The sequence below is a fragment of the Lissotriton vulgaris genome, chromosome 4_1, assembly GCF_964263255.1.
Source record: "Lissotriton vulgaris chromosome 4_1, aLisVul1.2, whole genome shotgun sequence".
Taxonomy (NCBI): domain Eukaryota; kingdom Metazoa; phylum Chordata; class Amphibia; order Caudata; family Salamandridae; genus Lissotriton; species Lissotriton vulgaris.
Genome location: NC_141691.1, coordinates 81174619 through 81246707, shown reverse-complemented (window position 1 = coordinate 81246707; position 72089 = coordinate 81174619).

Genomic DNA, 72089 nt, shown 5'->3' with positions numbered 1-72089 from the left:
TTTCCCATTATTGCAGCTGAGCCACTTCAATCAGGCCCATGTCAAACATTCAGTGTTTCTGTTCCTCTGCTCTCCTCCTACCTCCCCTCCCACCCAGCAGGCTCAGTCTCTGCTTTCAGAGAACCAAGGCTGAGCTGCGACGGAAAGCAGCAAGAAGGGCAACAGGAGCTATTTTTCTTTGAAGGCGCTATTGAAGGCAACAGAAAGTCAATGATGCACTAGTGATTGATGTATGCCTTTGTCGATTGATTGTGAACTTTTGCTAATTGTTCATTTCTGCTACAGAACCATGGGGCATATTACCAACAACCAGTGATAATTATCGCTATGTTGGTTTAGCGGCGATATTTTTATCGCTGAGCTGCGGCGATTTTTATCGCTTATGAACCTTGCTATTATCAAGGTTTATCTCCTAAGCGATAAAAATCGGCCGAAATGCATGAATATCGCTGAAAAGTCCGCGATATTCATGCATTACCGAGCTAATGCTCTTAGCCATGTTATCCACCTACCATTGGATAACGTGGCTAAGAACTGCTCAGGGGCAGGTGTTAGCTTTTGGAGATATTCGCGCTTAGCGCGAATATCTCAAAAAGTTGGTAATAGGAGATAGCGATGTTAGCGACTGTTTCCAGTCGCTAACATCTTGGCACGCCCACTTTGCATGTCATTAGTGATAAATATCACTGACATGCAAAGCGGGGCCCAAGATGGTGCTATCTCCTACTAGCTGTCGCTAACTGGTGTTAGCGACAGCTAGGTAATAGGGAGATAATTTTATCTCCGCTTTCTTGGCTTTTAAAGCCAAAAAAGCAGAGATAAACCCCCTTGATAATATGCCCCCATATGTGGTTACCTCTCTCCTGTGGACAAATGAACTATCAGCCAAGAATGTTAATGTTCAATGATCATCAAATGCAATTTCCTGTAATCACTTTTCGTATCATCAGGACTGATTCTAGACAATTAAAATAATAAAACACAAAGTTACCAAACAAGTAAAAGCGGTCTGTTCACATTATTTGTCTGTCCTTTGTTGCTTCTGACCCCCCTGTTTAGAGATACTATTTTCTCTTAGTCTATATCTGTGTTGCATTTTTATTTACACAAAAACATAGTTACTACAGAACCATTCATGAAGTTTCTTACTAGACAAGTCTAAAAAAATATGTAGTCTTATCCCTGATTGCCTTCCCCTTGGATATATCTACCACATATATAAGAGAGACACCCATTAATTCCTTCACTAAAAGAAAAGTACCTCCTATGATCAGGTGCGTACCTTGTTAGTCCAGTTGAATTTTATTATCCCCCTGGATGGAACTACTTGGTTCTATGAGGAGTCCCTTTTTCAATTTGGACTCTTGATGCTTTGCTTATTCAATATCCGTAAAGCTGCTCTGTCTCCTAATTAGAGAACCAATGGTCAATGATCATTTCATATGGATAAGTGGATAAGCATATTTGGGCTGAAATCTAAATTCTCTCGATGTCTCGCCTATATATGATTTCTGGCACGGACATTGGATTAAGTATATAATGTTTTTAGTTCTACAGTTCATGAAACTCTTGAAGCGTTTCATGAACTGTAGAACTAAAAACATTATATACTTAATCCAATGTCTGTGCCAGAAATCATATATAGGCGAGACATCGAGAGAAATTAGATTGCGCTTGAATGAGCACAGGTCAGCCTTACGGACTAACAAACTAGGGGCACCACTGACTGAGCACTGGAAAAATGCAGGTCATCAAATTGATGATCTGAAATGGTGCGGCCTGGAAAAAATCACAGGAAGTAAGAGAGGAGGTAATCTAGACAACAAAAGGAAAAGGAGGGAACAATTCTATATGTCCTCTTTTAACAGCGTAAGATGCGGCTTAAACTCAAGAGAGGATTGGGAAAAAATAATCCTAAATTGAAAATGCATTGCTACCAATTAACATAATATCTAGCCCGTCAAATACATTACATAAATTAACTGGAACATCCTGACTACCATCTCAGGATGTAATATAGAGGATCAAATACATAAAATAATATAACTGCAACACCCTGACTACCATCCCAGGATGTAATATAGCGGATACAGTACTCAATCTATAGACAAATTGCATAATAATTGTTACATCCCGTATAGAGATGCCTGAGAGGAATGAGTTAAAGATAACAGATCGGATAGTCGGTAGTCAATAGTCTTGAACACAACAAAAACATAAAAAACCTGAGTTGTAGGACCCTATGGAAGAACCTAGGATAAGATGTACATCATACAATAATAAAAATAACACTGGTCACTTGACCGTGTTTATTAATGAGATTCACCTTTATAGGATATCCACAATAAGTGGCAATTGCAACCACTGTTAGAAGATGTCATATTCGCCGGGTTAATTAAAATGTTAGGACATCTAGAGAGTACCCCCGGCAGTTTTTGAAACTGCACATTGAGCATTAAAGACATAGGAACACACTAACCCAGAATCCAACCAATAGGAGTGAGCCTAATAAAATTTTAACCAATAGGAACGTGCCGCCCATAGTAACAACTCACGGGCTCGCATGTTTACATAACAAGTAATAGAGTGAGTTTGTAAATAGACTCTTTGAAAAATTCTAATCATTGGCGCTAGTAAGGACAAACAACAAACACCAAAACCGCCACACTAAACAAAATCAATACAATGATGGGAGGTGTAAAAAACGGGACGATATGACGTAGAAAAGTACAACTTCGGTACCATGTCAACCCGTCTGCGAGCGCTAACCATACTGGCTTCATAGAAGAGCAAAACAAGCCAATAGGACTGAGCCTAATAAAAATTCTAACCAATAGGAACGTGCCGCCCATAGTAACATCTCACGGACTCGTATACTACATAACAAAGAATAGAGTGCGTCTGTAAATACACGTTTAAACATGTCTAATCATAGGCGCCAAGAAGGACAAATAACAAACAACAAAACCGCCACACTAAATAAAATTAATACAACGATGGGAGATGTCAAAAACGGGACGATATTACGAAGAAGGGTATAACTTTGTTACCATGCCAACGCGTCTGCAAGCGCTAATCTAATTGGCTTCGTAGAAGTGTAAAATAAGCCAATCGTTATAACATAGCAACCGTGTGTTGTTTACGCCATCCATCCAATAAAATGGAGGATTGGAAGGCGTCCAATGAATCTGTAGGGAGTATTTAAGTCACCGCACGGCGAGCTTCGTTCTATTCCGAAAAACGCCGTGCGGTGAACACAAGGACGGGCTGCCAGGAAGGAAGGAGCAGGGAGGCCGACTGCATTGAGAACGGTAAGCCAACAAGATGAAAGCATAGCGACACCCAGAATTGAGGTAGCTTCTCCAGAACAGAGACGATAAACAACCATGATAGAAACTGGCTCATAGTTGGCTTCTTGCTTGGGGTTTGCCCAAGGGTAATTTATGGTTATTTTTTTATTTATTTTCATTCATTTTCAATGGGCTAATAAGGCAAAATGCTTAAAACTCCAACAAAGAGCTACTCTGAATATAACAATTGTATCTTGAATAGAATAATATACCTTGACCAAATAAAAATACTTCCTAGATCACGTAATTTATATGTAATTATTAAGAAATAGCGATTTTAGTTGTAAGTCCATAACACTGGGATAATATCCTATACAGGTATCAGCCAAACTGAAGAAGATATCTCACGTGACAAGTACTGCAAGTGAGACTTACTGTTACCCAATTGAAAAGGGGTACTCGGCATTATAATCTACACCCTGACTCCAATGGTGAGTGTCACTGAGAATATATGTAAGAAAATGAGCAATGTGGCAAAAGAAAAGAAAGATACTATATAAATATTAATCCCCACAGGGAGGCCAGAGCTAGAAGGTTCAATACTTAGGACGGTGGCTCCTCCTGGCAGCTAAAGAAACGGTGAATATAGAGCCGTATGAAGGTATGTGGCTATATAACAAAAATGATAGCAATAATTAAGAAAAGTTTTTCAGAAAAATAAGACTCTCAATATACACAACTTAATATCCACAGGCAGAAAATGAGAGTATCAAACCTCGTACTGTAGAAATCTGGATAAACTGGTCTGGAAGTCAAGGAAATTTAACGAACCCATGACTTTGGTATGTAAAGAAAAGTGTCTTTTAGTGATTTCAGCCCAAATATGCTTATCCACTTATCCATATGAAATGATCATTGACCATTGGTTCTCTAATTAGGAGACAGAGCAGCTTTACGGATATTGAATAAGCAAAGCATCAAGAGTCCAAATTGAAAAAGGGACTCCTCATAGAACCAAGTAGTTCCATCCAGGGGGATAATAAAATTCAACTGGACTAACAAGGTACGCACCTGATCATAGGAGGTACTTTTCTTTTAGTGAAGGAATTAATGGGTGTCTCTCTTATATATGTGGTAGATATATCCAAGGGGAAGGCAATCAGGGATAAGACTACATATTTTTTTAGACTTGTCTAGTAAGAAACTTCATGAATGGTTCTGTAGTAACTATTTTTTTGTGTAAATAAAAATGCAACACAGATATAGACTAAGAGAAAATAGTATCTCTAAACAGGGGGGTCAGAAGCAACAAAGGACAGACAAATAATGTGAACAGACCGCTTTTACTTGTTTGGTAACTTTGTGTTTTATTATTTTAATTGTCTAGAATCAGTCCTGATGAAGGCATAGTAGAAAAAGCCGAAACGCCGCGTCGACCTTTTGATTCTGTGACCTTTTTATTGTATTTTAAATAACATTGTGATGATCATGTACACTGTGTAATGGTTTTAATTGTATTCTTCTTTTATAACATTGTATTGTGTAATAAAACTTGTATTTTGTTACCGAACTTTAGTAGTGATATGTTCTTAATCAGAAAAACACGGTTATTTGTTTGATAATTTTGTTTAATAAATCTGTCCATTTCTGTTGCAAGGAAATATGTAAGATCATTCATAAACAACCGAACCAACTTTTTTGTGGTGTTGTTGTTCCCCCAGTAAATCCTACCTTGATAACATTGTTTCAATCTTCCAACACTAGGATATTCATATTTATATGTTATCTCAGGAACAAGTGTATAGCTTTTGCCTTCCTCTTGAAAATATACCCCTTTAGATACAATTAATGATCCTAGGGTGTCAAAGGGGAGACCCATTAGTCCTACATTAAAATAAGGCATCATCTAAACTGTCCAACGAACCCGGACGTTTGTTTTTCTCTCCTAAATTTTCCCCACCGTCCTCTACTAAACTAGAGTGGGGTCCTCCTATTCGTTTACACATTTGTGAGAAACCCTATTCTCTTTTGTGGTGGAACATGACTGGGAAACAAGAAATGACAATATTTCTATCTAATCATGTGCAGGGCACGACACAGGTGTGCAGAGCGCACGAACTGTGGAACCTCTGGACCAGAGGTCTTCAGACTTTAATCGGCCGAGCCCCCCCATCTAAACCTTTTTACACGTCAAGCCCCCCCACCGCCACTAACACCTGATAAAAAAGTTCTGGAAGCTGGTACTCTGCATCATTGATGGCCATTCCCTCCTGCAGAGCCCAGGTCGTATCGGGCAAATAATATTAAATAAAGTAAGAGTGTTTAGTAAACTGAAGTTTTTGTAGTGCATGTGCTTACTCTAAAGTTAAAATGAAAAGTCTCCAAGAGAAAAAGTAGCACAAAAAACTACATTGGTGCTTTATTTTTCACATAAAACAAAAAATGTAGGATAGATTAGCAAAAACACTCCCAAAACACAGGTGTGGGAGTGCATGTTTTTCTCCACAGGGACGATGTGTGGATGGATTCTTGCTTCTGCCATCCTTAGGTTGTGTTCCACTTCCTGTCTTGAGCTGTGCCTGGAAACGGGAGTGCTCACAACATGTTGCAATATATTTTTTGTAGTTTTATATAGGGCGAACATGACCTAAAGGTATTGGAGCGCTTTACAGGAGAATCTTTTACATTACACAAGCACACATTCATTTTTTGTAAGAACAGGGAGATTAAGTAATTGGCCCAGTATCACAGGATGTTGAGCAGACATCAAGAATTGAACCTGGTTTCCCAGCTCTACAGTCATCAGCTCCGGCTGTTGTACCACATCCTTGCCCCTAAACAATATATCAGAAAAAGAAGTTCCACAAAACATGCTTTCTAACACAATTGACAGGTATTGACATGTCAGTAGGAGGCCAGCCGCAGTTTTCCAAGAAGGCCTAGGGGACATTTACATCATACACATGTGATATAAGTGATTCAAGAGGATATATACATATTTATTCTCTAGCAGCATCAAGAATCAATTTGTTAGCATAGTTGGCTTATAAAGAAGATCGCCTTCCAAAGCTTCAGAAATAGCTGCACAAGAAAACATTTAAATTTGGTCTACGAAAGAAGCGAGGACAAATGGTAGGCGTACTTCACAATATTTGTTATGTGGACTCAGCTCTAGGGATTGGAACATGTTAAACGAGTGACTTTAATCAAGGTCAAATTCCTTATCTGTAAGTCACTGGTAAATTAAGTGACTTTACCCAGGATCACACGATGTTGATCCAAACCCAGGACTGGAACCTGGGTCCCCAGAACCAAAGGCAGCACCTATGGCATTAATGCCAAATCCACTCCTCCTTGAAATATCCAACGTTCCCACTAGTATTGGGAAGAAGGGGAAAGGAGTGAGGCTTTAAAAAAATAATACAGGGGGAGGAGCCAAGATGGCGTCCAGGTCGGACGCGTAGTCCCTCGGCTCCGAGGACCGTCATCCTATTCATACCTATCCTGCCGGTGATCCTGACCCGAAATGGCACACCGTGGAAGCAGGCGGGCTCCGACGGCTTGTGTCGAAATCCCGAGGCTTGCACTGCACTGCAAGTGGGCGAACCGTCCGACGGCAGTTCGCGGCCTGTTACAGCTCTGAGACCGGGACTTCGAGTGAATACAGAGACCGGCTGCCAGGTGAACAACATCGGCCTTCAGCGACTGATGTGGTCCGGTCGGAACTTTTTCTTGCGGAGTGGCAGAGTCTTCATTCATTGCCCCGCTGGACTGCAGGTACAGAGATGAGTGTGCCTGCCGGCTCAATCGTTTAAGCCGTTTGTCTGTGCGAGCCCGGTCTTTCGGCTGCCCAGTGACTGCTTGTGTATTTTCCCGCTGATTGCTGGCGGCTCCCGGTCTCTTTGCTCCCTTATCATCAGATGGGGCGGCATCGCTACGAGACAGCGTCTGTGGCCCACCTCGATTCCGCCTGCCGCCCCAAACCTCCTGGGAACTGATGATTACTGTGAGTAGCCTGGCCTAATTTGTAACGTCTCTACTGAAGACTATGGAGGGCGTACTCGAGTGCGGCATTGAAATGTTTGTGCCGCAGTGGGATCGCGGATGTATGGAGCAGCGGGCCATGTTTGGAAGGGAAAATGGGGATGCTCTGTGCTACAGTGACTTATTGGCGGCTGTTATTTCCCTTCACCGTGATGTGGTGTATTCTGCTCGAGCCCTGGTCAGCAAGGTGGACGGCATAGTGTGTGCACTGGGATGCCCCAAAATGGCGGACTCGCAGGTCCGCAGTGACTCTCCTCTCTTCATGCCCGCCGGCGACAAGATGGCTGCCTCATGCGCCCCAAGCCTTGGGATGCCTCACGCTGTGGCTGATGTTCGCCCGAGACAGCGTGCAATCAGTGACTCGCGATCGCGACAGGATTACTCTCCCCATCTCATGCCCCCTGTTTCCTGGGGCTCGCTTCGGAGGGGACCGAACTTTGAGACTTTCTTCCCAGGCCCGGCCACGCCTTATAACAAGAGGACTATGTATCTTGTGCCCTTCCTTGGATCGCTTGCTTTGCCTGTACCTAAACCTATTCCGTGCTTGTCCCAAACTGGCTCCTTTGCTTTGTTGTCCACGTCCCTTTGGGTTTCCATGGTTCGCAGTGGTGGAAAAGAGAGAACGGGCCAGGGGTGAACACTTATTCTTATGGTTTGGTGGTTTCCTGTTGCTGACCTGGGCATGTGGGTGGTGTGTTGCTGCCTTTGACTGCGCTGTGTGCCGATTCTGTGCCTCCAACTTACTCTGATTGTAATGCTTAACATCACCGGACTTTCTACTTTGTGCTGTTACTGAACTTGCGGGATGGTGTAGCCGGGGGACGGGTGGTGGGCTCCTCCCCGCCTTTCTTTATTTCCTGAGAGTTATAGATTAGGACTCTTTTCTTACTCTCTATATTTCGGGACTCCTTTTACTGGGCGACAGGCACACTGCTAGGGGAGGGGTAGGCCGTAGCCAGCTGCAGGGGTGCAGGGTGGGGGGTGGACGGGGTTTTTTTTTGTTTTATTCTTTTTGGTTCTATGGGCCTTCTATTCTTTTTCTTTTTCTTTCTTTTCTGGGTTTAGACGTTTCTACATGTGTGGTAAGCAGCGATTCTGGCATTTTATTACGTTGTGTATTTGTTTATCCTGCTCCTACGAGGCCGGAACCAACTCGTTGTTCTGCGATATCCTGCTCCTGTCTATCCTTCAGAAAAAACTTTAAAAATTAGACCTCAGTATCTCTGTACCATATCCTTTGCGCCTTTCTATGTTGGAATGTACTGTATCTGCGAGCCCTCAGGCTCTTTGTTGGACTGTATGTGCGATTTTCTATCAATAAAGGTCTTCCAAAAATTAAAAAAAAAAAAATAATACAAAAAGCTCTTCACTCTTACCTGCCAGAGACTGGAATCTACAGGAAGGACGTAAGCGTTGTAAACTCCTTGCAGTGAAACGTACTTCCGATGTGGGAAGTAACATGGGGCACAACTAGACAGAACTTCGGGGGGGGGGGGACTAAGATTCCCAGCCAGGACTGGCCCTAACACTGATCGCACATGTGAGAGGGACAGGCGAGTGAAGTATCGCATGAGCAGGGTGAGTAGTGTGCTTGTGTGACTGCAGGGTGAGGTACAGGTTGAACTCGTGTGACTGCAGGGTGAGGTACAGGGTAAACAGCGCAAGAGTATTGTGAGTGCAGATTGATCACTGTGAGTGCAGAGTGTGCGGTGTGCTCATGTGACCGCAGGGTAAGTGGAGGGAGAACGGTGTAAGTTCATGGTGAGTGGCATAAGTGCAGTGTGGTCACTGTGAGTACAGGGTAAGAGGGTGGGTTGAGTGCACAGTGATCAGTGTGAGTACATTGTGATCCCTGTGAGTGCAGGGTGTGTGTGAAAGTGAAGGACGTGAATGAGGAGTGAGTTGTCTGAATGCAGGGTGCATTCCCAGATACAGTTGAAGTTACTCAGATGTTATTGAGGCTTGGTATAGGGTTTGAGATATAAGTTAAACTATTGCTTTTACGGCAATGTCCAGGAATCGAGGATGGGGTAAATAAATATTGTGCTCATCCTGCAATAAACTTCTAGTCTTGCGATTAGGGCTGCCAGCTCATTATATTCATGTCCTAGAAGGTACAAAAGTAAGCAGTCCCCTAAAGCCTATTTTCAGGACTGATCTGTGCACACTTGGAACAGCAAAAATACATAGAAAGCAGTTTTAATTGTGTTCCAAGGCTGCCTGAATGATCTATGACTTATAATTAAAGGGAACAAAGATTGCAATGTCACATTACAAAGGAATACATACTATTTTGTTTATAGCCCTATTTAGTGTCAAGACAAGGCCTTTGCAGGCTCTTTAAACAGCATATGGCTGGCATTTTTATTTTGGTAACGCTACTTTATATTCCTTTTCATGAAATGCATTCTCACATTAAGGCAGTAAAATGTAAGGAATAAGCAGAGTGGGGGCTCAGGGGGTACTTGAGCCAGAAAACAAACAGCCTTTTTAATCTGTTTACAAAGGTATGTAAATATACACACGGGAGCAGATTTGCAAGCCCCTTCCGCCACTTTTGCGTCACTTTTTCCATGTTAAAAGTGACACAAAAGTGGCGCAAAGGGCTTGTAAATAAGCCCCATGGTTTTTAACAGGCGCACAACACCCATGGGCGCAAAAGGCTTCAGCATGCCTCCCCACCCCACCCCCACCTGTCGTGTGTGTCAGCCCTGGCTGAGACAGCTTCCCGGGCACACACACAGACAGTTTTGGAACTGCCAGCAGCACCCGAGTACTTCACAGGTCTTTAAAAGACCATTTAAGCGTTAATGAGGCTTTATTGTTTTCCAACCTTTTTTAGAGCCCCTGCATCTCCATGACCATGAGAATTAGCCCCACCCCCCAGCCCCGAAATTGTCGTGCCTCTGGCCTTTAAAGACCTGTGACTCTTGACACTCTCAGCCGAGCCCCCAGCAGCTGGAGCTGCAGCAGCCCGGGCTGAGATGCATGTCTCGCGCCTGGAAGCAACAGTGTGGGGTGAAGTGCGCGCACCCGTGAAGGGATGCGGCACCCCCCAGGGGGGCGCGCCCCACAGTTTGAAGACCTATGCTCTGGACAGTGTGGCAACAAACGTGACATGAGCACGTATTCGCCAACCAATGAGGCAAGATGTGCATAGCGACATCAGAGAGAGACTTGGCTGCAGAACATGAGTTTGACCATGCTCGCAGTGCAGGACACGCAGAGGTGTGCTAGGCGCTGTCATCCATCCGAGGCTGGGGTGGCAGGCTGTCTGCAGCAGCCAGAAAGGCCACGTGCCAAGGTGTTCTCACTGGATTAACGCTGCGGGAACCATGCCAATGCAATCTGTTCTGCTTGGTTGGCAGTGGGGAGAGGTCATAAGGCTCTTCGGAGAAGCCATTATGGGGAGTGGGAGGGCCATCCGTCTGGTCTCAGCTTGCCAAAGAGTCATTCAGCCGAACCACCCCAGAGAGGGTGGGGGAGAACCTTCCGCAGCCCAACCCCGCATGAGCCACCAAACAACAATGTTATGTTTTTATGCGATGTTTTGGGACTGATTTGAGTCCAGTCAATGGCGCATTAAAAAGGACTACAAATTGCTCGGCCAGCATGCTCAACAGATGTGCACCTTTTTTAGGGGCTGTACAGCAGGTACATCAAGAATAAAGCATAAGGAAGGATGGTTCAAATAATCAAGTGTGAATACATGGCGAAAAGCATGCCCACTAGTGTGCCGGCACCAACGGACGGAAATTCAATTCAGCAGAAAGGCTGTACACATCACAGCTTTGATAAACAGCAAGGGCCCAATGACAAGTTTGGTGATGCAGGAACGGACAGCCCTGCCAACGGTCTCCTCCAGCACAGCCAAACCCATGGTTGCACCGCCCACTAGATTACAAGTTTCCTCATGTTTGGTGTGCTGGTTATGGCGGCCCCCAGCAGTGCCTCAGAAAATGGGCCCTTCAGTGGGAATGCCTAAAAACAGTTCCTGCACGGCATAGACTGTAAAGTCCATGCCATGCAGGAACTAGGGTGCATGCACACAGGGGGCACATGTTGTGCCCCTATGCATGCATTCCCATACACATGAGCATCAGGGGGCCACTAAGGGCCTCCTTTATTTCAGGACCGCCAGCCTTTTCATGAAGGAAAGCTCACCATGACATCGCTAGCGGTGCTGAAACTCGTAATATGCATGGTGGTGCTGCAGTGATACCCTCAGCATATTATTGAGGCCCTGTCCGCAGCGCCAACTCTAGGGAACAGTGGTTCCCTGGCGGTTGCGGTAATGCAATGACAATCCGACCTCCCAACTTATAATGGGGCAGTCAGACCGCAGGTGCGGCGTTGTCTGGACCGCCACTGCCTCGCCTCCATGAGTATGGTGGTCCTCAGACCACCACACGCATAACTAGGTCCCAAGTGGGATGTGTGTGAGAAAATTGCTTAGGTCTTTTTTTTATCTATTAAGCTGTAAGCCTTTTCACATAACAGATAGAGGTATAGAGCCGAATAAAATAACATTGTTGACCGGTGCCATCTCATATCATTGTAGATATGTTAAGGCAGTGCTTGCTCCAAACACCTTTTAGTACCATATTGTGAAAGCTGGTTTCTAGAGGTTTTAACGTGGGACAATAAATATGTGTTTGTTGTTTTGCATTTTGTTGTGATGGTAATGTGTTTGTTGTTGTTTTCATATTGCTGTATTTTTGTGATGGATTATTGCAATGTGATGCTGCTGTGTTGAACTGTAGCTGTTGTGTTGCGTTTTCTTTTGACTGCATACTAGTTTGTGGCCTATTATTTCTAGTTTTTTAAGCTGCTTTCTGTACTTTACTGTGCTATGCTCTTTTGTTTGCAATAGATTTGTTAACATTTCCAGCCAAAAGCATTACTACCTTGAAAGTTCCAGTGAAATGCAACCATTTGTCACTTCATAAGGTGGTAAAATACAATTGCTCTATCTCTATAGCTACTTAAGACAACAGTCATCCCAAACCTGCGGTCAACAATAAGTCTTAAATTACTATTGCCAGTGTTCATTTTATGAGTTACAGCCATAGAATTTGGGGTCGCAGGGATGCTCATTTTCACCCATGCAATCACAGCTGCCAAGTTTCCACGGTCTATGGGTAACTACCTGCTACAGTCAGGTTTGCTTTTCTGAGATTTCTGGGGCTTGTACTTCTGGTTTTATAAAGGAATAAACAAGACTACAAGTTCTAGAATTCACAGATAAAACCTGGACTGGAGCATCATGTCACAAACAGATCTGGTAGATTTGGCAAGGCTTCTATTGAATCCATTCTGAGAATTCACACAAAAAAGTAGGGGTGGGGTAATTTGTGTAATTGCGCTATGCAAAGCTCCGCGAAATGGTAAAAAATCTCCGCGAGCATGCAAAAGTTACGCGAACACGCGGAATTGCTTGTTCCGCCCGTTCGCGATTCTTTTTTCATGTTCGCGAACGCTGTTTGCGTGCTCGGGGATAAATATCTCACGAACACACATTTTGAAAGTGCGAACAAGCAAATAATTCTGCAAAGCCGCAGATTGTGGAATTTTTGGGCAAGTCCACGTTCTCCGCGGAACGCAAAATTACACAAATTCTGCAAATTCCGGGAACGGAACGGAATTTACCACCCAGGCCTACAAAACAGAGCCTGCACCATAACACATATGCCAATGCAACACATGTTTAGTAGCAGGTCCAAGAAAGACTAGATTTGTTTACCAATCAGAAAAAAGGACTTGCTGGGTGGCTACCTGGAAGGCACATGGAAGGTTAAGCAGAAAAAATAAACCTCTTTTGTGGGAAATAGCCATCACAAAGTGGCTGTTTCTATGCATGCCATTACAACGCAAATGCTTCAACATATGCATCATTACAAATCGTAGACTTTATTACGCATTGTTTTACTACACATATGCTTTTACCACGTATGCCTTTAGATTGAATTTCATTGTAAAGGTATATACGTTGAAACCAGGTGTGGGCGGCGAAATCCACTCCACCACCGGAGTAAGCAGAGTTTTGCCAACTCTGCGCTTCGCTGGGAACATGGAGTTCGGCAAAAAACTCTGATTCCTCTGTGTGCCGGAGTTTAGCCCTGCCGCCACCCCTACTGTGAATATAGTGTCTCGTCAGCAGTGTCTGGAGCCTGCCTGATACCCGTACCCTCTGTATGGGTCTCTGAGTGCGCTTATGTGGAGAAGTGTGGCTCTAGTGGTTGGAGCGGCAGACCCTGATGCAGAGGTCTGTCCCGGACCAGGCTTCAATTCCCTGCCTCGGCGGGTCTTGGGATCAAATTTCCCCGGACCTGACAATTCTCGCCTCGGTGCCTAATCCAATCATGGAGTCCTACTCTGCAACTCTGGGCAATGGCTTGCTTAATCTCCACGATGGCCCCTCGCAGCGGGATGCCTGGCTTTCACCTTGGGGATGCCCAGTAATGGGTTATTTAACAGGGGAATACCAGGACGGGTTCCCTAAGCAAGCGCTTAGAAACCGGTCGGTGATACAGCGCTATATAAATGAACTACATTTACATTTACATTTATGTGTTTTCTGCATATTCGCCTTATGGTGAGAACATCAGGCACAATAATGTGTTCTTCAAACCTCAACCTCTGCCTCACCTAAAAATAGCAGCGGCTAATAAGCCATTCCAGCACCCCCAGTTTAAGGCCAGACACCCCAATAGGTGGTGCGGAGGACCTCTGGTTATTCAGAAGCAGGTGGGACAACGCAGAGTGCCTTCCTGTGGTTGGACAAGGCCAGGGACCGTTTGACTACTCCAGTCAAACTTTAGCTCTGGGGCGAGGCCGGACCCGGAGCATACCCTGATATGGGGAGTGAGTGCACCACGGTGCTACCCAAGCCTCACGGTGTTGACTGACCTCCACCCTGGGATTGGGAATGGAATTCCTTTTGGAGGCTCCACAGAGGCAAACTCCCCCAAATTGGTAGCAGAGCACAGAGAAATGTCCAGGGGAAGAAGAGCAACACCCCCGCAGATCAAGCGTGAGTATCTGCCCACTCCGGGGGTGCCTGTGGCAGGGATGAGGAATGTCAGTGTGCCCTGTAATTTAGTAAAACTTAGCTGCTCCTCAGGAGATGTTCCATTGGGCAGGACGTCTGTGCATGGTTTAGGGGGCAGGGGGTTGGTGCATGTGATGGAGGACAGGAAGTCAGTGCATGGAGTGGGTGAGAGAACAGTTGGGTACACTGTAGGGAACTGTGGAGTATTCTCTTTAAACAGAGTAAACTATATCACAAATTCTCGGGTCGTCGCAAACAACTGTTATTCATTCTGGTGGCATACTAATAGGATATTCAATAATCCCGCATTTATATAGTACCTACATGCCACCGGAATAGCCTCAGTGTGCTGGAGCGCTTGTACAAACCCTCTCCTTTAGTGCCTTATCCTGGCGACAACTAAGCTTTATAAACTAGGTGTGCTTCAGAAGCAAGCGCAATGTATTATTGTAAGGTGGAGCGGAACTCCGTGGAATTCCACTGAGTTTTTATGCAACTCCACGGAAATCCACGTAGTGCAACCCCGCAAACTCTGCCCGCCCCTAGTTGAAACAGCCATGTCGGTATGCAATCCACATCGTTAGAGGAAACAGAAAGGATCTTCCACTTCCTCACAACGACGTGCACTGACCCCCGCAAACAGGCTGCCTGCATGAACTACGAGTAGAGAGGTAAGGGGGATTGGGCCAGGGGCGGGGGCCACTATTTTAGGGAGGGGAGGTCTAGCAAGGGTTTAGGGTAGAGAAAGGATGGGAGTTGCTCAGGTGTAGTGTTTTAGGGTTTAGGGTAGGAGAAGGGCTGGGTGCCAGGGGGAGTTGCGTTGGGGTAGGATTTTAGGGTTTACAGGAGGGGAAGAGTATTTATTTTAGAAGGGTTGGAGGCTAGGAGTGCGGTGCACCAGGGACTGGGATTAGGATTCAAGTTAGGGTTCAGGGAAACCATATTTTACAATTAATTTTGCTGTAAAGGTACATGTGGTAAAGGCAGTAGCGGTCGGCAGTAGGTGTTTCTATAGGGCGGTGACGTGGGCAGGAGGAGGGGCAGGGTGGGGGGAAATAATGTATGGATTACGGAGTTGTACAGGTAAGTAAACATTTAAATACATAAAACGAATTTCGTTGCGCACACTGCATCACCAAATGTGATGCAGTGCGCGCAACGAAATTCGTTTTATGTATTTAAATGTTTACTTACCTGTACAACTCTGTAATCCATACATTATTTCCCCCCACCCTGCCCCTCCTCCTGCCCACGTCACCGCCCTATAGAAACACCTACTGCCGACCGCTACTGGGTAAAGGCATATTTGTTGAAAAAATATGCGAGGTAAAAGGTTGCGTTGTAATGACATTCGCGTTGTAAGGCATGCGTGGTAAAGGCATGGGTTATAACGGAATTCGTTGTAATGTCACACAACCCTCTTTTGATGGGCTCAACCATGCAAAATGCACCCATAAGATAATTGCACAGAACCCCACATTTTTGGACGATCAACCATTCTTGCCAAATAAGCAAGACATCTGGGCATATAAATGCAGTTAAATAAATAGCATCATTTTAGAGGTTTGCAAAAGATTTGCCATTGAGCATACATGGCTTGTGCCACCACAATATTGATTTGCTTAAATATGCATCCTCTTCATAAAGAGAATTTGTGGCTGAGTACAGGAGATACACAAAGAATCCACTACACTGCACAGTCATTGCTATTGTTGCCTGTATCAGAGGGTATGAATAGTTAGTGAGTCAATAAAAAAATAATGAAAGAGCGAAAGCTACATTTGGCATTAATAGAAGTGAGAGCTGGCATGTGGTCATGCAGGTGGCACATCTCTGGTTTACAAAGTGATGCAATACAATTGCAAAACACCCAATTCCCGACTGGTGTACATCTAGGCCCAGATTTACTAAGATTTTGTGCCTGGGTTGCATCACTGTTGTGGCACAGCATCAAAGCAAAACCCTTTTTGACATTTACTAAGCCACGAAAGCCACTTTGAATGGTTGAGTAAATACAACATAAGACTAGCAGCCCATGGCTCTGCCTTGCATTTTTCTGTGTCTGGTAAGCATTACATGGATGAAAATGGCCAATACCGTGCATCCATCTATGCACGTGGATGCAAATCCAGGTTTCCAAAGATTTGTAAACCTGGGTTTGCTCCAACATGGTGCACCTACCTGACTGAGGCGTAACGAGCATCTGCGTGTGCTGCAACATCGAAACAGAGTGCAGCAAGTTATGACTTCTTGCACAAAAACAATCCTTCCTGTAACAACGGCATAATTGTACTATGGTGCAAAGGTGCCTGCGTTGGCTCTAGTCAGCACCCTGAGTGCCATTGCTAGGAGGAAGCAGATGTGCACCATATTTTAACAGACATGGTGCATTTCTGCCGTCTATGTTTCACGCAGCGCAGTGCATTATATGAAACATTATTAAAAATATGTCACAGATGGAGAAGTGTGGCTCAATGGTTGTGGAGAAGTGTGGCTCAATGGTTAGAGTGGCAGACCCTGATGCAGAGGTCTAGTCCGGGACCAGGGTTCAATTCCCGCCTCAGCGGGTCTTGGGCTCAATTTTCGCGGACCTGATAATTCTCGCCTTGGTGCCTATTCTAATCATGGGTCCCAATCTGCAACTCTGGGCAATAGCTTGCTTAATCTCCACAACAGCCCCAACAACGCTAGGATGCCTGGCCTCCACCTTGGGGGTGCCCAGGAGTTGGTACTTCACAGGGAAAAGCCAGGAAGGGTTCCACAACGGTATGCGTACAAGCGCCTGAGATACCCCTTCGGGGGTCGATTCGGGCGCTATACAAATACTACTACATTTACATTTACAGATTCCAGCAGAAGCTATACAGAATCAGCCCCACTGTCTCATCACATAACCTATTAAGCAGAAATCAGAATGTGCTTGTTCTGTGGGGGTTGGCACACACAACCTTCATTGCACTGCAAGGACCTCTCTACCTGAGACATCTCCGCTACGCAAACGCGGCAGAGAACATTTGCGCGTCAGCGATTTAACAATATTTTTGAGTTCTATCTACACTGCTCGTACAAATGATTGTGCATATGACATGCTTATAACTTTCAAATATCTTTGAAAATGTTTTGAGGAATAGGTTCTGTGCGTGCATGGAATGGTAGAGGAGTTGATTTTGCACTGATAGATGTTTTAAATTGTCTCTGTGTTCATATCATTTTGTCAAAGAGCTTTTAAGGGTGTTTAACCGACCTCGGATTCCCAATTGCAAGGCTGGTAAGTATTCTGCTGAAGCGAGATCCAGAGTGGCAATTATCTGAATAGACAATAATGTAAAACAATGTAATATTGACACAGATCTTGCTGCCCCCAGCTTGTCATTTCAGAGCTTTGCAAATAACAGGTGCCAGTATTAACCCAGCTTAATGGTGCTGATTTAAAAATCCTCAAAAGGATGAAATACTGAATTTAAAGACGTTATTTCTAGAATGAGCACATCAGAAATAGGTGTTTTAAAGCACTGAGCAATTCTACCTGCTTCTGTCTAAAAATATCCATAAACATTCCATATGGTAGGCAGACGCAGGGACTGATTAATGTGCAGAAATTGTGATAATTTACAGGGATTCGTGACCAGACAGTGTTGCCACCTTGAGAAGGACATTCAGTGAAGTTGCCTATTTCTATAATAAAGACAGGCTCAAATAGCACCTCTTCGCCCAGAATCCACCTGCTGTCAGATGTCCCTTCTGTTCTACAATTAAATTCTTTACACACTTTCATGCAATGCACTCAAGCTAGGATTTTCATTTAATAAGATTTCATGCAACGCAGCACAGCAAGGAAAGCTGCTGCTCAGATTTGCATGGAAGGGAGAGAGCATAATAGAGGAATCAATGACATATTATCGATAGCAACTATACTGATTCACAAAAATTTCGGGAAATAAATAATGTTCACAAAAATATCGCCTTCCCATACTTAACTACTAAAAACACAGATATTAATAGCCAAAATATCACAGTTAAAAATATTTATTTTCACTTATATCAATAACAAAATTATATGGGAAACAAAAATATTGTGACCTTTAACCCCTTAATTGCTGCCGTCAGCCAATGGCCGACGGCAACACTACCTGCCCAGTGCTGCCGTCGGCCATTGGCCGACGGAGCCCCACCCGCGCACGGAAACGCCCGCACCGCGGCGGAATTACAGCCGCGGTTAACGGGTTAAATAAACTGAAAAAGATTGCAATGCAGAAAATCGATTACATTAATCTTGCGATAAATTATTATTTTTATATAAAGTCATAAAAATAACAACATTTTATGATAATCATAAATTTAAAATAAACATAAAAAAATTCTACCAAACACATATTAATTTTATATTACTAAAATTAATTTATATTACCCCCTAATTACATAAACACTTCAACACACCAAAATAATAAAAATATATATATTTACAACAAATACACAACATTTGAATATAAACCAAAAATAATTATAAACATATACATTAATATTAAATCCATAATAAAACAAAAATAACAAAATATATATTCAATATTATAAAAGAAACACTAATTAGCATTCAACAAAAAAAGCCAATAACTGGAATTTTTTTTAAAATAAACAGACACTAACCAATGAAAACAAACTTTAAAGCAAAGTAATCAGAACAATTATAAAATCTGTCAAATTAACAACGTGAAACGTACACAAAATGTGACTACTAACTAGACCAAAAACTACAAAAGCTTTAAGAAGATGATACTCTGCTGGATTTCCCAAACACACAACCTGAAAACAGAAGTGGAAAAATATATACAACTACCTTCTAAAGTAAGTAAAGAATTTATTTCAAGTAACGTATGAATCAGTTAATCATAACTAAAAAACTTCACTCCTTTTATGTCTTAAACAGTAGATACTACAATGAAATTACTACAACATTGAGAACCTACTAATCTACTGAAAAGTGACATCAATCACATGCCTGGAAAATGGCACAAATAAGTAAGTAAAAAAAAAATAACTAAATACAAACTCAACCTAAAACGGAAAAAATAAAATAAAGCCCCGTACTAACTACCAAGAAACAAACGTTTAAAATAAAACAAAATCATTTTGTTCCACCAATTAATTTTGTATGTTTTTAAAAATATTATTATAAATTTGTAAGCATTTTGGGGCATATTTATTATAGGTTTTGCATCACCCTGTACCACGTAATGAGATTCATCAAGAAACATAAGGCCACTATGCACAGCCCTGTGTGGCTTCGTAAATCTAGTGTACCGCAAGGCAGCGCAAGTCACTGCCTTCCGTAATATTGTGTAGTGAGGGTGTTACATGGATGGAGCATGGGTGTCCCACGCATCCATCTGTGTATTCTGATAAATTCCCTGATTTTCCAAACGTGGTAGACCTGGGAATGCATCAGAATTGTACATGTTCCCCCAAGAGGCACAACAATGAGAAATATCTTATTTCTCCTCGATATTTCCTCTTTCTAAGGGGTCGATTCTTTTTTGAGAAAAACCGCTCCGAATAGCCGTTTGGAGCATTTTTCCCGTACGAATCGTACCCTGCAACGTCCCCCATACGTATGACGAAGTACGATTCGTACCAGGAGCAGGACTCCGTACGAATCGCACAAAGACTGTACGACTCGAATCTCTGCACGAATCTCCATCGGAACCCGCTGTACGCGACATCTGTACGGTTCGCAGCTGCTTTTTCCTACCCGGCAAGTACGATTCGTGTCGGGTACACACCGTATGACCCTTTTTCTACGAGAGCTGAGAACAGCCGTAAAAGCAGAGTTTGCCCCGAAACAGGTACGGAACACCCCCCCCCCCCGGGTACTGTGCGTACACCCCATGATCGCAGGGGTACCGTGCATACCCCTGCAATCACGGGGTGTACGCACCGTACTCCGCGATCTCGGGGTGTACGCACTATACCCCATGTTCGCTGGGTGTACGGTGTGTATACAGTGCGATCGCGGGGTACGGTGCGTACACCCCAAGATCACAGGGGTACGCACCGTACCCTTGCTTTCATGGGGTGTACGCACCGTACGGTGTGTAAATGATTGTGTGCTTTTCCGTACGAATCGCCCTTACCTGACGTGGACCGTACGAATCGCTTCCTCATACCCCGGTCCGGATCGTACTCGTCGGGTCATACAGCATGTGTACGAGTCGTACGGTTCACTGTTTCAGCCTTGCAATACGTACGGATTGCGACGATTCGGACGGATTGATGGAATGCGGATCGTACTACGCGAATCGGATGGACGGGTACAAATCGTACGGCGATGGCTCCGGATGAAAATCATACGGACGTTTTTTTCCAGGATCAGAATATGCCTCTAAGGGTACTGCATTGTGCAGCACACTTAGAAGGAGGAAAATGCCTCAGAGGATCTTTTTTATGCAGGAAGATACCTCTTCCACCCCAAAACCAATTCTCCCGACAATGCAGGCATTCTTGCACCATGGTGCAAGGGTGCCTGTATTGGTGCTAGGCAGCACATTGTGTGCCAGCTCAGAGAAAAGACAGTACTGCACTATACAATATTAGGTAGGGAACATTTCTGCCCATTCATTAAGCGCAGTGTAGCGTAGGAAGGTGACTTGCTGCGCTGCTTCATCTTTTAAAAAATATGCCCCTTAATTCTTTATATTATTACACTATTTTCAGAAATAGGGACAGAAAGAACAAGATACATCAAAGAAAGGAAAAAATTACTCTCTCCCATGGACTGCACTAACTGCCAAGAAAGTACAAGCACGGAAACTTTCAATTTGAAATGTCCTAAATATTAATGTAATGCTTGCTATAGGAGGGTCACTACAAAATAATTATGTTGTTAGTAATGTAAGGGAACACAACCATCCAAACCTCACTGAAATTGAAGTAAGACAAGTACTACAAGGATTAAAAGAGGCAAGCACTATCTCTCAAGAGACCACAACTAAAATACTAAAAGATATACTGGCTAAAGTCCCTGATCACATTGCAGGCCAGCTATACCGACCTTAAACCGCTTAAAAGCACAAACTAAAAAAGCCACCAGTGATACCTCTCCTGTCCCTAGCAGATCCGAAGATATCCAAATTCCTGAACACTTACCACCACAAATAAAGAGTTGCTCTTGCATAGTAACCCTAACAATGATAAACATATCAGAATATTTTCTATCGCAGATGACTTATTAAAAGTAAGCCAGAGTCAAACATGGATGATGGCTGAAAGATTCAAAATATGTCCCAAACCATTCCCTCAAACATACACCATGCATTGTAAGTATGAAAACACAAATATACCATTTATGTATGTCCTACTACCTAATAAACAAAGTAGCACTTACTATGAACTACTATGAAACCACATTAAAATTAAAACAAACAACTACTCCCCACATAATATAATGATTGATTTTGAACAAGCCATGATTCAAACCGTACTCAAACCTTACCCACACACATCCATACAAGAATGGTACTACAATTTTAACCAGAGCATTTGGATATACCTCCAACAATCGGCAAAAAGGGCCTTAATATGAGTTTGGCGGTCCTGTGGACTGCCGTATCAGCTATGGTGGTAGGAGCAGGGTGAGCTTGGCAATCCCACCGCCGTATTTCAAGTTGGGCGGATCAGCTTTGGGAAGACCACCACTGGACCGCCGAGACTGGCAGCAGACGGCTGGGTTCACAGTCAGGGAAAGGCAGCCACCAGAGGGCGGTACAGGGGAGCTGCACCGCCATCCGTATTGAGTTGTCTATTCCACGAGCTGACTGCAGCAGTCTGACTGCCTGTTTCGAGGTGGCGGTGACAAAGGATTTGGGGATTCTGAGGTTGATTCCTTTCTCGAGGTCCCCCCTTTACAGCAGGATCTTCTACCCAATGATTACGACCCTATTTGCAGCGATCTCCAGACCATATACCACATTGCCAGTACTGCCCACACATGAGCTGTACCCCGGTAAAGGGAATATGTTTTTTTTCCACATATATCATGCATCCGACACATCTGCAGTCGAAATGCACAAACAGGTATCAATGTAATTGTTAACAGTTCTCGCCACCGCTGCAAGATCCCTACCTCCACACCGCCAGCCCCGTATTCAACAGGTAATATGGCAGTCTTTAGACCACCAGCTCCGTAGGTGGCTGGAGGAATACTTCAGTTAGACCGCCAATCTTGTTATAAGTCCCTATGTGTAGAATGGGTTGTATGATGTTACAACGCGATCCGAAAGATCACAGTACATCAAAACACATCTTTTACAACGCAAATCGTTACCACGACTTGCGCTGTAGGGTGCTGGACTTAGGAATAGTAAGATTTACTATTCCAACTCCAGCTTACGTACAGTAGGGAAGGTGTTGGAATAGTAAATCTACTATTCCTTAGTCTAGAGCGCCCTCCACCGCAAGTCGTGGTAACGACTTGCGCTGTAAAAGACGCGTCGTAATGGCACCGCAGTGTTTTGACCGCAGTGTAAAGGCTGTTTACCATAGAATGTGCAACTAACAGCCAATAGGCCTTTGAAATTTAAAAACAAATTATTATACTAGCCTAAGAATCTGTCTCAGTGGTAGCTTAACATTACAACTTAATTTTGGGTCCTTTCTCCCAACAAAGCAAGAACAAACTAAGGGCTCGATTAGGATTGCGGTGATTCCGCATCCTCTGGGCTGGCGGAAGCCACAGCCGGACGGTCCCTCTACCTCGGGGGTGGCGGATGGACGAAGGTCCGTCCGCCATCCTAATGACCCCCTAAGCGCCTAATTATGAGTCTGGCGGTCTTCCGACTACCAAACTCACGGTGGCGTAGGAGTGACGACCCACCGTCATGCCAATTACAACTTCCAAAGTCGTACCGGCGGTGGACAGCCAGATGCACCAGGGAACAGTCATTCCCTGGGAGTGGCATAGCTGGGCCACAACGCAAAATGCAGAGCAGGGACCGCCATAGTCCTGCTCAGCATATTACAAGTTCTTGCACCTCCAGCCTTTTCATAGCAGAGTCCCGCCATGAAAATGCTGGCAGTGCAAGAACAAAGGGGGTCCTACAAGGTTCCAATGACCCCCCACCATGAGGATACATTCAAGTGGCCACAACATATGCTTTCCTGTCTGTATTCCCACAAAGTTCCAGCACGCCATGGATGTCACCGTACATGCCGAGCTGGAACTTTTTTGTCATTCCCATTGAGTTGCCTATTTTTCAGGCACCACCATGGGAAAGGCAAAGAACAGCCAGCAATATTACAAGTTAAACATTTTTAACTCGCAATACTGCCGGAGGTCCTTGCGTGGCTTTGGCGCAGCGGAGCCGTTGCTGTTGCGCCAAAGTCCTAATCGTGCCAAAGTCCCCTAATGGATTATGTTAAAGACACTTGGGTTGGCAGATCGCACCGCTCTGAACACAGACAACAACTGAATTTCCAAATACCATGGTACAATGTCTAGCACAGCGCTATGGCACAAGAAGCCAAAACCAACAACACAGTCCAATGGTTTCACAATGCCTTCCAATCCACACTTGGCAGAACCCAACTACACTCTACAAATTCATAGAACCGCACAAAAAGAACAAAGCTACCAACAACTATGGAGTTAGCAATCAGTAACCCAAATTAAACCTTAGGGTAGTAAACAAACCAATAGAATGTACAACATGCTATAATGTAAAGTAAAACTCTTTATTTACAACACTCTACTTAAATCAATATCAATAGCCAAAGCTCTATTATAAAAACCAAACCACAGCGCCCAATAAACCAAACAAAAAATAGCCAACCGGCGTAACTAAAGTTATTTTTAACTAAGTATTAAACAAATAATTGTTATGTATCTGTCAAAAAAACTGAAACTAAAATTGAAAATATCTCTGATGGATAAAAGTAATTTGTATATTATTTAGTTTAAAAACAAGCACAAAACTCAAAATTACAAGTAAATTCAAATGTAAACAAAGAAATACAACCCAACCCATAAAATGTAATATAACAAGTACCAATCACATCAATTACACATAGATAATAGAATTTAGCATTTTCCACCAACTAAAATAACTTGAATTTAACTTATTGTTCTGTAGCCGCAGATCTTCATTCATATCCATATAGTCAAAAATATAATTCACCAAAAGGGAAAAATTATTTCAAAAATGCCCCTAAGAAATGTTAAAATAAAACAGGTCCATTAAAATCCAATAAAGCAATCCAAACTCTTAAAGAACTATAAAAAAAAGAAAAATGTTTAAAATATAGAAACGCTCCTGGAAATAAGAAAAATCAAAGGAAATTAAAATTGAAAATATTGGTTTAGTAGAAACCAAAATGATTTTTTTAACAAAATAAAGCAAAATCCAAACCTCCATACAATTCCTTCAGATCAATAAACCTGTAAAATATGATAAAATACCCATCCATAATAAACTGTATCTTCAAACGTAACAGAAACCTTACAGTAATTCAATACAAAATACATAACATATCATTGTATAACATAACAATAAGTTACTAACAAACTCTACCTTAGCTTAAAACAGAACACTAGTAAACAAAATAACAAAAACTACCCAATAAACCTTCCAAAAATTAGAACGCAACATTATTACTACAATTTACTACTACTCACAACATCTACCCTATCCTCAAAAACCTATGAATAAACCCTAAAAAAAGGTCCTACCTGCTCCAATGAACAGCAGCACCTTCATGCGACTCACTTCCAGGAAAATGAACCAAGGATGGCACAACGTTAGTTGTAAAAAAAATGACCACTAAATGAAACTAAAAAAAAGACCACCTCCCTATAGAAAACAATGGGGATTTAATTAAAAAAGTATACAAAATGTGCACAACATGTAAAACATGCCAATAAAAGTGATCTTAAAATAGCAAACACTTATGTAAAGTGTAAAATAAATAATACTATCAATATTATAGTATTATTTAAATTATACTTAAAGAAATAATTTACAATTATTTAAAAAATGTATATGAAACAACTGCATTAATGTACGCAAACTGAAGGCCCTGATTACAACTTTGGCGGTCCTGGGACTGCCGTCGCAATCTGATGGTTTTACTGCTCACATATCTGGTGGTCCGATAACCGATTACTGCCGCAAAACTGCCGCCACAGACAGGCCCTGCGGCAGTGGGGTAAGCAGCAGTCAATGGCGACTGTGCCAGCATTGGCACCACCGGTGCAATTATGACCTGTCATTCTGCCGAGCTTTTCATGGAGGATATACCACCTTGGAAAGCTCTGGAGAGAGTGCAGGTGAAGGGCCTCAATTAGAGCCCCAGGCCGATTTAGCCCATAGGGACTGAGGCTGGGGGCACATGTTGTGACCCCCCTTTGTTTGCACTGTTGTGCGTGCACTGTGTGCCCTGCATTACATGGTGCAGGGCAGCAGTGTACTCTTTGGGCAAGAAGTGCAGCACCGAGGCGGCATTTGCTTCGGGCTTTCTCCATGAGCCGAAGCTTGCTGCTGCCACAGCACCGCCACTACAAGACTACCTACCCCGCAGTTTGTAATGTGATGTTAGGATGCCACTGGCTTGACGGCATTTTACCAACTGCCGCTGCTACAGCCTGGCGGTCATCCCGCCAAAGTTATAATCAGGGCCTTCCTCTTATCTAAACCATTTTGAAGAAGGTGTTGGGCACTAAAGGGATTACATTTACTATTCACACTCCAATCTAAACCATATTGGGGAAGGTGTTGAACACTAAAGGGATTATATTTACTATGCCCACTCCAATCTAAAACATTGGGGGGAAGGTGTTGGACACTAAAAGGGGTTACATTTGCTAACCATACTCCATAGTAAAAAATAGTTAACATCTTACAAAATGTGCTTTCTAGTAAATAAAAACATTACTAATACCTCCCTCATACCTAATACCTACCTATTAAGTATATCATACCTAAAAAATATTTCCAATTTCCTACAGTACAAATTATAAATTTTAATTCATAACATTCATTATTACTGAATACATGTAAAGTTTTTAAATTATTACATCAAATCAAACTATAACTATAAATAATCAAAGTACTATGTGGAAAGCATTATTTAATAAAGAATGTATCAATTGTACCAAATATATGTATTACATATAATCATTTATGATTACACACACAAATATGTAAATTACTTCACAATTACCTAATTTATAATACTTATTAACATTTTTTAACCTAATTAATAATAAAATACTTTAATTAAATTAAAAAATGCATTGCATTTGAAAAATATGTATTATTATTTCTTTTTAAATATATGTTTATTTTAATAACATTAAGTACACATTAAACATAAATGTTGAGCATGTAAAGAATATTTTAAAATACAATAAAATAATAACTTAAGTTATATATTAAAATATAATACATATATATGTATGCACAAAATATTTGATATAAAGTTAAAGTATTATTGCCTGCTAAAGCATAACACAAGCATTATATATTGTGAATACATAATAAATACAAATATATATTGGAAATATAAATGTAAACATACATAAATATTTACAAATATTAACCACATTTTATGGTTAACATACAACAATTTAAGTGTTTAAATAAACATTTCTAATTTTATTTAAATTGCAAAAAATATAAATTTTCTTAAGAACTTTCAAAACTATTAAATTACATACACACAAATGTAACTTAAAAAAAATATTATACACAATTTACATAAATTAAAAACTGGTATTTTAAATGTTAAAAATGTTATAAAAAATTGCTTATAATTTAAAAAATAAAATCATACCTTTTACTAATTTGAAATATATATTATTTTAAATTTAACATTCAACCAAATTATTATGCACATATTTTAATAATGTCTGCACCCTTCTTCCCTAAAAACCAACATTCTACTCCAATAATATGATTACATATACAATAATTAGAAACCTTAATCTAATTTACAATAAAAAAGTGTGCATGTTTAAAATTACAAATACATTTTAAAAAGCAGTGTAACACAATAATGAACATCCAACTATAAAAACACCCATTACCCCCTAAACATCTAGAAATTAACCCATTAAAACGATAAAATGTACAACATTTCTACACACAATATTTTATAAAACAATATTATAAACAGCTCTTAAAACAATATTCTTGCCTTTCGATATTCTTATCAAAGACATATTTGACATCACAATATTTTTGACACAATATTTATGTATCACAATCTTCTTTATTCAATATTTTGTCCAAACACTGAACAGAGACATATTTATAAAGATATGCTGCAGTTCTGCTCTCTCCTAGAGTTGATGCGCTTGTGGCTGCCTACCGCCAATGCAGGCAGCCTTGTGTTAAGGTATACCTTCTTGCACAAAAACTATACGTTGAAACTGTATACTCTTTGCATGTGTAATTCCACACACATGCACAGAAGAAAAAAATAGGAGAAATAAGCATATTTCTTCTAGTTAAGCTAGCCTAGAATAGGTGCACCTCTTTAGGGCAAATCGATGTGTATAATATAAATTCACATCAAAATACATAGGTGAATGCACAGGTACGCCCAAGCATCACCTTTGTAAGGCCTACCTGATGCAAAAAAACATTGGGCAGCGCAATCCACTGCCTTGGGTTCCTTTTTATTACAAAGCCATGCAAATCTAGCTTTGGGCATTAGTATTTTATTTGTGTCTGTGTTTGCAGAGATTTGGCACCAATACTCACGTTTGGGGACCAGACATTATTCTTATCATCAGACTTGCACAGAGCTAGAAAGAGAAAGGTATACATAAAAGGAAGAAGGAGGAGGGAAACAATTGTAAAATAGCTACCATATAAGAAAACAGGGATAAAAAAGGAATCTATAAGAGTGATATAAAGAGACAGTAGGTGTATGGTGATGAAGAAAGACATAAGAGATGGAATAAAGGCTAGACAGGCTTGCTACTATGTGAACTCTGCAATTCTGATATTCAGCAACACCAGCAGCTGCTCCTGATTTTTTGCATGGACAAGGATCTGGGGATCCACCGTAGAGCTCAGCATGGCCCCCGCAATGCATTGCTTATGACCTCACATATTACAGTACTGATGAAATGGACAGTGACATCACTGATGACATCTCATATGTTATCAGTGAAGACATCACCCAGTGAGTGTAGCGGGTCCATTAGGATGGCGGGCGGACTTTGACTTTGACTTTTTCTTTCGCGCGGTGCCTGCCGCTTAGCACATGTACATGTGGGGGGGTACCATAGGTACCCCCCATGTGCCCACCCCGACAGTGGCGCCAACCTGGGGGCCCTGCAGGGGGGTCCCGCAGCAATCTCCGCATGCCTTTCCGTGGCAGCATTGCCGCCGCGGAAAAGCCATACATTTTGCCATCGTAATATGGCTGGCGTTGTCCATTCGCCACCGCCACCATATTCATCTATTACCGTCGCGGTCGCCTTGCGACCGCGGCGTTAAAGTGGCGGACGGTCTTTCCGTCCGCCGCTGTACCCTCCTCCTTCCTAATCTGGCGGAGGGGAAAACAAGAGTGGTTGTCGGGCGGATTGCCTCCGCCAGGGTGGCGATGGCCACCGCCACCCTGGCGGAGGCAATCCGCCCGATATCCTAATGGACCCCTAAGTGTTTAGTAAAGGTTTCCGAGACTAAAAGATATATACTGAGCTACTGCATCAGTTAAATCACCTTTAAAGCAGTCAACTCAGGCAGCACACCGTTTGTGGCAAATAAGATGCTATATGGCATTCGCAAAAGCAACCTTAAGACACTTGAAAAATTAGAGAAATTAGAAAAGAAGACACACAGCCTTTTGCGCAATGTTGCTAGGATCGGGATTTGCCTCCTTGACCATATTCTGGATGCTTGATCACTTCTGCTCCTCAGGTAGGAACTAAAGGCTAGGAGGAAGTTAACTGCAAAGCCTGCGGGTTCAGATATTTTTACATTAAATTTGTGACGTTATATTGAAAAACAGAGGTAAATTCATCAGGAAGATTGCCAAAGTGGGAATCCCTTGGTGCTGTGTAAATGCGCATTGTTGCTGCTGCGGGCTGCTTCCCTACCAATCGCAAGGCAAGTTACTGCTGTTGGGCCATGTCTTTCATGAACATCCCAACTTCCTGTCGAAGACGTACCATTGGAAGCCCCCATTAACCACATCCACCCCAAGGCAAAGTACTACCAGAGGTTCAGGGCTCGCCCAGTCTGGATACTTGTCTCATTACCCACTGCTGCCCACTTCCACCACCACTCTGAGTGAACACTACACCTTCTAACCCCTCTGAAATACCCACAGAGCTGTGCACTTTCCCTGTTTGTACTGTTAGTGGGATCCATGATTTTTTTTACCCTTGAAATTAAATGTAATCTGATATTGTACCACGCGGTATGTTTTTGTGTACTTGTTCCTAAATATGTTATAAAAAATGTGGAAGTTCGGACAAAAAAAGCTGCACGTAATTCAATAGACAACGGTCACAGGTCTCATCTGACTTTGGTCTCTGGCTAAGTTTTATGGGAAAGTCTCAGAAAAAGAGAAAAGGGACAAGAATAAGATTTAAAGCAAGTAAGGTAGGCACATAATAAATGAAGGAGAAAGGACCTGATTACGATGGCGCTGGGACCGCCACCATCAGGCCTTTGGTGGCGGTTTTACCGCCATTGGCCCCTGCAGGTCCACCTGTCGCATTACGATGAGGTGCGCAGAGGCATGGGTGGAGACACTGTCCGTCGAGCATCCGATGGGCTCAAGGAGCCTGTCATACCATCGGAGATACAGTAATACCTACAATTATGATGGCGGTTGGACGAGTGTCCAACCGCCATCATAATCACCCCAAAGAGTGGGAGAAGGCATACGTAGAGTGAAAACACAAATCGGGTAAAGGGGGCAAAGTGGGCGAGGGTACGATAAGTGCATGGGTATAAAGAAGCAAGGGTCAGTGTGGTGAAAGGCAGTGTAGAAGGGGGGGCGTGGCATAGCCAAGGATTAGAGATGAATGAGCATCGAGTGGACAAGAAAGGCATAGAGTGGATGAAAGGGCACAGAGTGAGGGGGCACATATTTATGAGAGTACACAAAAAGGACGGTTAGCGCAGATTTACTGAAGAAAAGACATCGGAGAGCGCAAATCTTTTGGGGGTTTAATGTCACCTGCATCAGAGAAAAAAAAACTGAAATCTTGGTGGAATATGGGCAAACGGGGCGCAATTTGATCAAAGAGAAGTGACATGTTGACGGTAACAAATATACAAATTGATGTAATTCTACAGAAAGAAGTGTGAACTTTGCATCAACAGATTTACTACATTAACTCGAAATAGATTTACGACTATTTGGGCTTCTCAAAAAATGTCCAGGTTACACCTGAAATCTGGCCCAATTTGCAATTTTAAAGCCATAAAGGTGAAAAGGTTTTGACAATTCCTCAGCTGAAAATATATAGCTGTACATTTTGGCATGGACAAAAAAAGAGAATGTACAAATACACTTTCATACAGGTTATTCAAAATTCAACTGCTAGGCTGGAGGATGGGGATTCACCGCCGCGGCATAGAAAACACCCACCGCCAGATTATGATGGCAGTGGGATCATCGGTGAACAGCAGGTCCCTCCGCTGTTGATCCACGTGGTGTGGACTGCAATATGGTTGCGGTGTCTGCAAGACACCGCCAGCCACATTAGGATGGGTGCGGAAACATGCTTTACAGTGGCAGCTTTTCTGCCTTGGAAAAGCATGTGGACCTTTGCTTCTGGGGGCCCCTTGCGGGCCCCCAGGGTGTTGGGGGTGGGGTTGCACATGGGGGGGGGTACCTATGGTACCCCCCTGCAGTTGCATGCACAATGGGGCAGGCACAGCGTGGTGCCTGCCGCTTTCTGCATGCAAATGCACAGCATGCACTTTTAACTTTGCGGCGGGTGCTGCTTAAAGCAGCACCCGCTGCAATGTTAAATATACGGGATGTGACCGCCAGGGTGGTGGTCACATCCTAATTGCAATGGAGGGAATGCCGCTGCCCCTGCGGACGGTCCCTCCACTTCGAGGTGGCGGACGGAATCAAGTCCATCCGCCATCATAATTGACCCCTTAATTCCCAAAATCTATTGTCCAGTATCCACTAAATTATGAATTGAAGTTTGCTTGAATTTGTGGCCAGTAGTCAGAACGGACCCATCCTACATGTTCCAAAGCAGAGGGGCAGGCAGTGAAGCAGCCAACATTACCTGATGGAGTGTCCTGCCATGAGAAGGATAAAGTTAGTTGGGCTCATCAGCACCAGAAATGTTTCTAATTATATTTTTTCCAAGACATTCAAAGGAGCTGTTGCTCTCCCTCTTTGCTCAATTGACTCCTCTCTGATTTAATTTGGATAATGAAAGGACATCTGGCACTGATTTGCTCATGTATGCCCCTGTCTCTAGATCATCTGCACATCCTCTTTTAACAAGAGCTGTAATGAACAGATACCCTGAGGAAATGCTGACTAACAAAATGGCCGGTTACAGGACGTACTTCCGTCTCGGTTCGTCATCGCTCCGGGATGGTCAGGGATGTCGGTAGGGAGTGTTAGTCTGCAGAAGGCATCAATACTGGAACCCATTAGTGGTCTCTTTCATTAGAATGTAAAAATAAACATTGAGGCAAAGAAAGAACTGGACCAGGGCCAAGGGCAGCTTTGGGCCAAACCATATGAAACTCTAGCAGCGGCCGGTCTGAATGAGATAAAACAGAAGTAGGTGCATAGCCAGCTATGAGAGAAAGTATAAAAAGAAAACAAGGAGAAGCAACAGCGAAGGGAGGAAACAATACTACTGATTCAGTAATGCAGGCATGGGCAATGTTGGTCCAAGCGTTTTGAATCAGGCCATAAATGCGGGATAACCACTATGTAAATAATGCCCATTTAGCAGTCAAGATATCTGAGTAGGTTAACACCGGAGAGAATGACAGTTGTCCAGGGACGACTCCTCAACGTGGGAGGAGGAGCGTCTCCCCAATGCTTACTCGCAGTGCGAGAAGAATAAACATAAAATGGAATTATGAACACCTATTTATGTTTCTGCTTCCTGCACTGCGAGAAAGCAGAAAGGCTTGGTTGGGGGCGTCAGGTGGGGGATCCTGCTGCAAGGCAGGGGAGGAGTGGCTTGCCCACTGTTGTGGGCGCTAACTGTTTGGTCGGCCGTGGCGTTTTCTCCATGAAGGCTGCATGCAGCCTTCATGGAGAAAACAGCCTCCCCATAGATGCCTGTGTGGTCGGTGTCCCAGCCAATCACAATGCTGCTATTGCAGCGTTGTGATTGGCTTAGGAAAGGGGATAGAGGCTGCTGCTTCCTGGGTCTTGGAGCAGAGAGAGAAGGAAACACAATGTGGGACCGGAGACAAAGGTAAGTTGAATTTTTTTTTTTAATCAACCCCCCTCCTTTCCCGAGCGACCCCCTCCCCGTGTGACCCCTCCATCCCCCACCCGTGAGTTATACCGGCCGCAACTTAAGTGATCTAAGTGCCATGAGTTTGAATTATGACAAAGCAGACTCTGGGCCTTACTTGGGGTTTGGTGGATAAGTCACTCTGTAACAAATGTGACGGATATCCTGTCTCTCTTATTACAGGAATGTTCTGACCTATGCAACTTGTAATGCGGCAGACGGGGTATCCTTAAAGTATGTAATGAAGTAACCTATCCACCAAACTATACATCAGACCCTCAGTCTTTCCCCCATCAGAAATTGTAAAAGTGAATACTATTACTATTGGCAATTTAGCATCAGTTATTTACAGCGATGAGCAAACCAGAAATGTAGTATCAAATGCTTTATCAATATTATTGAATGTCACTTTGTGCAAATCATAAAAGAAATACAAGGAGAAGCAACAACGTAAGGGAGGAAACAATACTACTGATTCAGTAATGCAGGCATGGGCAATGTTGGTCCAAACGTTTTGAATCAGGCCATAAGTGCGAGATAATCACTATGTAAATAATGCCCATTTAGCTGTCATATCTGAGTAGGTTAACACAGGAGAGAATGACAGTGGTCCAGGGACAGCTCCTCCACGTGGGGGGAGGAGCGTTGACCCAATGCTTACTCACAGTGCAAGAAGCAGAAACATAAAATGGAATTATGAATACCTATTTACGTTTCAGCTTCTCGCACTGTGAGAAAGCAGAAGGGTTTGGTTGTGGGCAGGGAGGTGCATGGTCCAGGTGCATGGTCCAGGTGCAGGGCAGGGGAGGGGTGGCTTGCCCACTGTTGTGTGTGCTGAAATAAGTCATACACACTCTCCCGTTTTCTCCATGTAAGCTGCATGCAGCCTGCAGGAAGAAAACAACCTCCCCATAGACGCCTGTGTGGTTGGCATCCCAGAGAATCACAACGCTGCTATTGCAGCATTGTGATTGGCTTAGGGAAGGGGCTGGAGGCTGCTGCTTCCTGGGACTCGGAGCAGAGAGTGAAGGAGACACGATGGGGGACCGAAGACAAAGGTAAGTTTTTTTAAATTACCCCCCCTCCCTTTCCGCATGACCCCCAAAGTCCCACCCACGAGTCATGCCGGTCGCGTCTTCAGTTATCTGAACGGGATGAGTTTGAATTATGACAAAGCAGACTCTGGGCCTTAATTGAGATTTGGTAGATAAGTCACTCTGTAACAAACGTGACAGATATCCTGTCGCTCTTGTAATAAGAATGTTCTGACCTATGGAACTTGTAATGCAATAGACGGGATATCCGTAAAGTTTGTAATGAAGTAACCTATCCACCAAACTCTACATCAGACCCTCAGTCTTTCACCCATCGTAAATTGTAAAACTGAATACTATTACTATTGGCAATTTAGCATCAGCTATTTACTGCGATGAGCAAACGAGAAGTGTAGTATGAAGTGCTTTATCAATACAAGCTATTATTTAATATTATTTTGTGATACTGTTTCCTATGCTGATATCTTCATATTGTGCCATGGACCATACTCCCAAGAGACTACTGTGGTAAGGAGTAGAAAGTGAATGAGTAGGAAAAAAAACATGCACAGACTAATGTCAGAAGGACCAGTCCACGTGAACCACCACCTGAACTTCAACCAACCATCCAGAGACCTCAACTCTCCTCAGCGGAGGGCATTCCTTCTCCTACCTTGCTGCCAAGTCCTGGAACAGCCTCCCCTCCACCTCCGAACATCACCCTTGCTAGTGGACTTCAGGAAGAGCCACAAGACCTGGCTGAGCCCAGAAACCTAGCGACTGGACTCACTCATAGGTGATAAGCTGCACTTTGCAAATACTGATTGATCAATTAGGTGATTGACTGAAAGAAGAAGTTGCACACAACTGAAATAGATAATCAATTGAGAGCAGTTTACGGGAAAAGATTGATCATATCTAAGATTCTGCAAGGAGAGTAATAAACATTGACAACGAAAATATATAGAGAAATTTAACCCCTCCCATGCTGGTGACGAGCCCCAGCCGTCACGCCCGCGGTGGGTGTGTGCTGATGACAGCTGGGGTTCATCACAGCCCCGCCCTGTTCTTTTGTTTACCGCACAGTGGTAAAATCGCGGCCGCAGCGAAGGGGTTAAGTTGATGGAATGAGTGCAGAGAGGTGAGTGGAGTAAAAAAGTGAATCTTAGCGGTATGCGGAGTTCAGAGATCATCTGAAAAGCTGAGAAACGTTCTTGACGGTCAGCATGGTTTCCTTATTCCACAGAACTTCAATCTTTTAGAGACACTGGGCCTTATTTAGAGCTCAGCAGACAGGTTACTGTGCCACAAACGTGACGGATAACCTGTCCACTGTATTACAAATGCCATTAGATATAATGCACTTGTATTACGTCGGATGGGATATCTGTCACGTCTGTGACAGAATAACATCCGCTAAACTCTAAAAATCAGTCCAATTGTAAATTGGGTGGTAATGTGTTGGAGGAAATACCAAATTCAAAGGTGAATCCATTGATTGAATTTCCTCCAGCATGTCTTCTTTAGGTGCTGGCTCCTCTGGGGTCAGCATTTCCTTCAGAATTAGAGGTGTTTCTTTTTCTGGAAAGAAAAACCTTCATTCATGGCTCCAGTTTTATTTACATCATGCACCACAACAACTTAGCCCGCAGACACGCGAACAACATTATACATGTGAAACTGGGGCAGAATTTGAGTGAATTCTCTTTTACACAGTTCACATAAGGTAAAGTGTTTTGTCCTAATGCAACTAGGGAAAACACTACACCAGACTTGTGTGAAGCTTTTTATTAGTTAAAATCTCTACTAAGCAGACATTCAATTTTTATAAAATATGGGCCAGATGCACGACCATTGGATTTAGCGCCTCGCAATTTGCGACAAATTGCGAGTTTCAAATTATGAGGTGCTAAATCCAATGTACATCAGTGTCTCAGTCACTGTTTGCGATTCCCACTGGAGTTGCAAATCGCAAGGCTCATGAATATGAATGAGCCACACGCAATTTGCGAGCCCTTTGGGAATGACTGGCCTACCCAGGGATGGTGGACTGCTGGGCTCAGCAGACCACTATGTCTGCGACTGCTTTTCAATAAAGCGGGTTTTATTTTTTAAAAAAGCAGCCCATTTTTCTTAATGGAAAACAGGATGGATTTAAAAAAAGAAATGAAACGTTTTCTTTTCATTTTTGAAGGGCAGGTAGTGCCCCATAGGACCATTGCCTGCCCTTAAAAAATATTTTAAAAGCTAGTCGCATAGGGAAAGGGAACGCCCCTTCCTAATAGCGAGTTGCAAAACACTGATTTGCGAGTCGCAATTTTTTGCGACTTGCAAAATAGTGTTTGTACATTGACCAAGTAGGTTTTTGCATGCGCAAGCGGGTCGCAAACCTATTTGTGCATGCAAAAACTGGTCCTACATCTGGCCCCAAGTGTTCTAGGATTTTGCATTTGTTTCCCAAGCTTTATTTTTTTTAACCAGCCATTGGTCCTTGACATTTGATTTTGGAATATCTGCTTGTTTTTTGTTTGCGTAAATCACTGTGCTACTTCATTAACAGGTACATGCATCAAACTCGGCATTTGCGATCCCTTAATTGCGATTTTTAAGGAATCGCAATTAAGGAATTGCAAATGCCTATGCATGGAGAAATCGCTAAATAAATTGCGATTTCTTAGAATTCCTTAATTGCGATTAGCATTTTGCGAATCTCAATTAAGGAATCCCTTCCCATTCATTCCTATGGGCCTAGAGACCCATAGGAATGAATGGGAAGACAATCTCAATTTGCGAATCGCAATTAGCTAATCGCAAATTGAGATTGCGATTTCAAGGGTGCAGGGGTGTCCAAAGGACACCCTGTTGCACCCCTGAAATCAAACAATGCACATATGTTGTGTACACACATGCCCTAAGGGCATGTGTGTGCAAAACATGAAAGTTAAAAAAATGCAAAAAATTGCATTTTTCTAACATTTCGCAAAATTACCATGAGGTTCAACCTCATGGTAATTTTTTCTCTCTAATTGCGAAATCGCAGTTTTTTTTAGTTTCATGCATTGCTTTCAAGGAATCTCAAAATTGCGATTCCTTAAAAGCAATCGCACTTTAAAAAATCGCAAAAATAGCGATTTCTTCACTTTTTGGTTAATGCATCCCAAATAGTGATTTGGGAATCGCAAACGGACGAATTTTGCGATTCGCACCATTTGCGATTCCTAAATCGCTTGATGCATGTGCCTGTAAGTATTTGTTTAGCTCCTAAATGGAAGAACAATGAACGTATGTTGCTGTTGACTGTATTCTTTACTATTTGTGATGGTATGACAGTGCTCATAATCCCATACAAACTCCAATAATGCATTTTTGCAATAGTTTCGGACCCTACTTCCTGCCACGCGCGGCACAGCAAAAAGGCACAACTGGTGGTAACTCTCACATACTAAGGGCAGTAAACTCATCGAATAAACCGTGGAAGCAGCTGACCAAGCCACAGACAACAACAGACTTCTGTACATCCCAGATGTGGTAAACACACACATGCCAAAAATACACCTGCGATTAGTATAACCAGAGAAATTCATTTGCTTATTACTGATTGGTAACTCACAAACTAAAAAGGTAATTAGCTAGGATTAGATATTAGAGAAGTGATCACAATCATACCACGATTTCTGGCAGGTGAAAGGGTCTACTTGCCAAAGTCTCAGGCACCCAAAAATGCTCCTCTGCGTTGCGTGAGAGGGATAGAGCATGACAGCGTCATATCTGCAGAGATACAACACTGCCCTGCTCTCTCCCCAGCACTGGTGCACAATCCTGAGGTAATAGAAATTTTCAGGTAGCTAATGTGTCCCCCACTCGTACCCTATCCATGCACCCATGTTCCATGTATGTCGTGTAACTTCTGTACTGTACATGCTAGAAAGACGCAAATACATTTGCGTCCATCCTTAACATGTTTGCTATCCAGTCATGCAAAGAAATCCCGTTAATTAGGCTTCTAGGCATACGGTGCCAACGTCTTTACATGGTACACTTCTGAAATTCGCACACGTTTTCTCCATGTTTCCTGGCCCAGTCGAGCTAGGCCCTTCAACGAGGCCTCTTTGCCTCATCTCTCCTGTCTCCGAAAGCTGTACGCATCCCTGACCCCTGCCTTACTTCCTGCCAGCGCAGCGGTGCCCGGCTCGGCCTGGACTACCTGCCAAATTCATGTTTTGCCTACAGTTATCTGCTCAGCCTCCTCGAAAACACATTCCAGTCTAGTGAAATAGGTAAACATATTCCCGGGTGCAGAGCAAAGGGCCCGGCTTTCTGTCCTCCTTGCAAGTGATTTACTGAATCCATTACCATGGTAGGCCCATGGCTCCGCACGTTGCACCAAGACACGTATGCACGCACCAGCATTCAGTATTGGATGGCCCCTGCCCGAGAGACCTTTTACTTCAGACACTACATCCTCCAAACATAAGATACTAGATATGCTATAGGTACAGGTTGCCCTGACACTCCAGACACCAGTCTCCTCTACTAGTGCTAAAGTCAAAGCCCCCAGTTACACGTCATGCTAGTTGCGCGCGCATGCAGGTCAAGGGTTTCTGCTGATTCTGCAACTTTCCCTATGCATCCACCCACATGTGACGATTCTTGTGACGTTTCTCTGACATGTACAATGCACGCCCATGTGTACGCCCTTTTTCACGCCTTCTATTACACACATGTGCTCTTATCTCTCTTTTTTCACCTGCTACGACTACTGTATTGGATTCAATTGTGTCATTCTACTATATATAATGTGTAATGCTAATAAAACGTTGAATGTCCCTTCCTGAACCTTAGAGGTGATGGAACATGATATCCCATCCTCGAGGATCATTGTCCATTAAAGCCCGTATGACTCAGATACCACGGACTCTGCCTCTCATTTCAATGAGCTGTCTTGTATTGATAATTATACGGAAAAATGCTTAGGTAAAATTATTTACCACATAATTTGGTGCCCGAACAGGGACCCCCCCCCCTTCCCCACTCGCCGGTGAAGTCACGCGGCCTTTGGCCCCTTCTACAGCCCCGACGGAAACCGTGCACGTTTGCGGGTTTTCCTGCTATCTTCCCTCGGGTCCACGAGGGAGACGGAGACTGCGGTCCGGCGTCCAGACGAGGCGGTGAGGAATGCGGAGGATCCCGACCAGAGCCCTAGTCGAGACAGCAAGGTCCGAGGTGTCCGGAGGCCCACCTGTTCCGAAGAGCATGCGTGGTAGCGTGATGCGTGCCAGTCAGATGTCGTAGCAGTCCAGTCCAGTCCAGTTTCCGAGGCCTTCAGTTTCTTGCTTCCCGGTGAGTACCGTTGTTGGGAACGCATCTAGACGGGTTCATTATTTTGTGCCCGGTAAAGACAGATTTGGGTACCCAGATCTGGTCCTGACGTGTTCACTTAGGTGGATACGGTCCGACGTGTCTCTTTATGAGACCGGTCTCTACTGCTTTAGCAGTGCATCTAGTTATTCAGTTTTATCCCGAGAGTTTTTCAGAATAATTCCGGTCCGACATGTTTAAATGTGTTTAATGTTGTGGTATGAATGATTGTTTACTGTTTATTACTGTGTTCATTGTGTTCACGTCCGAATCACTCTAGTCATGCCGTTGTTTTCAAAATTACGTCAGATAGGTACTAGGAAAGGGATACTTGAGGAAGCAGTTCCTGTCCCGCCTAAAGACACTCCAGGATATTTTATGTACCACAAACATGGCTTAGATGCTGTGTTGTATTTAGACTTATGGGTGGATTACACCAAGCATCTGGAAGAGAAGTTTAGATGGCCTGTCTCAGGGACATGGCATGCCGAATGCATCATGAGAGTAGAAGAAGCGTTATGGAAAAAGAAAGCCAGACAATCTCAGAAAGATGCCATAGAATTATGGCGTAAAGAATCGCATAGAAGAACAGAAAAAGCAATCAGATAAACAGAGAAAAGTAGAGAAGAATCCGAAAAAGCCAGAGAAAAAGAGTTGCTAGAAGAAGGAGAACAGGTCAGATTAGAACAATTAGACCGCCAAAGAAATGCACTCATTACAGGCATGTATCCAGTTCTTGCCGAGGGCCTGCCCAAGGCGACTCCGGAAGTACCCCGTAACTTGCCACCACCATTGGTTCCGACTAAACTCCGTCACAAACAGACCGCAGCAGACATTTTCCTTTCTTCCTATTTAGATGATGTAGCTCCAGCATATACCCATGTACCCGTACCACCCGCTAATAATGTACAGCAGCCTGTTCCGGCTGTTCAAGCCACGACCCCTCCACGTCAAGACTCGCTTCCCGCACCTGTTGTCACTTCCCCTTCTGCTGCTGCTGCTACTGGTCCCCCTATTATTGGTCCTCACAATCCTTTTGCGACAGATACAACCCAGAGTCAGTCCCCGTTACATGTACCTTTCCCACCCGCCATAACGTCAGGTCATGCCCACGCTTCTGCTTCAGGAGGTGCCGTAGGAGGTCACCTGGAGTTCTGGACTTTTTGGTTCCGTCCAGAGGTGTCAGGGTACAACACCCAAAGACCCCGGAGTTCCACCTGCCTTGGTGCACAAATGAACAGAAACACGGGCTTCTCGATGGTGGCGTCAAAGACCAAAGGTTTATTACTGCAGGGACACAGAAGTCATAGATACTACACACGGGCAGTAACCAGGAGCCTGTTCAATTTGTACAAAGTGGGTTGCTCCTTATATACTAAATTTTAAGCTGGGGGCGAATTCTTTACATGTAAAACATTCCCAAAACCTTTGTGTCTAAAACAATAAATATTTGACGTTACACAGGAACCGTCGATAATATCTGAGGCCAAGCATTGCGAAGAGAGGGGTTCCCACTAGTTTGTCACAATTCCCTGTCAATATTGCATTCAGGACCCGGACCGCCTCATCGTAAAGTTCGTTACCTCCCCCTAATAAAGGTTCAGAAAGAAAGAAACAGAGCCAGGTGTGGAAGATAGGAAAGCGGGATAAGGGATGTTTGTGGGTTGTAAATGGGCAAGGCTACCGGCTTCGGCCGCCTAATCATGATCAGGTACAATGGACACGAAGACCAGTTTGGCAGGGCTGGCCTCGGGCAGAGGAGGCAGCCTTTGTCGAGTCATGCAGCTACAGCGTGATCTGGTTTAAGGTGTACGTGTCATGTAAGAGGTGAATCTCCGGCTAAGGCTACGTGTCCTTAATCAAAGTGGAGTGATCAGAGGCTATTGCATATGTGAGGGCAAGAATCACAAAATGGCGGCCATGATCTAAGATGGATGCCGTGGGTAGATCGGAAATATGTCAATAGAAGGAGTGCTCTTGCTTGTAGCGTAGCGAAAACACCAGGATATACTAAATGGATCATTTGCGGTTCACTGATACCAATATTATGTATTTCCGACAAACTTGAAAACACGGGTTCAAATTGTCACGGAACCGTCACGGAACCTCAGACCCTCCTTTTGCCCTTACATAGGCAATTACTCAGTCTATGTCAGAATCTAGTTCTATGCTCATCAGGTCAGTGACATGCTGTTGTATCATCATCCTTTCTCGTGTCTTTTCTCCAAACGCAGGTGGTTTTCTGAGACAAGTCGCAGCACAAAGACTACACAGAGCAGGACCACACTGGATAATCAGACAACATGAGAATAGGAATACTAAGATGACACCAATGACCATTAGAACCTTCCATCCCTACGCTGAGATCAGAGTCCAAAACCACTCCATGAAGGACCAGTTTCCCTTGTCTACATGTATGGAGTCTGAAATCTTGTGCAACTTAGAGATCGCCTCATAGACTGTTGGAGCATTATTAGGAATAAAGACACAGCAGCTCGATTGGATCATTCTGCATACCCCACCTCGATCTGCAAGTATAACGTCTAGAACCATACGGTTCTGCAACGTCATGAGCCTATCCGCCTGAAGCTCAGCTGTTAGATTGCTAAGGGCACCAGCAGTTTCGGTAATAGTAGATTCAACTACCCGTGTTAGCTGACGTATGTTTCTACTATTGGCCATAGGCCCCCAGAACGGAAGGAAGCCTTTGAAGAAGTCTCCAGCTTCCTGACCAGCGGTATCTTCCTTGCTGAAGACACCTCTCGCTACTCTTGTTCTGTGGTAATCAGGTGAAGCAGTGTATGTCGGAGGCAATAGTCGAGCAATATAACATGATCCTGAGAAGTCGGCAGGCAACCATGTATAAGCTCTGTCTCGACAAATGAAGTAGGTACCCCTAGCAGTGAGAAAGGCAGGGGAAGAGTTAGCCGGAAACACATAAGTCTCTACGCACTCACTCCTCCCTAGCTGAGCTCTCGGATTTCTCCCATTACCTTGCAAACAGACCTGACCTCGGTGAGGTACGACCCAGATTGGAGTTGAGCTTTTACGCTTGCTTTCTCCTAGACTAAGGCGATACTCTGAAGTATTCCAACTTAAATATACTCGTAATTCGTCTCTAGGGTAAGATGGAGTATTATTGACGTCCTTGACCATGTCAATAATTCCCTGGACTAAAGCTTTGTTGGCAGAGTTATATTTAGTGGAACGCGGTGGACGTGGAGGATAGGTTTCAAGGGCATAAGCAAAGATGGTTTGGAAGGCCTGAAATGATCCATTATAGCTGTAAGGCAAAACCAGATAGGGAATACCTTTATCCATGGTGTGAGGTATCAAGCCACACACCCAGCAGTCTGTAGTGTTAACTACCAGTTGGTGTTGGTGTAAGAGCTGTACAAAAGTGTTGTTGGTAAATTCTGAGCGTCGGGCTTGCTCATGTTCTGGAAACGAGTGAAAAGAGTGTATAGAAGAAACAGTAGAAATAGCAGGATCAAGGGGAGGTACTGTAGTAACTGGCACAAAAATCAAATTTATACTAAAGACGATTCCACCCACCAATGTTGCTAAAACAATCAAGAATGTAATGGCACATTGCATCAGAAAGCATTTGCTATGAAGAATTCTATTAAGTCTGTTTCTGCGAACATAAATCACATTTTCTCGTTGCAGCGCAGGAAGCTCCATCTTCTACAATCCGCTCGCGACCACTGATGATGTGTACGTAGATGAAAATGCCTCTATCAGCCCTGGGAGTTCCCAGAACCAATAGAAAGATCGACCTTGTGTCAGACCCCTGCAAATTCAAACTAGGCACACAGCCACGACCCTACGGCTACCCAGACGGCAAGGCAATTTTAAAAAACAATAAACAATAGCAAACTTCCTGGCTGAAGGCAAAAGTTCAATATATATATATATCAAAATCACAATATGCAGTTGCCTGCTTTATTTGTATCTCTTCTTCGCTGGAACTGTCTGATCGGAAAATAGTGTATCACTAGCAGCTGTTGCAGAGTTCAAGTTCGCAGATAGCAAAGTTTCTTCTGATGCTGGAGACAAATGTTCAATGTTCAAAGGAGTTTTTTCAGGAGGAGAGTCAGGTTTCGAAGTGTCAGTAATCAATTCGGCATCGCTGAAAGAGATGAACTTCGGTGTGATTTCAGATTCGGAGGCACCAATTCCCTTTTTCACCCAGTCGTCGTAAGGGAGCGGCAACGGAACACGCTTTACATGAGAAGCGTGAATCCAGTGTTTGCGGCCAGCTACACGAACTGCTGTCCTCGTTGCCAGTAAGATCTGAAAAGGCCCCACAAATCTTGGCTGAAGGTTCCTCGTCCTCGCGAAGTTCTTGATTACAATGAAGTCACCCGGTTTCAGCTGGTGCCCTGGACTCTCCGGAGGTTTTGGCAAAGCATCGAAAACCTGTTGATGAATAAGACTCAATTTAGCAGTCAAGTCGTAAAGGTAGTCTATCAACATAGGATATTCAATGGAGCAAAATTGTTTAGGCCTCGGCACACCCCAGATATTTGCCGGGCGGCCAAACACAATCTCGTATGGACTAAGTCCTATTCTAGAATGTACTGTTGCTCTCGTTGATAACAGGGCCAAAGGAAGTGCGTCTGGCCAGGCTAAACCTGTGGATGCTTGTATTTTGGCTATTTTTAGCTTGAGGGTGCCATTGTAACCCTCGACTAAACCAGCAGACTGGGGATGGTTTGCACTGTGAAATTTCTGTTTCAATCCTAAACCGGCACACACACTCTGCATAACTTTCCCTATAAACTCACTTCCGTTGTCCGACCATACAATCCGTGGCATTCCATACCTAGGGAAAAATTCCTTGAGAAGAATTTTGGCAGTAGATAGGGCAGTGTTGTCCTTTAGTGGGTATGCTTCTATCCACCTGGAAAAAGCACAAACTACCACCAGGACATACTTTAAATTGTTGCAGCGTTCCATGTGAATGAAGTCTAACTGAATCACTTCAAAGGGACAGGAAGGAGGAGCGAAATGACCAGCTGGAGTTGGAGTTCCCTTGCCAGGATTATGCATCAAGCACACCATACAATTTTTCACCACTCTCTCTGCACACTTACTGATTCCCTCATTCTTCCAGACCGGAGCCAACATCTTACATATCCCTTTAGAACTTATATGCGCTACTCCATGCGCCATCGTCACTACTGCAAGCACATACGCATCGGGCAACATCCAACGCTGCTGTTCTGTCAAATCAATCCAACATCCATTCGAGTCCAACTTGCCCGTACTTTCTCTCCATACACGTTTCTCTTCCACAGTCGCTTCTTTCTGAATCTCTTTCACACTTTCCATAGTGTCTTCACACATTCCAGACTCAGCAATCCATCTTGCAGACGTAGCAACATACATTCTGCTCATCGTGTCTCTAGCTGTCTGTTTAGCAGTTTCATCAGCAAAAGCATTCCCACGACCAACATCATCCGTGATTGCTTTATGAGCACTGCACTTCACAATCGCAACTTCAGTCGGCAAGGTTAAAGATTCCAACAAGTCGTTAACTAGCTGACCATGCTGGATCTTAGTCCCATGGGACGTAATGAAACCTCTTTCTCTCCACAGCCGGCCAAAACTATGGGCCACGCCAAAAGCGTACTGACTATCTGTAAACACATTCACTCTCTTTCCCTCAGCTAAAACACACGCTCTTGTTAGAGCTATTAATTCTGCAGCTTGGGCAGAATTCTGACTCACTCTTGCAGTCTCCACAATCGTCTTCAAAGTCGTTACCGCGTAAGCAGCAGTCACATCACCATTCTCCAATTTAAAACATGACCCGTCCACATACAGCGTACCATCCGGATCTGATAACGGAGTATCTTTCAAGTCGATACGTCCTTTTGTCTCTTCCTCCGTTTTGAAATAGCAATCATGTGGCTCGGAATCACTCGACTCTTGATCAGTCGGCAACAATGTTGCTGGATTCAATACATTGCATCTTTTGATCTGAATATGACTCGCTAGTAATGTCAGCTCGTAACCAGATAATCTCGCACTAGTAAGGTGTTGTGTCTTTGTTCGGTTCATGAGTGTATCCACTGCATGAGGAACCATGACCACTAGCATATTGTTCATCACCAAACCAGCAGATTGTCGAATGGAAGCTGCAGCTGCCGCTGTAGCTCTCAAACAACTAGGTAACGCTCTGGCTACCGGATCTAATGTTGATGAAAAATACGCACAAGGGCGTTGTTTATCACCAAACTTCTGTGTCAGAACACTCAACGCGCAACCTTCTCTTTCGTGAACGTAGAGCGTGAATGGCTTACTGTAATCAGGTGTACCCAATACAGGAGCTGAACACAATGCTTTTCGTAATTCAGTAAAACTCTCTTGACATTCATCAGACCGTGGCACCGGACTCGGAACATTTTTCCCAGTCAAGGCTACCAATGGTTTCGCTAAAAGAGAAAAATTTGGAATCCACTGCCTACAGTAAGAGGTAATACCTAGGAAAGCACGTACTTCTCTCTGTGTGCGTGGAACACTCATCTGCGTAATTGCTTTTATTCTTTCTGGGGTCAACTTCCTTCCCTCCTTTGACAAGAGATGACCTAGGTAGGTCACTTCTTGGCAGCAGTATTGCATCTTGGAAGGAGACACCTTGTGATTCAAATTAGACAAATGATGCAATAGGGAAATTGTAGCTGCTTTGCAAGTTTCCTTGTCATCGGCAGCCACTAAAAGATCGTCTACGTACTGTACTAGGGCAGAACCTGGAGGAAGGACAAAAGAATCTAACTGGCTTTTTAAAGCTTGACTGTAAATTGATGGACTTTCACAATAGCCTTGTGGAGCGCGTTTAAATCTGAAACTGCGACCTCCTAGACAGAAGCCGAAAATATCCCTACTTTCTTCAGCTATCGGAATGCTGAAAAAGGCATTCTTTAGGTCAATAACTGAGAACCATGTGGCTGTGGCAGGAATCAATGTTAACAAGGCAGTAATGTCTGGCACTACAGGAAACTGCGGGACTACAATCTTATTAACTTCTCTAAGATCTATGACAAACCTATAAACTGGAGGTTTTGTAGGATCAGTTCGCTTCAGAATCGGTAATACAGGACTGTTACAGACATTTCCTCTAGTTTCTTCAACCACACCCTTCTTAATCAAATCTTGCACAATCAATAAAAGTGCACGCTCACCTTCACTCGATATTTTATATTGGGGAATTCTTGGAAATTTCACATTCGCTTTCAAAGTCACTACATACGGTGGAATTTCTAGGAGACCTACATCATTAGGACCAGTCGCCCAAAGAGAATCAGGGAGTGAACGTAGCTCCGGCGGGAGTGCGTCCATTGACAAATACATCGGAGAGGTGATATTTTTACCCAATGTAAGCTGTACTCCTTCCGGAGAACAGTACAATGTCGCATATAGTCTTTTTAACAAATCTAAACCAAGCAGGTTTTCATTACAACCTGTCGTCAAAATCAGGGGTGCTTTCAATTGGCACGGTCCAACAGAAATAGACAACGGACCAGATATCGGGTTGTAAACAGGGGCGCCTGAAAAACCTACGGAAACATTTGTTGAGCCAGACAAAGGTGCGCCAGGGAGTTTCGCATGAATGATAGAACTTTTTGCGGCACCAGTATCCAACAGAAACGGTTCGACTACACCTGATGTTGCTACTGCGACATAAGGCCCACTCTGATCCACTGGAACTGATACTACTCCCTCTCTCTGTCCATGGCTGTCCTAGTACCCATTTTGTTGATAACCCTCATCTACTTCATTATAGTCCTCGACAAGATATTGTTGAGATCTATTTTGCTGAGTAGATTGTCCATTTCGTTGATCAAAGTGATTGGAGGGACGATCATTCGTTTGTGGAGGCATAGCACCTCGCCCTCGACCTCTAGAATTCTGCACAAAACCACCACGACCTCTCTGAGCTGCTGCTGCATTATTTTGCGCTAAGATCGGACATTCATTTTTATAGTGACCCTCTTTCTTACAGTACGCACACTGATTCCACTGATATTGAGGTCTTGATGAACCATAATCTGTCCTTTGGTATGAGTTTTGCTGCGTATTAGTCTGATTCGCGCGAGGCGGATACGCCTGCTGCAAAAGAACTTTAGTTTTTAAATCTTTCGTTTTCTTTTCTGATTTTTCCTTTTCCTCTTTATCTCTATTTTCGTAGTACTGTGCAGTTGCAAGTATTTGCGCTGTCGTAGATACAGCCCACGCACTTTCTGAGTCTTTTAATTTATTGCATAATTCAGGTAACAAATTATGCACAAATTTATCGACAAACAATCTCTGTCCTCCTTCTGTACTCATGTACTGACCACTATGATCTACAAAAGTCTCTTCAAACCTCGTGAAGAAGTCGGAGACACTTTCGTCTTTCTTCTGCCTGCATGCTGACAACTTGTCCCAATTTACACGCAATGCTGGCATCAGAGTCTTCATTAGATCAATTATTCTACCTGGCAGATTAGCAATTAAAGGTTCGGGTTTCGCACCACCTATTTGTTGACCATCTGCTGCAGTGATAGCTGCCCAATCACCACCTAAAGCAGCTTGATGATCCTCTCTACGAATTTTAGCCCACACTGGTTGCGGAACTACGTTACCAAACAACATATCAATGTCGGCTAGGTTCATTATACAACCCTCAACTGTCTGTGTTAATTCCTTGTAATATCCGGCTGGATTTTTACGTGGATCTGGCAAGGCCTGTTTCACCGCTAACACTTCTGCTCGCTTCCATGGAATGTGTATCCACACTCGTTGGAACTGTGCTGGAGCAGCTGCAATACCTGCATTATCATCACGTTGTATTGCTTCGCGCCAAATTGGAGGAACCTCCCTCATAGGATATTGGCGGCTTAGCTTCACTTTACCTTTTTCTAAATCTCTCGGTGAACGAAGAGATGGATCATTCCTGAAACTTAAAATGAGTTCCATCGCTTCCTTTATATTCTCACCCACTATCATTCCAGCAGCAAACTCCTTTTGAACCCTAATTAAATCTTCCAAATCTGATTCAACATCGTCTTCTTCTATCTCTTCACGTAACAACGAGCACATCTCATCAAAGACGTACCGTTGCGTTGGTTCCTTCCACTGCATAAATGTGTCTAACACATCTCTCGTACTATACCTTCTACCCTTCGAAATCCATCTGAGAGCCGTGGAATCTAAAATTCCCCGTTCCTCAGTACTTGGTAGCTGACTACGTCTCTGAACTGAATCAGGAGTAGGAGTCTTAATCAAAGTTTTATATATAGGAGACAGCATATTAGTAACAGAATCAGTGATTCTTCGACGAACAGAAAGCGGAGTTAGCACACTCGCAGACGTAGAAAATGCAGTAGAGGTAGGAATAGATAACGGAACAGTAGGAGTATCGAGAAAAATAGTTTGAGGAACAGTAGGTACAGATGTAGATATAGAGGCTGGCAGTATAGGAAGAGGAGGAGCTGTAGGAACATTCACATTCATCACAGGAGGTACGGGAACTTGATTCTGGGGGACAGGAGCAGGAGCACCAGGTTGTCCAGCAACCGGCAATTGAACATTCGGGACGAGTGGAGCCGCAGCACCTTGTGCATACGGTGGAGGTGACCGTAACAGATAAGATAACAGAGGATCGTTTTCGGAATCCTCCAATATCTTAGCCATTTTCGATGGCAAGGCAGGATAGCACTTGTCGATCGCTAAGTTATGCTCTCTAATTGCTACATCTATGGCCTTCTCACACTCGTTAGCCTGCAACTGTTTAGTCGCTTGCTCTAGAGTTAACTCTTCTTGTTCTTTCTGTTCTTTCTTCAACCTTTTCATTTCTCTCTGTTTGGATTCTTTTCGCCAATAACGGAAAGAATCGAACATTGCCGGCCGGGCTTTCTTCTTAAACAATTTCGCTTCTAAGTTGTCGAGAATCTCTGGTTCAAAACTACCATGCAGTGGCCAACTAAGGACACCATCCTTCTTACAATAACGGACCCATATCTCATTATAAGATATAGGACCCACGCCATACTTGCAATATAAATCATATAGGGGAGTCCCAATCGGAGGAACCAGACAAGAGTCCTCCAATCGTGAGTCACTGTTGCAACTAAAACAAGACAACATTTTCCGACTTACCATTTTCAGTCCGGAACACAAAACAAACAAAACACAGAACAAGTATGTGCACTCGAACCAAGAACTTAGGCCTACCAAAACGAACTGATGTATCGATACCCAAACTAAACCAAATAGATTATCGTAACTAGAACAACCAATGATAATCTGACAAAACCAAACCAAACCAAGAACCGATCAAGGATTTTTAACAATCCTCACAAAAGTAACCAGCTAGCTATCACTAAATACTTAACTGAGTCACTGAAGACGTCACCAAGGAGAAACCCGTCACGTTTCGCCGTACTAAGGACTGCACCTCTTCGGGTCCAAGACAGGGCGACGGTCAAGGCAACGGCCCACTGCAGCCGTCCTGAACGGGAAACCCTCGTGGAAGAGAACTTCGGGCCACTTTTGCGATATGCCGGGATCGATGAAGTGGGGCGCCTCCCTCAGGAATCTTCACACGAAGCTTCTCGAACTCTTCAGGCTTTTGGACCGGTACCGAATGACGTCGCCCCACGTTGGGCGCCAATTGGAGTTCTGGACTTTTTGGTTCCGTCCAGAGGTGTCAGGGTACAACACCCAAAGACCCCGGAGTTCCACCTGCCTTGGTGCACAAATGAACAGAAACACGGGCTTCTCGATGGTGGCGTCAAAGACCAAAGGTTTATTACTGCAGGGACACAGAAGTCATAGATACTACACACGGGCAGTAACCAGGAGCCTGTTCAATTTGTACAAAGTGGGTTGCTCCTTATATACTAAATTTTAAGCTGGGGGCGAATTCTTTACATGTAAAACATTCCCAAAACCTTTGTGTCTAAAACAATAAATATTTGACGTTACACAGGAACCGTCGATAATATCTGAGGCCAAACATTGCGAAGAGAGGGGTTCCCACTAGTTTGTCACAATTCCCTGTCAATATTGCATTCAGGACCCGGACCGCCTCATCGTAAAGTTCGTTACCTCCCCCTAATAAAGGTTCAGAAAGAAAGAAACAGAGCCAGGTGTGGAAGATAGGAAAGCGGGATAAGGGATGTTTGTGGGTTGTAAATGGGCAAGGCTACCGGCTTCGGCCGCCTAATCATGATCAGGTACAATGGACACGAAGACCAGTTTGGCAGGGCTGGCCTCGGGCAGAGGAGGCAGCCTTTGTCGAGTCATGCAGCTACAGCGTGATCTGGTTTAAGGTGTACGTGTCATGTAAGAGGTGAATCTCCGGCTAAGGCTACGTGTCCTTAATCAAAGTGGAGTGATCAGAGGCTATTGCATATGTGAGGGCAAGAATCACAAAATGGCGGCCATGATCTAAGATGGATGCCGTGGGTAGATCGGAAATATGTCAATAGAAGGAGTGCTCTTGCTTGTAGCGTAGCGAAAACACCAGGATATACTAAATGGATCATTTGCGGTTCACTGATACCAATATTATGTATTTCCGACAAACTTGAAAACACGGGTTCAAATTGTCACGGAACCGTCACGGAACCTCACACCTTCACACCCCGCCACAGTTACAACGAGTGACAATGAGAGAATTAGCAACACAGCGTACTCCGAAAGCGATGACACATGAAAAACTTAGACAGTATCTTACGGATTGTAGATATGATCCAGTTCCTGGCAAGAAAGGAGACATGATGTTAGCCTCATTACGTCTACGACGTGTTACAGATTATTTGATGATATTACCAGAAATGCCAGAACATCTAGACAAAATATATCATTTTATTAGAACTGGAGAGAAACCAGAATGTATTCGTGAAGCCATGGCATATCAGAAAGTGGAGACACAAGGTTTACTATTACGATTCTTAATTAATTGTTTGATAAGGGAACAAGATCAGTCAGGTGTTGTTCAAGAAGAGATGGATGTCCTGATAAAATGGGGTCAAAATATTGCAGATTGTAAACATGATAAACAGACTTGTATAGATGCCATGTCCAGAAAGATCCGTAAAGAAATAGTAGCAATACATAACAGACGGAAGGCTGAAAAAGAAGCCGAGTCAGACAAGAATGACTCCTCGGAGGAGGAGGAAGAAGTAGAAACTCCAGTAGAGATTGAGGATAAAATAGCGTACGTAGGTAGAGTGAAACTCCCTAAACAGTATTCTTTTGATAGACCTTTTGACAGACCCATTCGTCTAGAAAACAAGAAACGTTTCCTTTCCCCGATACCAGAGCAATGTTCTCTTGAACATATATTCCAAGTCACTGATAAGATACTGAAAGAAAGAATAGGTTATCATGAACTTAATACCTTACGTGATCAGGAACTAGCACGGTCAGCAGTCCAATGTGCCGGGGATGACAGTATATATAAAGATGATTTAGTAGTGCAAACATTTTTGAGCCTTACTCCAGAAGAACAGCGACTAGCTGGTATATACATGATCCAACATCTCATTACACTATATGAAAATCAGCAATCTGATCCAGGTCCATTGTATAATTTATTGCAAGACTTACTCCTGAGAAGATGGAGAGGTCTAGGTACCGATTTAATTGATATCATCCTAGAACAACGTCATAAATACAGAACTTTCCTAACTCCACATCTTGTTTCCGTTCCACCCCCAGTAAGACAGCCATATCACCTAGATAGACAGAATCCCTTACGAGAAGTTCATCCAGTTCTGGGTACAGGAGGTACGCTTGAACGCCTATTCGTATACACTCCTTTGACTAAAATGGAATTATTGGAAATGAAGAAAATTGTACCTTGTCACGATAAAGATCCTGCAGGGTTCCACCGTGAATTAAAAGACATGTTACTGATGGGAGATTACACGTATTCCGACATTCTTAAAATGCTAAAAGTATTGTTGCCCGCAGGGATTTACGAAAAACTGAAAGAAAAAGAATAGGAGGTGGGAGATAAAAAGATTATTTGGACTGAATTAGAAGACGAGGAAAACAGACGTACCCCAGGTTTAGGTCTTGGGGAAAAAACTAAAGCATTACCAGGATTATTAGTACAGGTTTTGCCTATATTATTGACAGTTAAAAAGGAAGACTGGGATGCAATCTCAGCCTGCAAACAGAAACAAGACGAAGACACTAGTGATTTTTATTCCAGATTCGAGAAATGTTTCATTATTAATAGTGGCCTGAAAACAAGTAGCGAGTCATTCCCACATCTTTTCGTGACCAAATTAGTAGAGAATTCCTTACCCCAGGTTAAGGACAGAGGATTGAAAGTTGAAAGTACATGGCAAGCTAATACGCCTTCCCAAATGCTACAAATGTTACAGTACCACCAGAACAGAATTAGAGAGGAACACGATCATGAGCAGAGACGTATGAAAGACACGAAAATGAAAGTACTAGTTGCCCACTCTGTTCCAGCAGATGGTCAGAAGAGGGATAACACGCAGAACACACAGACTAGTCATTCTACAGCTCCTGTTAAAGGGAATTGCAATTACTGCAAACAGCCAGGTCACTTTATAAATGAATGTGCCGTTCTTAGACACAATATTGCTACAGGCAAAACGAAAGAAAGACCACGTCCGCCTAGACCAGAACACGTTCAACAGAATATTCCACATAATCCGCAACCTCCACAGAATGCACAGCAACAGACAGTAGCTGTACCCCAACCCCAACCCATTGCCGCAACACAACACGTCACACAGCAAATGTACCAGTATGCACAGTCAGATTACCCCGATTATCAGCAGTACACATGAAACAGCCTAGAGAGGGAGGTTGGCTTGCCCCTTATCGAGGTTCCTGTAGATCAAGATGGTCCCTATGTACATAGTCAGGTATTAGGGAAAGACAGAAAATGTTTGATTGACACGGGGGCAAGCAGAACTACCATTAGTCATGACGAGGTTCCAGGGGCACCCCCTCTCAGGCTCACAGAATGTTTCCCTTGGATTTTCAGGAAAGCCTATTGTTAACAAAGTATCACAGCCAGTTCCCCTTGCAGTTGGTCCATTGTCCCATACTACAGATTTATTGCTTACGAAATCATGTCCTGAAAACCTGCTTGGTATTAAGACGCTGAAAGCTCTAGGAGCTGTTATATGTTGTTCCCCGGAAGGAGTGAGATTATTCCTTCGTGATTTTAAGGGTCATTATGTGTTAAGAGATTTTGATGTGAGATTGAAAAATGTTCCACAGCATTTATGGGCGCAAGGTCCAACTGATGTAGGTTGTATGCATATTACTCCTTATCGTGTCACACTCAAGCAAGGTGTTGTACTGCCCCGAATCCGACAATACAAATTGCCCCCCGAGGCTGTAGCAGCCTTACTGAAAATTATTGACGAACTCATTGCCCAAGGAGTAGTTGTAGAGACTGACTCCAACGTATGTAATTCTCCTATCATTCCGATCCTTAAGCGAACTGACCCAAATGCACCTCCAGTCTATCGACTGGTGATCGATCTTCGGGAACTCAATAAATGTATAGTACCACAGTGTGAGACTTGGCCCTTTCCCCAGAAATTTTTCGCTTTTTATCCCCTGTTAATTTAGAATGCCCCTATTGAAACAACAGTGTGTAGGCCTTGTGTGGTGGAGAAGGGCCTGTGTAGTGTAAAACTAGTGTTAAAGTACAGGTACTTCCTACCCCTAACATGGCCGCCACAGACCACTGCTGCAGCAGCGTGGTTTAGAGGGCGCATTCTAGTAGCCAGGGGCTGGCTGGAACCCTCAGGCAATGTATCCATCTTAGCCTGCCAGCCTGTCCACAGGTAGAATGGTGGAACCTCCGGAAGCCTCTGGAACCTTCTGGGAGAGGTGAACTGACACCAACTGACACCAACTGACACTACCAACTGTCAACTGGCACTATAAAAGGAAAGGGAGGAAACTTTCCTGAGGAGAAGAAGGAGAGAAGCAGAGGGGAAGACCTGGGGAAGTACCTACGCAGGAGGATAGGCAGTGGGGGTCAGGGCAGGGTCTTATGATGGTGGAATGACAGGGCCTAGTGTGCTGCTTTGCAAGTGTTGAGGTATCCTGTTCCCCCCCCACTGACCTAGCCCCGCGGCAGGGAACCCCCAGGGACCACTTGAGGGGATTGGCTGAGGAGATCTAACACCAGCCACCAACTTAACCCCCTTCAAGGAATAAGAAACCAAAGGAAACAAGAAACCAAGCAACTAAACTAAGGGCGCAAGAAACATCACGCCAAGAAGGAAACTAAAACCCCACAGGACTTTTGAGGAACCCACCAGGTATTGGCGCTGTGTCGCTCCCTGTGCCCCCTGACGCCACCTGGGGTTCCTGCGCTAACCTGCCACTGCTATGTGGCTTGACCTGTGATCTCCCCTTGTTTGAAGTCAGCTACTGCTGAAGCGCTAGCCTCCTAGAAACTGCCAAAGCTCTACATTGCCCTCCAAGCGCTTATCTACTGTGTCCCTGTGAGAAGCACTGAGCCTGCTGATATTGCCAGAGTGCGCTGTGATTCTTGAGGCTATAGTGGCCCTGAAGCGCTAGAATCCTGAAGCGCTATATCTGCCTGGATTGCTGTCCTGATTGAGCCGCCTTGCTAATCTATGGAAAACTGAGTCGAGCTGTATTGCCCCTCAAGCGCTTTCTTGTGGGCCCCTGGAAGAGCGCTGGACTCCCTAGAACGGTGGCACCCATACAAGCGCTATATCTCTGCTCCAGGCGCTGGACTGCCCAAAAGGGATTGAGAATGAATCGTGCTGTCAGCCCTACTTTCCCAGCGTTCTCCTGCTGACCCTATGAGGAGCGCTGGGGGACTGGAGGAGGTTGCCGCCTCGAAAAACCCGATTGCCTGGCAAAGCGCTGGACATACGGTCCTGTTGTAACCCCGCTGCGCTTTGGCCGCCATCCTGCTACTTAGCGCTGTGAAGAGGCGCAGGCCAGGTCCACTCACCACCGCCGCCCCGGTTGTCCAGGTGGGACTGCTGGGAGTGCAGTCATCGTCCTCGGCAGCCCCCGGTGCCTGGAGAGGGCCGCCGCAGCATTGCTGAGTGTTGCGATCACCGCCGCAGCCCAGGCCAAGCAGAAGGAGTCTCCACGGCAACCCCCGGTGTTAGGAGGGGGCCGCCGGAATTCCAGTCAGGTCGCGCTGGGCCTGACAGGCCGTGAAGCCCCGACCTCACCTCACGTGACGGAGGTGCGCCGTGTCATCGGCCGCACCCCCGCCCATTGCCGCGTAGCTATTGGCTGCAAGCGTCAAGCCCCTTTGCCGGCCGCGCTGTGGTTGGCGGCCGGCACTTACTTGCTGGGAAGACTGTGCCTTGGCGGTTCGGGGCCTCCATTGCTGCATCAGAGGCCCCGGGCTAACCCTAATCTGCCGGGCCTCAATCCAAGGACGTGGGAGGCCTACTAGAGGGCCGGAGCCCTCCCCGTCAGACCCCGGAACCGGCACAAGGGCTCCTCCATGAGCCGAAGGAGAAGGTGAAAACCCCCCTGGGGAGGAGAGCAGAAGGCCGGAGGGAGACCCGGGTTCGCCCTTCCCTGAGGGAGACTGTGTTGGGCCCCGTTGGCCCCGTTGAACTGGGTAAGAGCCCCGGATTGTCAGCAAAGCCCTCAGGGAGGACTTTGTGTCTGCCAATTAGATGGTTATTGCTAAAGTGACCAGTTGGAATGAAATGTTAAACCTTGCATAGGGGTATGCTGATTAAATGTTTTACATCTAAGGAAAGGTTTTTATTCTTACCAGTCAGAGTTAGATATGAACCCCTGTTGAAATGGCATGGTTAGTCTTACTTAGGGTAACTGGTAGTTAATTGCCTGGTTGCCCTTGTCTAATGAATTGTTATCCAAACTCTAATGAGTTGTTGCCTGGTCCACAGGGAAATGTTTTACCTATGCATAGGGAAGGGTAAGATGCCAAGTGCAATGTTCCCTAAGTATAACTCCGGGAAATGCCCAATGCTGGGTAAGGCAATGTTTTATTCTTTATTTAAATAAGTTAGTGACATAAAGAATTGAATGGCCTTACATGAAATGTTTTCCCTTTCATGAGGAAATGTTGATTCCTGTTTAGAGGAGTGATGAAATGCACTGTTGCATATTAGGATGGAAAACCCTATAGGAATATTTGGCACTGGGTAGTTAAATGTCTAACTCTGCCTAGTGCGATGCCTGTCAGTTATCTAAGAAAACGTTATTCCTACAGGAGTGTGTTTTACAAGTAAAAGTTGATTACTTACCTCCAAGAGGGTAAACCAGAAGACCATACCTGATTCTTTATTGAGCAGCTGGTTATCACTCATGTAAGGTGGAAGGGCCTAACTTCTAACAAAGAATGTGACATAGAGAAATGCTCTGCCTTTAAGGGAATGTTTTATGTACACTATGTTGAAATGCCTAAATGAAATGCTGGTTTTCCCCAGTGGGGTGTTTTATTCCTAAATAGGGAGATGGTTTAACCTACACAAGAGGTCATTTATTTTTAATGAAATGTTTTGCCTCTTGAGTGTTATATTTGTTGAAGACTAAAGTTATTTATGATACATCCTTTATGCATTCATAAGTTTTACCCCTAATAGGAGAGGAGGAGTCAAATGCTGAGGTTAATAGCATGTTACACCTTTAGTGAAACATTTTCTCATTACTTAACGCAGTGTTGTATTCATGACCTTATGATGTATTTCTTACAGGTGATGATGAGAAACCAGGCCAAGGTCGGGCCTGTGGTTATTTAATATTTAATATTTATTATTTATTCATCCAGTATTTATTGCCAAATGTTCTCACACATGTACTTTAATGGAAAGCTAATAAGCTAATCTTATGATGAATTCCTAATACCCTGATCCTGCTCTATCTTAATAAAGTTAACTTGAGTTTTTTACACAAGCTCACTGGAGTGGCGTCCCTAATTGCGTGCTCATGTTTCTGACTCAGTGGTTGCGTGTGCTGTATGGTCGCTTTACACATAAGTTTTCGGATGCCTACCCGCTCGTGCCATGCTACCCTAGGGGACTGGTGACCCCAGTTCCAACATATTGGTGTCGAGCGGTGGGATCCAGGACTTGTGACCATGCAGCACCCTCCATTGGGACAGGGTGCACAGCAATTGGGCTGCACAATTATTGTGTGTGTAAGCCAAAGTAATTGACCCCTCCATTGTCTAGCCTGTAGAGTGTATCAAGATCTGTTAGACCTAATCCTGTCACCCACGTCCTGGTATCTTTTCCCAGATTTATCTGAGTCCCCACCTGGCATACTGGAGTGTTGTCAGGGGATGGGGGTGCCTGTTGGGCGGAGGGAAGAAGGAACTCCGTACCACTTTGGGGGCACGGGTAGGAGCCCACCCAGAGGGGAGAGGGGATGGGGAACAGGAGGGGCAGGTCACACCCAGGGAGGCGGGCACACCAGAAGACCCAGGCCTACTCAAAATTGTTGTGTCTGACAAGGTGCTACCGGGAGGATGTTCTGGGGCAGGGAGTAGAGTAACTGGGGGTGTGCGTCGTCTAAGATGATAGAGCATGAGAGGGAGAGTGAGAGCCTTGCAATGGATGAGAGGAAGCTGGTGCACAGGCTTCAGCTAGAAGAGTTAGAGCTGAAGGCCTTAGAATTATGTGTACCAGGTGCTTCCAATGGTGGCAGCGTACCCGAGGTTCGGAGTTTAGACCAGTCACAGAGTGTAGGACCTGGACTGGGGTTTCAGGATCAGGAATTGCCTGACCTGGAGGGTGGGGTACCGGTAACTAAGGACCCTACCAGAGTGACTCTCAGGGGTACTACTCCAGGTGGGAGGGTGCGGAACCCTGGGAGGGGGTGCAGAGGGAGGAAGGACTCTCCTCTGGCACCGGTCCAGCCACAGGGCGCAGATCCTGGGTTGAGTGGCCAGGTTCAGGGGTTGCCTGACCTGGCGGGAGGAATCTCTGTATTCAGAGTTCCTCCGGTTGTGACTCTCAGGGGTACTACTCCAGGTGGGAGGGTGCGGGACTCTGGGAGGGGGTGCATAGGGAGGGAGGACTCTCCTCTGGCACCGGTCCAGCCACGGGGTTAAGATCCTGGGTTGGGTGGCCAGGTTCAGGGGTTGCCTGACCTGGCGGGAGGAATCTCTGTATTCAGAGTTCCTCCGGTTGTGACTTCCAGGGGTACCTATCCGGGGAGGAGGGTGCGGAACCCTGGAAGGGGGTGCAGAGGGAGGAAGGACTCTCCTCTGGCACCGGTCCAGCCACGGGGTTAAGATCCTGGGTTGGGTGGCCAGGTTCAGGGGTTGCCTGACCTGGCGGGAGGAATCTCTGTATTCAGAGTTCCCCCGGTTGTGACTCCCAGGGGTGTCCCGAGGTGCCCCAGCTGTGGTCACTGGGCCTGGAGTGTTCTTTAAGAGAACACCAGGTTGGGAGACTAGGCTGTCCCGATGTGTCATCCAGAAGGGAGGGTGCGGAACCATGGGAGGGGGTGCAGGGAGAGGTAGGTCTCGCCCCTGTCACCAATTCAACTTAAGGGTTTAGACCCTAGGTTGAGGAGGAGAGTGGAAAGAGGTACCACGGGCCTGGGGCGACTGCCCCCCACTCTTAGAGAGAGTAAGGGCCAGAGACATCCTGATTGGAGGTCTATCCTGGCCGCATCCCACTAGGAACACCAGTGGGGTGGTTGTATTAGCGAGGATGTCATGGTGGTATTGGGCCTGCGTCCACCTTTTTCCGCCCCAAGCAGGGAAGCCCGTCAAGGGAATGATCAGTCTACCCTGGCTTTTGGCTGGGGGGGAGATGTGTGAGACTTGGCCCTTTCCCCAGAAATTTTTCGCTTTTTATCCCCTGTTAATTTAGAATGCCCCTATTGAAACAACAGTGTGTAGGCCTTGTGTGGTGGAGAAGGGCCTGTGTAGTGTAAAACTAGTGTTAAAGTACAGGTACTTCCTACCCCTAACATGGCCGCCACAGACCACTGCTGCAGCAGCGTGGTTTAGAGGGCGCATTCTAGTAGCCAGGGGCTGGCTGGAACCCTCAGGCAATGTATCCATCTTAGCCTGCCAGCCTGTCCACAGGTAGAATGGTGGAATCTCCGGAAGCCTCTGGAACCTTCTGGGAGAGGTGAACTGACACCAACTGACACCAACTGACACTACCAACTGTCAACTGGCACTATAAAAGGAAAGGGAGGGAACTTTCCTGAGGAGAAGAAGGAGAGAAGCAGAGGGGAAGACCTGGGGAAGTACCTACGCAGGAGGATAGGCAGTGGGGGTCAGGGCAGGGTCTTATGATGCTGGAATGACAGGGCCTAGTGTGCTGCTTTGCAAGTGTTGAGGTATCCTGTTCCCCCCCCACTGACCTAGCCCCGCGGCAGGGAACCCCCAGGGACCACTTGAGGGGATTGGCTGAGGAGATCTAACACCAACCACCAACTTAACCCCCTTCAAGGAATAAGAAACCAAAGGAAACAAGAAACCAAGCAACTAAACTAAGGGCGCAAGAAACATCACGCCAAGAAGGAAACTAAAACCCCACAGGACTTTTGAGGAACCCACCAGGTATTGGCGCTGTGTCGCTCCCTGTGCCCCCTGACGCCACCTGGGGTTCCTGCGCTAACCTGCCACTGCTATGTGGCTTGACCTGTGATCTCCCCTTGTTTGAAGTCAGCTACTGCTGAAGCGCTAGCCTCCTAGAAACTGCCAAAGGTCTACATTGCCCTCCAAGCGCTTATCTACTGTGTCCCTGTGAGAAGCACTGAGCCTGCTGATATTGCCAGAGTGCGCTGTGATTCTTGAGGCTATAGTGGCCCTGAAGCGCTAGAATCCTGAAGCGCTATATCTGCCTGGATTGCTGTCCTGATTGAGCCGCCTTGCTAATCTATGGAAAACTGGGTCGAGCTGTATTGCCCCTCAAGCGCTTTCTTGTGGGCCCCTGGAAGAGCGCTGGACTCCCTAGAACGGTGGCACCCATACAAGCGCTATATCTCTGCTCCAGGCGCTGGACTGCCCAAAAGGGATTGGGAATGAATCGTGCTGTCAGCCCCACTTTCCCAGCGTTCTCCTGCTGACCCTATGAGGAGCGCTGGGGGACTGGAGGAGGTTGCCGCTTCGAAAAACCCGATTGCCTGGCAAAGCGCTGGACATACGGTCCTGTTGTAACCCCGCGGCGCTTTGGCCACCATCCTGCTACTTAGCGCTGTGAAGAGGCGCAGGCCGGGTCCACTCACCACCGCCGCCCCGGTTGTCCAGGTGGGACTGCTGGGAGTGCAGTCATCGTCCTCGGCAGCCCCCGGTGCCTGGAGAGGGCCGCCGCAGCATTGCTGAGTGTTGTGATCACCGTCGCAGCCCAGGCCAAGCAGAAGGAGTCTCCACGGCAACCCCCGGTGTTAGGAGGGGGCCGCCGGAATTCCAGTCAGGTCGCGCTGGGCCTGACAGGCCGTGAAGCCCGACCTCACCTCACGTGACGGAGGTGCGCCGTGTCATCGGCCGCACCCCCGCCCATTGCCGCGCAGCTATTGGCTGCAAGCGTCAAGCCCCTTTGCCGGCCGCGCTGTGGTTGGCGGCCGGCACTTACTTGCTGGGAAGACTGTGCCTTGGCGGTTCGGGGCCTCCATTGCTGCATCAGAGGCCCCGGGCTAACCCTAATCTGCCGGGCCTCAATCCAAGGACGTGGGAGGCCTACTAGAGGGCCGGAGCCCTCCCCGTCAGACCCCGGAACCGGCACAAGGGCTCCTCCATGAGCCGAAGGAGAAGGTGAAAACCCCCCTGGGGAGGAGAGCAGAAGGCCGGAGGGAGACCCGGGTTCGCCCTTCCCTGAGGGAGACTGTGTTGGGCCCCGTTGGCCCCGTTGAACTGGGTAAGAGCCCCGGATTGTCAGCAAAGCCCTCAGGGAGGACTTTGTGTCTGCCAATTAGATGGTTATTGCTAAAGTGACCAGTTGGAATGAAATGTTAAACCTTGCATAGGGGTATGCTGATTAAATGTTTTACATCTAAGGAAAGGTTTTTATTCTTACCAGTCAGAGTTAGATATGAACCCCTGTTGAAATGGCATGGTTAGTCTTACTTAGGGTAACTGGTAGTTAATTGCCTGGTTGCCCTTGTCTAATGAATTGTTATCCAAACTCTAATGAGTTGTTGCCTGGTCCACAGGGAAATGTTTTACCTATGCATAGGGAAGGGTAAGATGCCAAGTGCAATGTTCCCTAAGTATAACTCCGGGAAATGCCCAATGCTGGGTAAGGCAATGTTTTATTCTTTATTTAAATAAGTTAGTGACATAAAGAATTGAATGGCCTTACATGAAATGTTTTCCCTTTCATGAGGAAATGTTGATTCCTGTTTAGAGGAGTGATGAAATGCACTGTTGCATATTAGGATGGAAAACCCTATAGGAATATTTGGCACTGGGTAGTTAAATGTCTAACTCTGCCTAGTGCGATGCCTGTCAGTTATCTAAGAAAACGTTATTCCTACAGGAGTGTGTTTTACAAGTAAAAGTTGATTACTTACCTCCAAGGGGGTAAACCAGAAGACCATACCTGATTCTTTATTGAGCAGCTGGTTATCACTCATGTAAGGTGGAAGGGCCTAACTTCTAACAAAGAATGTGACATAGAGAAATGCTCTGCCTTTAAGGGAATGTTTTATGTACACTATGTTGAAATGCCTAAATGAAATGCTGGTTTTCCCCAGTGGGTTGTTTTATTCCTAAATAGGGAAATGGTTTAACCTACACAAGAGGTCATTTATTTTTAATGAAATGTTTTGCCTCTTGAGTGTTATATTTGTTGAAGACTAAAGTTATTTATGATACATCCTTTATGCATTCATAAGTTTTACCCCTAATAGGGGAGGAGGAGTCAAATGCTGAGGTTAATAGGATGTTACACCTTTAGTGAAACATTTTCTCATTACTTAACGCAGTGTTGTATTCATGACCTTATGATGTATTTCTTACAGGTGATGATGAGAAACCAGGCCAAGGTCGGGCCTGTGGTTATTTAATATTTAATATTTATTATTTATTCATCCAGTATTTATTGCCAAATGTTCTCACACATGTACTTTAATGGAAAGCTAATAAGCTAATCTTATGATGAATTCCTAATACCCTGATCCTGCTCTATCTTAATAAAGTTAACTTGAGTTTTTTACACAAGCTCACTGGAGTGGCGTCCCTAATTGCGTGCTCATGTTTCTGACTCAGTGGTTGCGTGTGCTGTATGGTCGCTTTACACATAAGTTTTCGGATGCCTACCCGCTCGTGCCATGCTGCCCTAGGGGACTGGTGACCCCAGTTCCAACACACAGTATCCAGTAGTCCCAGATATTTCATCACTATTGACTGCCATTGATTCCGAAGCTGCGTTCTTTACTGTAATTGATCTGAAAAAACGCCTTCTTTAGCGTCCCCATTCATCCTGATAGCCAATACCTTTTCGGATTCTGTTTAAATGGCCGAAGCTTCAAATTTGCACGTGCACCTCAAGGGTTCACGGAAAGTCCCAGTATTTACAGTCAAGCATTGAAAAGACAACTAGACAGTATTCACATGCCTACTGACACTGCTCTACTACAGTATGTTGATGATCTACTGATCACAGCACGGACCGAACGTGACTGCGAGCGCGCGTCACTGACAGTCTTGTATTTTCCGGCCGAAAAGGTGCACAAAGTATTGCCTTCGAAGCTCCAATTCTGTGCCCAGCAAGTGGTATACCTTGGACACTTGCTGTCCAAGAGGGGTAGACAGTTGACACCAGATCGTATCCAGTTAATTGCACATCTGCCACATCCCAAGACACAAAAGGAAGTACGGGCTTTTATTGGCCTCACTTCGTACTGCAGACAATGGATTCCCTAGTATGCATTTCTAGCCAAGCCACTCATACAGTTGACCACACAGGAGGCAGCGACTTCGACTGTCCTCCCTTGGACTCAGGAACATACACAAGCTTTTAATGACAGGTTATGAATTGACACTGTTCCAGCCACACATAGAAATCAGACGCTGCAACATACTTAATCCTGCTACATTGTTACCCTCGAGTACAACCGATCCAGCACCACATGACTGTGTAGAAGTCATTAATACAGTGACCAAGCCCCGACAAGACTTGACAGATGTTGCAATTACCGACCCAGACCTGACACTTTACGTGGATGGTTCATGTATGAGAACAAGTACAGGAGAATTAGTGGCCGCATATGCAGTGACCTCTGAAACTGAAGTCATAGAAACACACAGTATTGACACCCTATCTGCTCAAGCTTCAGAGCTCATTGCTCTGACTCAAGCCTGTATACTAGCCAAGAACAAGAAAGTCAACATATACACAGACTCACAGTATGCATTCGGAGTCGTTCATGACTTCGGAGTCCTTTGGGAAGAGAGAGGTTTTTTAACTTCTCACGGTACCAAGATCCAGCATGGTCCCCTTATTCAAGCCCTGTTAAAAGCAATACACTTGCCGACAGCCATAGCCATTATGAAATGCAAAGCACATACCAAAGTCACCGACACTATTTCCCAGGGTAACGACCTGGCAGATCATACAGCCAAACTCACAGCTCAGACAGACATTCCGACTGACATGACAAAGACTGATATAACTACACCGACACATTGCCTGACAGTTAAGGATCCCACTCTAGATGTACTCGACATACAGACACATGCCACACCAGATGAAATCAAAAAATGAACTGAACAAGGAGGGATCCAAACAGGTCAGGGATGGATGACGAAGGGAAGGGCCACATGGTTCCTCCCCGACTCTATGGTTCAAGTCATAATTAACACAGCACATAGTCCAGCACACTTAGGAGAGAAAGCTATGTTAGACAGTATACAGAATCTCTGGTACAACAAACATTTACGAGCAGCCGCAAAACAGAAAGTGCGTACTTGCATGATCTGTTGTCAGTTCAATCCAGGAAAAGGTGTCCCCGTGGAACAGGGTGGATTTCATCCTCCTGACCATCCTTTTGAAGTCCTCCAGATGGATTATATACAGATGGACCGATGTCGAGGATTCAAGTATGTCCTCGTAGTTGTATGTGCTCTATCCCGATGGACAGAAGCATATCCAGTCCCTGATTACACTGCAGTAACCACTGCCAAACAGCTGGTACGTGAGTTTTTCCCACGGTACGGTTTGCCCCGTGTCGTGTACTCTGATAATGGACAACCATTCTCGTCCGAGCTTATGAAGCAGGTATCACTCCTGTTAGGTTACCAGTGGAAGTTCCATTGCGTCCGACATCCTGAAGCCGCAGGTCTCGTAGAGAGACATAATCAGACCCTGAAAACACGCCTAGCCAAGATATGTGCAGAGAAAGGTGTAGATTGGATAGTTGCCTTGCCAGTTGCACTCTTTTACATGCGAATGGTAGCTCATTCTAGGACAGGGCTATCCCCGTATGAGGTGGTCTTCGGTAGGCCTCCGAATATGTGGGGGACGCCTATGCCCCGTAAAATTACTGATGTTGACAGTTGTATGCTGACAGATTACCTGGCCTCCTTGATGTCTGCACTACAATCTTGTCGTTCACAGGTCGCGGCTGCCTTTCCGGACAACACCCAAGTAAAACCGCATGAAGTCCGCCCTGGTGATTTGGTCCTCGTGAGGAACTTCGACCGGAAGAGTCCGCTGGAACCCAGATGGAAACAGCCGAAATTGGTTTTATTATCAACAAGGACTGCAGTCAAACTAGAAGGAAGGAAGGGATGGCTGCATTCGAGCCATGTAAAAAAAGTTCACGGACTGTGTCCAGACTCTCCGAATAAGGACTGCCCACTTTCAGAGACTGATTCTAAACTCCCCCTGCTAGAGAAAACTCCCCAAGAGGAGTACCGTGCTAAGCTAAGGTCTAGTAAGTCAGACAGCGTTTAATTGTTTAAGTCCCCCTCGGGTGAAGCGGTTAGACAGATTTCTGACATGTATAGAATAGACCCAAGTAGTCAGAGAGATAGGCGTATCGAGAAGAGAAAAATGTACTGTAAAGTTTTGCACAGCAGATGCATAATTGCCTTGATCTTGATGTTTCTTCTGAGTCTTACTATTATATGCATTAGTCTAATGTTACACGTTTTCTTTCCTCTTGATTCACATGTACATGCTTCTTCTAATGACACTGTGGAGCACACTTTTAGTGATCTGCCCCCACATGAACTATCCTATCGTTTAGCCATGCGCAACAATACATTCATCCGTATGTTACATCATTCACACCAGACCAGCAATGCCACTAATTGCTGGGTATGTGGCCGACTCCCTCCCTATCAGAAGTATAAGGGAGTTCTGCCCCTCTTTCCTTATCCGTTCACACATAATGGTTCGTGTGGTGCATGGTTCACTTTAATGTCCTCCCTAGATAGTAAGTCCAAGGTTTCCCAAGGCAATTGGATATGGGGGAACCTGAATACAGTCATGAATAAAATATGTTTCCCAGACCAAGAAGGTCTTCCCCAGAGGACAGGGACCGATCTAGAAAATGAAGTGTATGGATTAGGTAATCTTACACTTAACCTCATGATCCTGAATGTGCAGTCTGAGACTAATTCGGACTTGCCGTTTATTACAGTTTTGCCAGTGAAAGGTGAATTATGTGTCAGAAAGAATGGTTCAGTACATCTAGGACACAGTGATTGTAATACTGTTGTCGAATTCAGTGATAAAGGAAAGTCTACTTTCAAAGCTTCCCGCCATTCTTATTTCATATGTGGTCAGACAGCCTATGTACGTCTGCCATTGGATTGGGATGGGACGTGCTATATTGCGTTCCTATTGCCACCTGTTTTTCTAGCCCCTCCTGATTATCACAGAAATCCACATCTCGTCCATGTAAGACATAGAAGGGAGATCAAGATCCCAATTATCGATCAGACTGAAACTACATTAGAGCAATATATAGATTTCAATAAAGGATTCTTTCCATTCATAGGCACTGTCTCAAATAGTAAACTAATACGCAAGTTAACTAGAACCCTGGAAGCAGTAGTGAACGAGACTACTTCTGCTTTAGGAAACCTGACCGAGGAACAATCTGCTATGAGACTTGTTGTTCTTCAAAATCGCCTTGTCCTTGACGTCATTCTGGCAGATAGGGGCGGGGCTTGTAGAGTCATCGGATCCAGTTGTTGCGTGTTTATTCCAAATAACGCGCCATCCGTGTATAAGGCCATAACTCGGCTTCATGAAATAGCTCACCAGATACACCAGAATCCAGGCTCCTGGACTTGGTCCGGTTGGTTCTGGAGTGTAATATCCGCCTGGGGATGGAAATTGTTGTCATTCCTAGGAATAATATTGGTCATAGTATTCAGTTGTTGTCTCTGTCTGCAATGTGGGCCAGCGATTTGCGGCTTGTGCGCCACAGCTTGTATTCCCCGTCCAAGTACACATTCCCGTTTCCGAATAAAGAAAGAAGAACAAATGATGCTTTATGAATAGATAGATGGTCTCATGAATATAGATATATCCTGAAGGGTGTAGTAGGGTCCAAGGAGGGAATGAGGTAATAGAAATTTTCAGGTAGCTAATGTGTCCCCCACTCGCACCCTATCCATGCACCCATGTTCCATGTATGTCGTGTAACTTCTGTACTGTACATGCTAGAAAGACGCAAATACATTTGCGTCCATCCTTAACATGTTAGCTATCCAGTCATGCAAAGAAATCCCGTTAATTAGGCTTCTAGGCATACGGTGCCAACGTCTTTACATGGTACACTTTGAAATTCACACACGTTTTCTCCATGTTTCCTGGCCCAGTCGAGCTAGGCCCTTCAACAAGGCCTCTTTGCCTCATCTCTCCTGTCTCCGAAAGCTGTACGCATCCCTGACCCCTGCCTTACTTCCTGCCAGGGCAGCGGTGCCCGGCTCGGCCTGGACTACCTGCCAAATTCATGTTTTGCCTACAGTTATCTGCTCAGCCTCCTCGAAAACACATTCCAGTCTAGTGAAATAGGTAAACATATTCCCGGCTGCAGAGCAAAGGGCCCGGCTTTCTGTCCTCCTTGCAAGTGATTTACTGAATCCATTACCATGGTAGGCCCATGGCTCCGCACGTTGCACCAAGACACGTATGCACGCACCAGCATTCAGTATTGGATGGCCCCTGCCTGAGAGACCTTTTACTTCAGACACTACATCCTCCAAACATAAGATACTAGATATGCTATAGGTACAGGTTGCCCTGACACTCCAGACACCAGTCTCCTCTACTAGTGCTAAAGTCAAAGCCCCCAGTTACACGTCATGCTAGTTGCGCGCGCATGCAGGTCAAGGGTTTCTGCTGATTCTGCAACTTTCCCTATGCATCCACCCACATGTGACGATTCTTGTGACATTTCTCTGACATGTACAATGCACGCCCATGTGTACGCCCTTTTTCACGCCTTCTATTACGCACATGTGCTCTTATCTCTCTTTTTTCACCTGCTACGCCTACTGTATTGGATTCAATTGTGTCATTCTACTATATATAATGTGTAATGCTAATAAAACGTTGAATGTCCCTTCCTGAACCTTAGAGGTGATGGAAAATGATATCCCATCCTCGAGGATCATTGTCCATTAAAGCCCATATGACTCAGATACCACGGACTCTGCCTCTCATTTGAATGAGCTGTCTTGTATTGATAATTATACGGAAAAATGCTTAGGTAAAATTATTTACCACAATCCGACTGCTGAGCGCCATGCACAGATCTGTGCACCATTGTGCAATGGTTCTGGGTCTAGCATAGGTTTTATCCTTTCAGTACAAAATACTATCCTTATATTGACTTTAAAACTTTTCCCACTTTTGATGTATGCTGCTCGGTGCAGCACACCTGCAAAGTCGAATGAGAAAGGAGAAATAAGGCATTTCTCCTCAATGGTGCCTGTGTCTAAAGGGTATTACTTTTTTTTATGCCAAACCCTGTCTACTTTTTTTTAGCAGATAGGATATTGCATCTAAAACCTAGAATGGCTGCATGGCAATGCCCATGCAGCACCCGTGCAATGCCCCCATGGTCCTAAGTAATGCAAAGCAATGCTAAGGGCTTCTTAGTGTTACTTTCAGGCAAATTTCTAGGGCAAAACAAGTATTGCACTGGAAAGTTAAATTGCAAAAAACATTGCACTAGTTTGCATCACATTTGCGACACAGACACGGTGCGAAATCTCAGTAAATATTTGGGAATGAGTGATAATATATGCTAATAGTGTCTTCTTACCCCTTGCCTCAAGATTGGGTGCCTGATACACACATTATATTTTGCGTCCCCCACACAAGTGCATATTTGAGGGTGTAAAATTTAACAACCCTCTGATGACAAGGCCTAGTGAGAAAGAGACCAAGGAGCATCATAGAGAGTAAGCGAAAAGAGGGGGGCTTGAATTTAGAATTATTTGAAAATTGTGCTGATTTGGCAAAACAATTGAGTCTTTCTGCTGGTTGCAGTTTTGGGTCAGTGAAAATCATTTTTCCCCTACAAATCGATTTTCGTTTACAGCAAGTTGCTTTTCTTCAAGAGTCACCTCTTTCATACTATTTTCTTGAAAATTCCTTTGGGTAAATAATACTGGCTAGGCTAGAGCTTTAAATCTATGAATAATGCTTTAAAAATCGGTATGAGAAGTTTACCCCTTCCAAAATTGCCGACACGTAACACACGGCCTTTGCTATATGAACCCAGTCCAAGATGGCGACGGCGTCCACAGATTGTTTCTGCAGTTGCCGGATCGCCACAAGCAGAGGTAAGGGGCTGACAGAACAACCCAGGGTAATGAAAGTCTTAGTTTAAATATAAAAACAGAGACTAATTCCAGTTTTTTCAAATAGGTGAACGAAACGAGTGCCCCTGCGATTCCCCCTTTTTGGTGCGCGAGGTCAAACGAAAATAAACGCGGAGCACCGCTTAAAGACCGAAGGTATGCCTCCTCTAATGTGAAAGAAAGTTAGACAATAAAACTGTCAAACCGATCGATTTGACGGAGATATTCGTAATTTACAGATCGAAAGAAGATCATTGAATTTTGGAGTATCGTCCCCATTACACCAAAGCGGAGTGCGCTGATGATATGATATTGTAACAGGTATGCTTAATGAGTCCTTGCACCCAAAGAAAGTAATATAAAGGTGAATTGCATCACAGGCTCGATATATACTAAGACACCTCTATAAATTTCATGTCGTCCTTAGAAAGACAGAAAGAGCACCTTCACATAAAGAGGATTAAATACAATCCAGGAGAATTTGAACCATCTTTCAGAAAAGAGGTATGTCTGGGGTGATAAGGCTTGGCAGTGTTGGACACAGATATTTTATAAAAATAGTGATAAATTTAATTTTCACTTTGGGTGTAGGATCAAGATCGACAAAAGGATAAAACACCAAACCTGTAGACCGGTGGCTGCTGGAAAAACAGGTATAAATAGCGATATGTTTGAAGAGATGGAGATAACAAATCATTAAAATAGAAGTTAAAATAAATCTGTTATCTTTGTACATATTTTCAGATACTTACTAAAAGACAGAGCCCTGAAGAGAACCTAGGAATTCAAGTCAACTGGTTCGAAACGCGTAGGCATATAAAACATAACATCAATTGATTTATAGACCAATGAATTGAGATATGGTTTATATTATTTGAATATATTTTGATTGTCCACATTTATATGTATTGAATTAAGACTGATACCAAGCGTCACTTTGTCAAATTTAGACAAGGATCTGTGTACATTAATCAAAATAAGTAAATATTGTACAGTTTGTATATATATGTGAATAATGTTTTGTATTTATGTATAAATGTCTAAAATGTTTTGTGTTCCTTTTTACACATAAAAATCTTACCCAAGAGTAATATTGGTTTGTTTTTCTTCCTTTAGTAGAAGGATTGAAAAAAGTGTGGTTGGTACTTGCTTGTTTTTTCCTAGATATATATGGTCCAACCAACCACATGTCCCAGGGCCTGACTCCACTTATTGTATCAACAGAAGTTGAATGAAAGGCATTCATAATAGTGCCAATCTATTGCTAACTAAGCCATGTTTATCCACAATTAGGAGGGAGAAGGTAGCCAAGAATGTTGTGGATTGGAGGAGGAGATCCTTGATTGAGTAGCTTAAGTTTCTTTCCGCATAGAGGAGGGATCATTAAGAGGGGTCACGTGATTAGCTGAATCTTTCAGATGGTTGGTACTTCACAAATTTACTCCTGAGGATTGTAGTCCTAGAGTTGTAAAAGTCCCCGGAGACGATGGTTCGAGATTCCAAATGGATAAATGTTTTAACTGTGAGACACTGAATTGAATCCACTACCGAAAGGAGTATGCACTGATCATTTCTTGGATAAAATGCCGTCCTGTGGCTAAACTGCTAATCTCCTGACCAGGAGCTCTTTGCTCTAATTTTGCGTTCGAGATTAGTTAATAATGGTGTAATTCTACAAGAATCACTTTATTTTCCCGTGCCTCAGATTGGAGCTATGAGCCTGAATGAACATTAGTGAATTCAACGAATTGTGAGATGTTGTTTCCCGCTGTCATAAAATGCCCTTTTTATTGAAGACAATTTTGTGAGTAAATTGATTCACCATTGTAAATTAAGGATTATAGACAGAATATGGCGTTTAAGTGTAAGAAACTCTCCAGAAGTAGATGAACACCCATAAACTGATAGGATTTGTGGGTACTCGTATTGCAGGTAGTACCCACAAACTCATAGGTTTGTTGATGCTCACATTTTAGGGACTTTCCCATACTGACAACTATACAGAGTTACCCTCGATAAAAGAGGGCTGATTTTCCAAAGTGGAGAAGTCTGCCTGCCCGCATTGAGAAATCTCGCAGAGAGGTGGATTTTCCTCACTTGCCAACCAGACGTTGGCCAACGGGGAGAAAATTCCGCTCCAATGGGCAGAGTTTTTGAAACTCCATGTGCTCTGAGTTGCGCAGAGTGTGGAAAACTCTGTAATTCCATGAATGAAGCAGAGTTTGCTGCCCAGGCCTAAGGTAAAGATACTGCTCGTTACTTACCTTTGTGAAAAACGAAAGTCATAAACTTACACTTTTGGTATAAGTTTACCTTTGTGAATACTGAACGTTGCAAACTTCAACTTTTGGTCTAAGTTTGGCAACTATGAGTAAATCTACAGTATAGATGTGGGAATTTGAAATGTGTCCTTTGTGAGTAAGGCCCAGTGGGTCATTTAACAGGACAATACACTGACTATTACTGTCCTAATAACTTTTGCATCATGATCTTGGCCTGTTAATCTACTTGAAAAAACTGAAAGAAGGCAAACTTAATGGGTACCTTGTCAACTGTATGTAAGTGTCAGCAGTGGCGACTGGAATGGCTAGTGGGTGGCGTGCAGGGTGTTGGGTAGGGGGAAGTCGCACGGGGGGTAGAGTGCATAATTTCTTTTTAAAACGTACCTTGCCGCCAGTCACCCGACTCTGCTCCTACTCCTGATCTCTTCCTCTTCAAACAGGAATCACAGCCAGGTCCCACTGACTAATCACAACGTTGCAATGCAGCATAGTGATTGGTAAGCACCAGGGCTCCCCTGACCAACCTGAGCAATGCAGCGTTGTAATTAGTCTGAGCGCTGTGACACGGCACTGAGACAGGGGCTGGAGGAGTTTGCATGTTCTTCATGCAGTTTGTAATGGAGCCTGCATGGAGAACAGGGAAAGTGCACATTGCTGGTTTGGGCGGCCCGAGAAGGCCGACCAAACAGTCATTGCGTACTTAGGAGTGGTAAAACCACTCTTCCCTTGCCCTGCTCCCAGATCAGCAGTCCTGCCCACCCGCCTGCAAAGCAGCACGTAGATTGAAAGGATAATACCAC